At 40.4% G+C, this 72,089-nt stretch overlaps 2 non-coding genes across 2 annotated transcripts; both read left to right on the top strand.

Moving 5' to 3' along the window:
• Positions 1-37,780: 37,780 nt before the first annotated feature.
• Positions 37,781-37,888, top strand: LOC112731408 (small nucleolar RNA R71). Its single transcript, XR_003167187.1, has one exon. It is a non-coding gene; the product is annotated as a small nucleolar RNA R71 (small nucleolar RNA).
• Positions 37,889-45,930: 8,042 nt separating this feature from the next.
• LOC112731407 (small nucleolar RNA R71) lies at positions 45,931-46,038 on the top strand. Its single transcript, XR_003167186.1, has one exon. It is a non-coding gene; the product is annotated as a small nucleolar RNA R71 (small nucleolar RNA).
• The last annotated feature ends 26,051 nt before the right edge of the window (positions 46,039-72,089 follow it).

Below are 72,089 nucleotides of genomic sequence, written 5' to 3'. Positions count from 1 at the left end.
TAGTCTGACCTGAAGAGGTCGGTCGCTTTTGTCGCCAATCCTCCCAGGTCGGGTAGCTCGACCCAGGGTATGAACAGTGCCCCTGCTTGAGCTCGGTCTTCTTTTTTGAGGTCGAGTCCTTGACTTCGGTCCTTCTCTAGTGAAGCCGAACTCAAGCATTTAGTCGATTCCTTCCTTTGTAGAACCTTTTTGAATGTGGAATGTTTTTCTTCTAAAAGCGCGCGCTCGTGTATTAGCGCTTTGTTCTTGGGAACGTCGAGGGTTTAATACCTTCATTAATTGGTATTAATTTCCCCGTTTCCTTTGGCTTTATTTTGAATTTCTGCACTCAGAAAACAGTTTCTCTCCTTCATCTTTCTTTGTAACTTCTCTCTTCGTTCTCTCACCTTCTGCTTTTCGCCTACATTTTGCCTTTGCGGTGTCATTCAGCGATCCGGTGATTCCGTCTTTCCATCTTCAATCCTTCTGAGGCTCTGCTTTTTTCCAGGTTGGTTCCATTTGCAATTTCTTCTCGTTTTTGTTGCTTTGTCTTTAGCTTTGTGGTGAAGTTTTGATTTTGTTTAGAGAAAGTTTGGATCTTTCTTCTTTTTTTTTTGTCGCACCTGCTTGCTATTGTAATGTGTGTTCTGGGAGTTTCTTCTCCTTTGCATGAACCTTTTCGCCTTTTTTGATGCTTCTAAGGCTTTGCATGTTCTACTGTCGCTTCTGTCTGATACCCAGAAAAACTGCATCTTTGCTCACTTAATCGAAGATTGCTCCTTGGTTTTTTGCCCTGTTGATAGCTTTCCCTGTTTGCTGCGATATTTGTTTTGGTTTTGATTCTGAGAAAAGGTTGCGCCTTGACGATTTCCGCCTGGCATGTTTGATGTTTGGCAATGCTTTTTGCTGATAGACTGTAAAAAGATAGTGACTTTTTGTGTTTTGACTTTCTTTTCCGAAATGTCTGTTATTTGAAATCTTTTCTTGTTTGAGAGATGCCGGGACGTAAGCTGTGGATTTTTCCTGAAACCTTGCTTTGTTACTGCCCCCAAAGGATGCCCCAGGACTTTGGTTTGAGTCTTGGGGTTTTCCTTTTCTACTTGTTCTTCTGTATATTAGTCGAGTTATTTTGCCCCTCGTCCGAGATGTTTTTTAGTAATCCCATCTTCTTTTCTTATTGTAGGATTAGTTGGCCTCATGTCTTCTCGCAATAACATTGTAGAGATGTCTTCTAAAGTTCCCGAGGGGATGTCTGATTGGTTGGACTCCCTTGTCTTGATGTGTGTCTCTGTGGTGGACGCTGATTTTTGTGTAGAGCTGAGGAAATGTCATAGGGTTTGTGGTGGTGGTGCTCGAGAGAGAGATTATGAGCTTGTGGCACCCGACTCTGACGAGAGGGTTTGCTTTCCTACTTCTGTCGAGGGGGAGCGTCCCTTTTTCTACGCCTATGAACATTTCTTCAGCCAGTTGGACATTACCTTTCCTTTTACTGCTTTCGAGACCGACTTGTCGTGGTCTTGTAATATTGCCCCATCCCAGCTTTATCCGAATTCCTGGAGTTTTATCAGGATTTTTCAGCTACTTTGCCAAGAGTTAGGCATAACACCTTTTCAGACTCTTTTCCTCTATCTTTTTGTTTCTGCCAAGCCCGGAGGGTCTTCCAAAAAGAAAGCTTCCTGGGTTTCTTTCAGGTCGGCCCATTGGCATAAACTTTTTGCCATGTATGATGAGTCTTTTAAAGATTTTAAGAATTATTTCTTCTGCGTCCGTGCTGTTGAGGGGGCCCGCCCCTTTTTTTTGATGAAAATGATGAGCCTGCCTTTCCTCTAGAATGGCAAAAGAATGTGAGAGTGTCTCGCTATACATGGGAGATGCTTGACGAGGTTGAGCGAGCTTTTTTAACTGTTCTTGAAGATTTATGGGGAAAACCACCCTATCTTGATACAAAAAAGTTTTTGAGTGACCCGTCTTTGGTTCGAACTGCTTTGGGTACTGTCCGATTTGTTTCTATACTTGTTTCTTAGTTTTGCTTCTTCTGGATTGTAACTCATCACTATGGTTGATTCTGTATTTTCAGAGATGTCGAAAAATAATGATTCCATGAAGGCCTACAAAAAGGCAAAGAAGGCTGCTGCTGCTCAAAATATCTCGGCCAAGGTGGCGGGAGAGGGATCTTCTCAAGTTCTAATGAAGCCGCCCGTACCGAGTTCTCCTGGGCCTAAGAAGGTGATCCCCACTCCTCGAGTTCGTCTGGCTGACCCTCCACAGACTTATATCGCTACTTCTGGTGCTCCTCCCAACAAAAAACAGAAAATAATTGAGCCTTTCAACCTTGACGCTCCTGACTTTGATGCGGTGGAGTTTGTTGACCAACAAATCGGTCCTTATGGTGTCGTCCCTACTGACGACGCCTCTCTCCTTCGCCATTTGGACTTCATAACTCGGAGTAGCATCAAGATGGCCTATATGGGGGCTGCCTTGTATCGGACTGCTCAGAATCTTCCTCTTCATGCCACCAAAGCCTTCATGGAGGAGGCCAAACAAGAGTTTGATCGGATGAAGGGCTTGAAAGAGGAGCTTGAGGTGAAAGTAGCCAAACTGGAGAAGGATCTGGAGAACGAGAAGGCTAGCTCTCTTACCCTAGCGGCATCTGTGAGGTTGGCCGAGGACACTGCATTGAGGCATAAGGACAGTTACGTCACATCTTATCGGGAGATAATGCGTCTGAGGGAGGAGTTGGAGTCTACCCGAGTTGACTACTCCGAGCTCCAAGGTCATCTTGTCGGTAGCGTAAATGCTGCTTATGATAATTTAAAGAAGCAGGTTCAAGTTCTTTCTCCTGAGGTTGACCTTACTCTCTTCAGCTTGGACAACGTTGTAAGGGATGGTAAGATTGTCCCGGACGACCAGGATGATGATGACGTCGGGCCTCCCCCTGTACCTGCTGCTAAAGTGTCGACTTCTATAGCTCCTCCCGCTGGGATCGTTCGTCTGGAGTTAGATCCCGATTGTCAAATTCTGAATAGGGATGACGGTACAGTGGATGCAGTGTCTCTCTAGGCTCGTCCTCCTTCACCTCAGACTGATGTTGCCGAGAAGTCTTCTAATCTTAGCTGAATTTTCTTGGATATTTGTGTGGATAGCCTGACTTGTGGGCTTTTAAACTCTTTATTTTGTAGTCTTGAATATTATGCTGACTGTTGATACTCCTTTTGGTTGCTTGTTTAGCAACTTTTGATTTTAAAAAAATAACAAGTAGCTTTCAAGCTTTTTGGGCCAGACCCTGAAGCTTGTTATAATATTGTATTTTATATTATGCTTGTTTGCACTTGTCTTGACACCTTTCTGGGTTTTGAGAGTGTTAGAGCCTTGCTGCTCAGCCTCTTTGGATTGCTTTGTACTTATTGCTTGTAGCTTGGATCCTTTGAGGTTGTGGATATGTGGGTCCAACTTGTATTTCGGTTTTCTCGCTTTTACTTGTATTTATTTCTAGCACTCCATAACCGATTTCTTCACGTTGGTCCGCTTTCCAGTTATTTTTGTAATCCTCTTTCTTGGACCCCCCCTTGTCAGGTCTCTTTCAAGGACTACTTTTATAACTTATTTGTGGGAGACTGACTTCTTTGCGTCGTTCTTTTCCGAGTTATTTTGTAATCCTCTTTCTTGGACCTTTGTCAGGTCTCTTTCAGTGATTACTTTTATAACTTGTTTTTTGTAGGAGACCGACTTCGTCAGGTCGATCTCTTCTAACTTATTTTATAATCCTCTTTCTTGGACCTTTGTCAGGTCTCTTTCAGGGATTACTTTTATAACTTGTTTGTAGGAGGTCGACTTCTCTACGTCGTCCTCTTCTAAGTTATTTTTTGTAATCCTCTTTCTTTGACCTTTGTCAGGTCTCTTTCAGGGATTACTTTTATAACTTATTTTTTGTAGGAGACCGACTTCGTCACGTTGATCTCTTCTAAGTTATAGCAATTCCTCTTTTATAGGGTTGGCCAAACCTCTTTCCAGGGATTTGCTGATAACTTGGGTTGACTTGGTCCGACTTCTCAACGTCGGCCAGTCTTTAAGTTATTATTTAGCAATCCATAAGACATCGTCAGGTTCTTTTTTCAGATCACTTTTGATAACTTCTTGCATTATTCTGTGTTCATCTTTGCCAATTTGTAGAAGGTGGTTTCTATCTTTCTTTGGTCGACCTTTAGATGAATCACGTTTTCATCTTTATTGGTCTTTTATCGTGATCGTGCAGTGAATCTGTTTTTCACTTTCTGCCGATCTGTTGCTTTATAATTGGACGATGAATGCTTCAGATTAATGCGTCTTGAGAATTTGTAGAATATCTGAAATATATTTTATTCAAAAGAAAGTGCAAATATATACATGTTGGAGTTTTTTATCCTTTTAAGTCAGATAATTTCTGGATCTCAACTTAGTGCCTCATTAAAAAACCTTTTTAGGAAAAAGAGTGCATCCTATGATGAGATCTCTTACCTTCTCTAGCTATAGTACCTTCTTAGGTTGCAGGCGTGCCACAATCTGGGAAGCTCTCGTCCATTGAGTTCGGACAGTCTGTAGTAGCCCTTCCCAAGTACTTCTATGACTCGGTAGGGTCCTTTCCAGTTTGCTGCCAACTTTCCTTCTCCGGGTCAAGTTGTTCCAATATTATTTCGGATTAGGATGAGATCATTCTCCGCAAAACCTCTTGGCACTACTTTTTGATTATATCTTGAAGCCATTCGGCGCTTTAGCGCTTCTTCCCTGATCCGAGCTCTTTCTTGGATTTCCGGAAGTAGGTCGAGCTCTTCTCTTTGAAGTTGAGAGTTGGCTTCTTCATTGTAGTGGACTACTCTAGGCGACCCTTCCTCGACCTCTACTGGGATCATTGCCTCCACTCCGTACGCTAATCGAAACGGTGATTCGTTTGTGGTGGAATGTGGCGTAGTTCGATATGCCCATAGGACCTGTGGAAGTTCTTCAGCCCAAGCTCCCTTCGCATCTTGCAGTCTCCGTTTCAACCCAGCTAATATGACTTTGTTGGCAGCTTCGGCTTGCCCATTGGCTTGAGGATGTTCGACGGAGGTGAACTGGTGCTTTATGTTCAAGTTGGCTCCTAATTTCTTAAAGCCTGCATCTGTGAATTGAGTGCCATTGTCTGTGGTGATGGAGTATGGAACCCCAAACCTCGTGACAATGTTCCTATATAGGAATTTTCAGCTTCTTTGAGCAGTGACGTTGGCTAGGGGCTCTGCCTCAATCCACTTTGTGAAATAGTCTACTCCGACAATGAGGAATTTGACTTGTCCTGATCCCGGGGGAAAGGGTCCGAGAAGATCGAATCCCCATTTTGCAAATGGCCAAGGCGAAGTTACGCTGATGAGCTCTTCTGACGGGGCGATGTGAAAGTTGGCATGTTTCTGGCATGGGGGACATGTCTTTACAAATTCTGTAGCTTCTTTTTGTAGAGTTGGCCAGTAAAATCCCGCCCGAAGTACCTTTTTGGTGAGAGCTTATGCCCCGAGATGATTGCCACAAATGCCGCTGTGTACTTCCTCTAAAACGTCCCTTGTGTTAGAGGTCGGCACACATTTTAACAATGGTATTGAGATCCCTCTTTTGTATAGGGTGTTGTTTATGATAGTGTAGTACTGTGCTGATACGCACGGAAACTTGTCTCTCAACAATTTTCCTTCGGCAAGTGTACCGAATTTGTCGTCAAGTAAAAACTCACAAAAGAGTGAGGTCGAATCCCACAGAGATTGAATGATCAAGCAACTTTAATTAGAGGAATGTTCTTGTTGAGCAAACCAGAATTTGATTTGAGATTTGCAGAAAATTAAATGGCGGGAAAGTAAATAGCAGAAAAAGTAAATGCTAGAAATAAAGAGCTGAATGTAAATGGCGGAAAGTAAATTGCAGAATCTTAAATGGGAATGAGGTAATTTCTCATAAAAGTAAATGGCAGAAATTAAAGAGAATGGGTAAAATCAGAAATGAGAGTTCATTGGGCTCAGGAGATGTTGCATTCTCCGGATCAAGTTCATTTTTATCTCTTCCTCAATCAATGCATTCATTGATCTCCTTGGCAATCTTAAGTGATCGAATTCCAATTTCTTGGTAATTCAATCTCTCAAATCTTGATCAATAGCCAATTCCTTGGTCAATTGCTCATGAGAAGAGATGAAGTATGGTCACTGATTATACCACATGCATTTCCCAAATCAGGTGTTGGTGGGATTATAGTCACATATCCATCCAAACCCAATTTGGTCCAGCATGAGAAAGCATTTCTAGCATGATCTCTTCATTCCTCTTTCAAGGTTCAAAAGAGATCCAAGTATGAATAGCTTCTTTTCCAAGATAACTACCCAATTGGATGAAGATCAAAAGCTTTCAAGTAAAATCAAGAGAAAAGATAGAAAAAGGAGAATGAAAACTAATATTGATCCATCAAATTGCAACAGAGCTCCCTAACCCAATGAAAGGGGTTTAGTTGTTCATAGCTTTGGAAGATGAAAACAAAGATGGAAAATACATGATGAAAATAAAACTAGAAGTGCAGAGAAAGTAAAATACAGAGAGTAGTTCTATGCCAAAGGCTCCCTAAAGTTTTCAACTCCCCAAACTAATTCAAAGCTACTCCTATATATACTACTCTTCCGGTCTTCTAATTGGCTCTTCAAGTCTTGGGTATGGGCCTCTGAATCTTGAGTTTGAAGCAGTTATCCTTTTCATTGGGCTTAGCTTTGCTTGCAGAGAGAAAAGGTGAAGTAGGCAGGGACTTTGACTCAGGACGTTAGTGATGTCAACGTTAAGTGAAAGTGTGGGTTCGAGAACGTTAGTGACAATCACCTTTTTCACTAACGTTCCTAACCCAAATATGATCACGTTGACTTCAACGTTAGTGGCACTAATATGACCACTAACTTTTCCTCTTGGTCCTTCGCACACATTATTGGGACTTACCTTTCCCAATAACGTGGAGAGTCCTCCCTTGTCCCTACGTTAGCGTCCACGTTAACTAGGTTAACGTGGCTTCTAACGTAGTAATGCCAATCCTTCGAGAACATTAGTGACATTTACCTTTGTCACTAACGTTCCAATGTGCCCCTATTTCCCACGTTAGAGTCCATGTTAACTAAGTTAACGTGGCTTCTAACGTAGTCATACTAGCCATCTCCAACGTTAGTGACAAAGGTGAGTGTCACTAACGTTGGCTCATCATCTCTTTATCCACGTTAGCTTCCACGTTAACTAAGTTAACGTGGGAGTTAACGTTGCTCATGGTGGCTCTTGGTGGTTCACCCCAACGTTAGTGACAATGGTAAGTGTCACTAACGTTGGCTATCAATTGCTCTCTCCACGTTAGCTTCCACGTTAACTAAGTTAACGTGGGAGTTAATGTGGCTTATGGAGGCTTGGCCAACGTTAGTGACAAAGGTGAATGTCACTAACGTTGGCTTCTCTTTTTCTTCTTAACGTTAGAGTCCACATTAACTAAGTTAACGTGGCTCTTAACGTGGCCACTTATGAGCTTGGTCCAACGTTAGTGACAAATATAAGTGTCACTAATGTTGGCTCTATTTTTTTTCTTCCACGTTAGAGTTCACGTTAACTTAGTTAACGTGACTCTTAACGTGGGTTATGATGGCTTCAAGGGCGTTATTGGCGATTACTTTTCTCATTAACATTGCATGCTAGCTCCCATTCCACGTTAGTGGTCACGTTAGTTAGACTAACGTGGCTGCTAACGTGGTTCTTCCTTGCTTCCTTTGTCCTGAAATCAAGCAATAAAGTGCATCAAAGTTCTAATACAAATCATGAGACATGCATCCTCTAATTTGTCATATAATTCATGCAAAATTCTCATGAAATCATGTAAAGTGCACAATGTATGCTTGAATCAAGATGTAGGTGAATATCTACCCAAAACTAGCTTATTTTCTAAGAAAATGCATGAAACTACCTTAAAAACAGTAAAGAAAAGGTCAGTAAGACTGGCCAAAATGCCCTGGCATCACAACACCAAACTTAAAGCTTGCTTGTCCCTAAGCAAGTACTGGAACAAGAGAATGATGAATGGAATGCCAAGAGAAAATGAGTCATTCTTGTGGAAGTCATGTCCCTGGTTTTATGGTGGTTTCATGCATAGCAACTTAGGTTCATTCCTTCACTGGCTTTCAGACCTTTATCATGTCCTAGAATACTCACTTTGCTTGCATCCCATGAGACTTTTATTCATTGATCCCTTTTATTTCTTGTCAATTCAGGGCTTATTTGTATTCTTAGGCTAAGTGCTCTGTAAGGGGGCAACTCTTTAAAATAAGCTTTCAGCCAACACTCCCGAACCAGTTGGTTCAAGGTGCTAGGTGTTGAAACACCCCTAAGGACTTACTTCCTCAAGTCTCTCCCCCATACATACACACCACAGGCACATGGTTTGTTTATTTTCTTTCCTTGAGGTCTTGGTGTCCAGCACCTCTTTGGGCTACTAAATGTTCTGTAGCAAAGATTGCTCTTGATAGTGGACTTTCAGCTGATAATCCCGGGTTAGTTAACCCAAGTTACCAGGTGATAAAGCACCCTTGAGAGCTTAGTAATCCAAGCAGATCCTTGGTACAAGAACACCACAGACACATCCCTCAAAACTCAAACCCTTGGTGCCCAGCCTCTTTTCTTGCTATTTTTCTTTTATTCTTCACTTTAATTGTTTCTTTCCCTTTTTCTTATTAGGATCTTGTTATTTGGCTAGTCTCATGGGGTGTGTTCAAAGCATATGATTTAGGACAGATAGTTGTCTTCCCACCTTGTTGGTGAACCAACTTAGCTAACTTATGACTACACCACAAACTTAGGAACTTACTCCATAGTATGAACTCCACTCTGGTCTTTTATAAAACACTCATTCTCTTTTTATTTGATTCAAAAGGACAAGCATACAAGTAAGTAAGGAAATGATGCAGTAATGACATTCAGACTAGCAATCCTAGACCTAAGCAATGAAAAATTTAAAAGACAGAATTTAAAAGGGTTCCAACTAACGAGTAACTATTAATCAAAAGTGCATTCGGACTTCCAACTTTCAACATTCTAAGTACATGGAATTAAGTAACAATACAACCTTCGGGTGATGGTTTCTAGTTGCCCTCTTTTTGTCATCATCCTAGTCTTTGCTACCTCACTTCCTTGGGTGAAGGTGCACCATTTCCTCATAAGATTTCTGCAAAGTTATTGGAAGTTGCTTGTTCCCAAAGCACTTGAGAAATAGTTAGCTTGCATGTATGCTTGTGACTTCTGAACTTAATTTGGTGTGTGAACACCAAACTTAGTTCTTTTCCCAGTACAAACCCTTGCATATATGCAGAGAACCTCATATCTTGTTATTAACAAAATAATTATTAACTAAAGTCTAACTACATCTAAGTGGTTTCCCTTGATTGGTTGGAGCTAGCAATGTGCTTTGGGAGTGGAGTGTGATTCTAACTAAGATCCTTTGGTGGAACACCAAACTTAGAGTTACACTTTCACTCTTGGATTGTTTTGGTGTGGAATACAAAACTTAGCTCCTCACAATACATGGGGAACAACTTGTGACCTTTATTGAAATAAAGATGAAAAGAAAACTACCTGAGGTTGGGTTGCCTCCCAACAGAGCGCTCTTTTATCGTCGCTAGCTCGACGATTTCTCAATTACTTGAGATGATACTTTACTCTAGGGTTTTCCCCCATGTTGCCCATATAATGTTTGAGTCTTTGTCCGTTCACAGTGAACGTCCTCTCTGAATCTTCATCCATGATTTCTATGTGCCCATATGGCGAGACCTTTGTGACAAGGAAGGGTCCTGACCACCTTGACTTGAGTTTGCCAGGGAACAGTCTCAATTTGGAGTTGTAAAGGAGTACTTGTTGCCCCTTTTCAAAACTCCTTGGTGCCAGATGCAGGTCATGTCTTCTCTTCGCCTTTTCTTTATAAATCTTGGCATTTTCATAGGCTTGAGATCTAAATTCCTCCATCTCTTGCAGTTGCAAGATCCTCTTTGCACCAGCAGCAATGCTGTCAAAATTTAGTGTCTTGAGAGCCCAGAGAGCTTTGTGTTCCAACTCCAGTGGTAAATGACAAGCTTTCCCATACACCAGTTGATATGGGGACATTCCAAGTGGAGTTTTGAATGCTGTTCTGTATGCCCAAAGAGCATCATCCAGCTTCTTTGACCAATCCTTTCTTGATGCACCCATAGTCTTTTCTAGAATCCTCTTTAGCTCTCTGTTAGATATCTCCGTTTGCCCACTTGTTTGGGGATGGTAAGGCGTGGCCACCTTGTGTTTTACCCCATATCGTAAGAGAAGAGCTTCTAGAGGTCTGTTACAAAAATGGCTCCCTCCATCACTGATGAGTGCTCGTGGGACTCCAAATCGGCTAAAGATGTTCTTCCTGAGGAAGTTCATGACCACCTTGTTATCATTCGTTGGGGTTGCAATAGCCTCTACCCACTTGGAAACGTAATCCACTGCTACCAAGATGTACTTGTTTGAATATGAGGTTGGGAATGGTCCCATGAAATCGATTCCCCACACATCAAACAGTTCCAGTTCCAAGATGAAATTTTTTGGCATCTCCTTTCTTTTGGCAAGTTTCCAAATCTTTGGCATTCATTCAGCTCTTTACTAGTTCTTTGGCATCCTTGAAAAGGGTGGGCCAAAAGAATCTGCTTTGTAACACCTTTGTTGCAGTTCTGTCCCCTCCAAAGTGGCCTCCATAGCATGAGCCGTGGCAATTCCATAGGACCTCTCGTCCTTCTTCTTCCGAAACACATCTTCTAAGGATTCCATCTGAACACTTCTTGAAGAGATATGGCTCATCCCAGACAAAGTATTTTGCATCATTCATGAGCTTCCTTTTTTGATGTTTATTGATCTTTGGAGGTAAGGCCCCAGTTGTCTTGAAGTTGGCAATGTCTGCGAACCATTTGTGAACTGTCATCAGCTGCACATCAGGGAAGAGCTCGTTCACACTTGTATCATGTGTTCCACTTTCCTCATGAGGGATTCTGGATAGGTGATCTGCTACCTTATTCTCTACTCCTTTCTTGTCTCTGATTTCAATATTGAATTCTTGCAACAATAAGATCCATCTTATTAGTCTTGGTTTTGATTCTTGCTTGGCAAACAAGTATTTAAGTGCTGTGTGATCTGTGAAAACAATCACTTTAGCATCGATGATGTACGATCTAAACTTGTCAAATGCAAAAACTATTGCTAGCAACTCCTTTTCAGTAGTGGTATAATTTCTTTGAGTATCATTGAGGACTTTGCTAGCATAGTATATCACATGGACTAAGTTATCTTTCCTTTGTCCTAACAATGCCCCAACTACAAAATCAGATGCATCACACATCAATTCAAATGGTAAGTTCCAATCAGGTGGGGAAATGATAGGAGCAGAGGACAACCTTATTTTCAAATTTTTAAATGCTAGCATGCATGATTCATCGAAGATAAATGGTGTATCAGATACAAGGAGATTGCTTAAGGGCTTGGCTATCTTTGAAAAATCTTTAATAAATCTTCTGTAAAAGCCAGCATGTCCTAAAAAGCTCCTAATTGCCTTGACATCACTGGGTGGAGGTAGTTTTTCAATAAGTTCCACTTTAGCCCTGTCCACTTCAATGCCTTGGTTAGAAACCTTATGGCCAAGGACTATTCCTCCTGTCACCATAAAGTGACATTTCTCCCAGTTCAAGACCAGATTGGTCTCTTGGCACCTTTTCAATACTAAGGCAAGGTGACTCAGGCAGCTAGTAAAGGAATCTCCAAATACCGAGAAATCATCCATAAAAACTTCAATGAATTTCTCTATCATATCTGAGAAGATAGAAAGCATGCAGCGTTGGAAAGTCGCAGGTGCATTACATAGCCCAAATGGCATGCGCCTGTAGGCAAACACTCCATATGGACAAGTAAATGAAGTTTTCTCTTGGTCTCTGGGATCAACCACTATTTGGTTATATCCTAAATAACCATCAAGAAAACAGTAATATGCATGTCCTGCGAGTCTTTCCAACATCTGATCCATAAATGGGAGGGGAAATGGTCCTTTCGTGTAGCCTCATTGAGTTTCCGATAGTCTATGCACATCCGCCATCCTGTGACGGTCCTTGTAGGAATTAGTTCGTTCTTCTCATTGGGAATTACAGTGATTCCTCCCTTTTTGGGCACGACATGCACGAGGCTGACCTAAGGGCTGTCTGAGATCGGGTAGATTACCCCTTCCTGCCATAACTTTATAACTTCTTTCTGTACCACTTCCTTCATGATTGGGTTCAGCCTCCTTTGGGATTGAATGGATGGTTTGGCATCATCTTCCAGTAGTATCTTATGCATGCATATGGCTGAACTTATTCCTTTCAGGTCAGCAAGAGTCCATCCAATGGCATCCTTGTGCTTTCGCAATACTTTGAGTAGTTCATCCTCTTGATCTTGGCTGAGGCACGAGCTTATGATCACTGGGTAACTTTCATTTTCTCCTAAGTATGCATATTTGAGAGTGGGTGGCAGTGCTTTGAGTTCAAGTTTGGGTGCTTCTGACTTTTCGTTCTCTTCTTTTGATGCCCCTTGTATATGAATCTCTGCTGTTGCAACCTCTTCACTAAACATTGACTCCTCCTCTGTTAACCCTTCAGGTTCTTCTTCTTCAAAACTCTCCTGCACTGCATCTTCAAGTGAGTCCAACCTCATACATTCTCCCAATTATTCTGGTGGGTAACTCATGGCTTTGAACACATTGAATGTCATCTTTTCATTGTGTAATCTCAGGGTGAGGTCTTTCTTTTGTACATCAATGACAGCTCCAGCAGTGGCCAAGAACGGCCTTCCCAGGATGATGGAAGCCTTGGTTTCCTCCTGCATGTCCAGCACTACAAAGTCTGCTGGGAAGATGGAATCTCCCACTTTCACCAGCAAATCTTCTACTACGCCATGAGGGAACTTGAACGATCTATCTGCCAGTTGTAGGGCCATCTTTGTTGGTTTAGCCTATTCAATCTTCATTTTTCTCATCATGGCTAACGACATCAAATTTATGCTGGCTCCTAAGTCACATAGAGCCTTTTCCACTGTGATTTCCCCTATGATACAAGGGATCTGAAAGCTCCCCGAATCCTTCAATTTCTGGGGTAGTTTATGCTGAATGATAGCACTACATTCTTTGGTTAGTATCACAGTCTCGCCGTTCTTCCAGCTTCTCTTCTTAGTCATTAGCTCCTTTAAAAACTTGGCGTAGAGGGGCATTTGCTCTATTGCTTCAGCAAAAGGTATGTTGATTTGTAGTTTCTTGAAGATTTCCAAAAATCTCAAGAACTGGTTGTCATCCCCCTTCTTCTTTAATTGCTGAGGGTATGGGACTCTTAGGACGTTAATGAGCGGATATTTTATACGCTTTTTGGGGTTAATTTCATATAGTTTTGAGTATGTTTTAGTTAGTTTTTAGTCTATTTCCATTAGTTTTTAGGAAAAATTCATATTTCTGGACTTTACTATGAGTTGTGTGTTTTTCTGTAATTTCAGGTATTTTTCTGGCTGAAATTGAAGGAGCTAAGCAAAAATCTGATTCAGGCTGAAAAAGGACTGCTGATGCTGTTGGATTCTGACCTCCCTGCACTTAAAGTGGATTTTCTGGAGCTACAGAACTCGAAATGGCATGCTTTCAATTGCATTGGAAAGTAGACATCCAGGGCTTTCCAGAAATATATAATAGTCCATACTTTGCACAAGGATAGACGACGTAAACTGGCGTTCAACGCCAGTTCTCTGCCCAATTCTGGCGTCCAGCGCCAGAAAAGGATCAAAAGCTGGAGTTGAACGCCCAAACTGGCACAAAAACTGGCGTTCAACTCCACAAATGGCCTCTGCACGTGACTCACTTAAATCTCAGCCCCAGCACACACCAAGTGGGCCCCAGAAGTGGATCTCTGCATCATCCATCATAGTCCACTCATATTTTGTAACCCTAGGCTACTAGTTTAGTATTTAAACAACTTTTGGAGACTTATTTTGTATCTCATGACATTTCAGATCTAACTTTGTATTCTCTGACGGCATGAGTCTCTAAACCCCATTGTTGGGGGTGAGGAGCTCTGCTGTGTCTCGATGAATTAATGCAAGTATTTCTGTTTTCTATTTAAACATGCTTGTTCCTATCTAAAATGTTCATTCGCGCTTAACTGTGATGAAGGTGATGATCTGTGACATTCATCACCTTCCTCAAACCACGAACGTGTGCCTGACAACCACCTCCGTTCTATATCCGATTGAATGAGCATCTCTTAGATTCTTTAATCAGAATCTCCGTGGTATAAGCTAGAACTGATGGCGGCATTCATGAGAATCCGGAAAGTCTAAACCTTGTCTGTGGTATTCCGAGTAGGATTCAAGGATTGAATGACTGTGACGAGCTTCAAACTCCTGAAGGCTGGGCGTTAGTGACAGACGCAAAAGGATAGTAAATCCTATTCCAACCGGATCGAGAACCAACCGGTGATTAGCCGTGCTGTGACAGAGCGCGTGAGCGTAGTTTTCACTGGAAGGATGGAAGGTAGCCATTGACAACGGTGATCCACCAACACACAGCTTGCCATAGGAGGACGTGCGTGCGTGAATCAGAAGACAGAGGAAAGCAGAGATTCAGAAGACAAAGCATCTCCAAAACTCCAACATATTCTCCATCACTGCACAACAAGTAACCTTTAATTTATGCTCTCTTGGTTATTCACAATTCAACTGATAAACATAATTGACTTCCTGACTAAGATTTACAAGATAACCATAGATTGCTTCAAACCAACAATCTCCGTGGGATTCGACCCTTACTCACGTAAGGTATTACTTGGACGACCCAGTGCACTTGCTGGTTAGTGGTACGCGTTGTGAAAAGTGTGATTCACAATTCGTGCACCAAGTTTTTGGCGCCGTTGCCGGGGATTGTTCGTGTTTGAACAACTGACGGATTATTTTGTTGCTTAGATTAGGCAAAATCTTTCTTTTTTGGTTTAGAGTCTTTTATTATTTATCCCTTGTTAAAATACTTTAAACTTATAGCTCAGTTATTTAGAACGTGGTGTTTATGTTCATGATAATTGGCTATCATATTTTTTTAAAACCTTTTTTAAAAACAATTTTTCTATTAAATCCTGTGCCAAACTCTAAGTTTGGTGTTTTCAAAAATAATCTTTCTTAAAATTTTTGAAGGTCCCATAACTCATTTGGCTAGAGCGTTAATCTGTGTTCTTGGTAATTGGATTAGAGTCTTTTATATTCTTTTCAAAACCTTCTTTTTCATAAATAATATTTTCTCTATTAAATTTTGTGCCAAACTTAAAGTTTGGTGTTTTCTTGTTGATTTCCCTTTGGTTTTCGAAAATTTTGGTTTGGTTTTCTAAAAATTTTAAGTTTGGTGTTCTTTCTTCATGTTCTTGTGTTCTTGTGAGTCTTCAAAGTGTTCTTGAGTTTTCCTTGTGTCTTGATCTTAAAATTTTTAAGTTTGGTGTTCCTTGGTGTTTTCCCTCCAAATTTTTCGAAAACAAGGAGCATTAGATCTAAAAATTTTAAATCTTGTACTATCTTATTGTTTTTCTCTCTCCTCACTAAATTCAAAAATATCTTTTCAAAATATCTCTTCTAACTTCCTAACTTCTTATCTTTTCAAAATTTGTTTCAACTAACTAACTAACTTTTTGTTTGTTTCTTAACTTTTTCAAAACTACCTAACTAACTCTCTCTCTCTAATTTCGAAAATATCTTCCCTCTTTTTCAAAAATTTCTGTTTTTTTTAACTAATTATTTTTATCTTTTTTTTTTACGAAAAAAAAAATTTTTTTTTACTTCAAAATTCAAATCCTTTTTAGTTATTTTATTTTATTTAAGTATTTACTTCTTATAAAATAAAATAAATAAAAAGGTAAATCAGTCCAAGTTATATCCATAGATCCATCATGGACATAAGTGGAAATGAACAGTCCAGGAGGACTTTGGGGTCATATTCTAACCCCTCTACTGCTTCATATGGGAGTAGCATCTGCATACCCTCCATTGGAGTCAGTAGCTTTGAGTTGAATCCTCAGCTCATTATCATGGTGCAGCAAAGTTGCCAGTATTCCGGTCTTCCACAGGAAGAACCTACAGAGTTTCTGGCACAATTTTTACAAATTGTTGACACAGTACATGATAAGGAAATAGATCAGGATGTCTACAGACTATTACTGTTTCCATTTGCTGTAAAAGATCAAGCCAAGAGGTGGTTAAATAACCAACCTAAGGCCAGCATAAGAACATGGAAACAGCTGACAGAAAAATTCATGAATCAATATTTCCCTCCAAAAAGGATGACACAGCTAAGGCTGGACATCCAAGGCTTTAAACAAGGAGATAATGAATCTCTTTATGATGCCTGGGAGAGATACAGAGAGATGCTACGAAAATGCCCCTCTGAAATGTTTTCAGAGTGGGTTCAGTTAGACATCTTCTACTATGGGCTTGCAGAAGGAGCTCAGATGTCTTTAGATTACTCAGCTGGTGGATCTATCCATATGAGAAAGACAATTGAAGAAGCTCAAGAGCTCATTGATACAGTTGCCAGGAATCAGCATCTGTATCTAAGCAGCAACCCTTCCATGAATGAAGAGGTTAAAACAGTAACTGCTGAATTCAGTACCGTAAAACAAGCTGCTGAATTCAATCAGCAATTAGATTTTCTAACAAAGCAGCTAGCCGAATTCAAAGACAGGCTACAGGAGACAAGGATAGCTAATATACATATGGACGAACAGTTTAAGCAAACAAAGCAGCAGCTATCAAGGCAAATAGCAGAAGAATGCCAAGCAGTTCAATTAAGAAGTGGGAAAAAATTAAATACCCCACCTCAAGGCATCAAAAATTCAAGAAATGAGCGACCCACCAAAGATTCACCTGAGGACAGTAAGAGCCCAGGGAAAAATAATTCTGGCACTAAAACGCCAGAAAATGGGTGGAAAGCTGGCGCTGAACGCCCAGACCATGCCCAAAACTGGCGTTCAGCGCCAGAAACAAGGCAGGATTGGCGTTCAACGCCAGAAATGGGCAAGAATCTGGCGTTGAACGCCCAATTGGGGCAGAATCCAGCGTTGAACGCCCAAAATGGGTACATTTCTGGCGTTCAGGCGCCAGGAACAGACAGTGAGTTGGCGTCTAACGTCACTCCAGCTTCTGACTCTGGTACTCAATTGCCAGTGAGGGATCAGGCACACACAAGTGCTGATAACAACCCCTCTAAAAAGGCTTCTTTAACCACTAAGGTTGAGGAATATAAAGCCAAGATACCTTATCCTCAAAAACTCCGAAAAGAGGAGCAGGATAAGCAATTTGCTCGCTTTGCAGATTATCTAAGGACTCTTGAAATAAAGATTCCTTTTGCAGAGGCACTTGAGCAAATACCTTCTTATGCCAAGTTCATGAAAGAGATCTTGAGTCATAAAAAAGAGTGGACAGAAACAGAAAGAGTTCTCCTCACTGAAGAATGCAGTGCAGTCATTCTGAAAAGCTTTCTTGAAAAGCTTAAAGACCCTGGGAGTTTTCTGATACCATGCATATTGGAAGGTGATTGCACCAAGACAGCCTTATGCGATCTTGGGGCAAGCATCAACCTAATACCTGCATCCACTATCAGGAAGCTTGGCTTAACTGAAGAAGTTAAACCAACCCGGATATGTCTCCAACTTGCTGATGGTTCCACTAAATACCCATCAGGCGTGATTGAGGACATGATTGTCAGAGTTAGGCCATTCGCCTTTCCCACTGACTTTGTTGTGCTGGAAATGGAGGAGCACAAGAGTGCCACTCTCATTCTAGGAAGACCCTTCCTAGAAACTGGACGATCCCTCTTTGACGTCCAACAGGGGGAAATAACCCTGAGAGTCAACGATGACGAGTTCAAGTTGAATGCTGTCAAAGCCATGCAGCATCCAGACACATCAACAGACTGCATGAAAGTTGACCTTATTGACTCTTTGGTAGAAGAGATCAACATGGCTGAGAGTCTCGAATCAGAGTTGGAAGACATCTTTAAAGATGTTCAGCCTGATTTGGAGGATTCAGGGGACATGAAAGAGCCTCTGAACTTTCTTCTGAAAGAGGAAAAACCTCCTAAACCAGAGCTCAAGCCACTGCCACCATCCTTGAAATATGCATTTCTAGGAGAAGGTGACACCTTTCCAGTGATTATAAGCTCTGCTTTAAATTCACAGGAAGAGGAAGCACTTATTCAAGTGCTAAGGACACACAAGACAGCTCTTGGGTGGTCCATAGGTGACCTTAAGGGCATAAGCCCAGCTAGATGCATGCACAAAATCCTACTGGAGGATAATGCCAAACCAGTGGTTCAACCACAGAGGCGGCTAAATCCAGCCATGAAGGAAGTGGTGCAGAAAGAGGTCACCAAATTACTAGAGGCTGGGATTATTTATCCCATTTCTGATAGCCCCTGGGTGAGCCCTGTTCAAGTCGTCCCAAAAAAGGGAGGCATGACAGTGATTCATAATGAAAAAAATGAACTGGTTCCTACAAGAACAGTTACAGGGTGGCGCATGTGTATTGACTATAGAAGGCTCAATACAGCCACCAGAAAGGATCATTTTCCTTTACCATTCATAGACCAGATGCTAGAGAGACTAGCAGGTCATGATTATTACTGCTTTTTGGATGGCTATTCAGGCTATAACCAGATTGCAGTGGATCCCCAGGATCAAGAGAAAACAGCATTCACATGTCCATCTGGAGTGTTTGCTTATAGAAGGATGCCATTTGGGCTATGTAATGCGCCTGCAACCTTCCAGAGATGCATGCTCTCTATTTTCTCTGACATGGTGGAAAAATTTCTGGAAGTCTTCATGGATGACTTCTCAGTATATGGAGACTCATTCAGCTCCTGTCTTGATCACCTGAAACTTGTTCTGAAAAGATGCCAAGAAACCAACCTAGTTTTAAACTGGGAAAAGTGTCACTTCATGGTGACTGAAGGAATTGTTCTTGGGCATAAAATCTCAAACAAGGGAATAGAGGTGGATCAAGCAAAAATAGAGGTAATTGAAAAATTACCACCACCTGCCAATGTTAAGGCAATCAGAAGCTTTCTGGGGCATGCAGGATTCTATAGGAGGTTTATAAAGGATTTTTCAAAAATCGCAAAACCTCTAAGCAACCTGCTAGCTGCTGACACACCATTTGTGTTTGACACAACATGCCTGCAGGCGTTTGAAACGCTGAAAGCTAAGCTGGTCACAGCACCAGTCATTTCTGCACCAGACTGGACATTGCCATTTGAGTTAATGTGTGATGCCAGTGATCATGCCATTGGTGCAGTATTGGGACAGAGGCATGACAAGCTTCTGCATGTCATTTATTATGCCAGTCGCGTTCTAAATGATGCCCAGAAAAATTACACAACCACAGAAAAAGAACTACTTGCAGTGGTTTACGCCATTGACAAGTTCAGATCATACTTAGTAGGATCAAAAGTGATTGTGTATACTGACCATGCTGCTCTTAAATATCTACTCACAAAGCAGGATTCAAAACCCAGGCTCATCAGATGGGTATTGCTTCTGCAAGAGTTTGATATAGAAATAAGAGACAGAAAAGGGACAGAGAACCAAGTGGCTGATCATCTGTCCCGGATAGAGCCAGTGGAAGGGATGTCCCTCCATTCTCTTGAGATCTCTGAGACGTTTCCTGATGAGCATTTATTCGCCATTCAGGAAGCACCATGGTTTGCCGATATTGCAAACTATAAAGCTGCAAGGTTCATACCCAAGGAGTACAACAGGATACAAAAGAAGAAATTAATTACTGATGCAAAGTACTACTTGTGGGATGAACCTTATCTCTTTAAGAGATGTGCAGACGGAATTATCCGTAGGTGTGTGCCTAGAGAAGAAGCACAGAGGATCCTGTGGCATTGCCACGGATCTCAATATGGAGGCCATTTCGGAGGTGAGCGAACAGCCACCAAGGTCCTCCAATGTGGCTTCTATTGGCCCACACTCTATAAAGATTCCCGAGAGTTTGTACGTAATTGTGACAGTTGCCAAAGAGCTGGTAATTTGCCTCATGGTTACACCATGCCTCAACAAGGAATCTTGGAAATTGAGTTGTTTGACGTATGGGGAATTGACTTCATGGGACCTTTCCCACCATCATACTCAAACACTTATATTCTGGTGGCAGTTGACTATGTATCAAAATGGGTTGAGGCTATTGCCACACCCACCAATGATACTAAAACAATGCTGAAGTTCCTCCAGAAACATGTTTTTAGCAGGTTTGGTGTCCCTAGAGTACTAATCAGTGATGGGGGCACTCACTTCTGCAATAAACAGCTTCACTCTGCCATGGTTCGGTATGGAATTCGCCACAAGGTGGCCACTCCATATCATCCACAAACCAATGGGCAGGCTGAAGTCTCTAACAGAGAATTAAAGAGAATCCTGGAACGGACAGTAAATACCCGTAGAAAGGATTGGGCAAGGAGCTTGGATGATGCTCTGTGGGCTTACAGAACAGCATTCAAGACCCCTATAGGGACCTCTCCATACCAACTGGTGTATGGTAAGGCATGTCACCTGCCCGTGGAACTGGAACATAAGGCCTACTGGGCAACCAGATTCCTAAACTTTGATGCCAAATTAGCAGGAGAAAAAAGATTGCTCCAGCTAAATGAGCTAGAGGAGTTCAGATTCACAGCTTTCGAAAATGCCAAGCTATATAAAGAAAAATAAAAAAAGTGGCATGACAGAAAGCTGTCATCTAGAATCTTTGAACCCGGACAGAAGGTTCTGTTGTTTAACTCTAGACTCAGGCTATTCCCCGGGAAACTGAAATCCCGGTGGAGGGGACCATACGTGATTACAAGTGTATCACCATATGGTTATGTGGAGCTTCAAGATATTGATTTTGATAAGAAGTTCATTGTCAATGGACAGAGAATCAAGCATTATCTAGAAGGCAACATTGAGCAAGAATGCTCAAGGCTGAAGCTAGATTAAAAGCTCAGCAAGGTCCAGCTAAGGACATTAAAGAAGCGCTTGTTGGGAGGCAACCCAATTTTTATTTATTTTCATGGTTGTTCATGTTTTATTAGGTTCATGATCATGTGGAGTCACAAAATAAATATTAAAAATTGAAAACGGAATCAAAAACAGCAGAAGAAAAATCACACCCTGGAGGAAGCACCTGTCTGGCGTTCAACGCCAGAACAGAGCATGGTTCTGGCACTGAACGCCCAAAATGGGCAACATCCTGGCGCTGAACGCCCAGAACAAGCATGGTTCTGGCGTTCAACGCCAGAAATGGCTAGTAAATGGGCGTTGAACGCCCAAAATGGGCACCAACCTGGCGCTGAACGCCCAGAGTTGTGTGCAAGGGCATTTTGCATGCCTAAATTGGTGCAGGGATGTAAATGCCTTGACACCTCAAGATCTGTGGACCTCACAGGATCATTTCAAGATCTGTGGACCCCACAGGATCCCCACCTTCCCTCCTCATAATCCTAGTTTTTTCTTTCCACATCTTCTTCTTCATCTATTCCCTCTTCTTTTGCTCGAGGGCGAGCAACATTCTAAGTTTGGTGTGGTAAAACAATTATGTGAAGGATCTATAGCTCAGTGGTAGAACATATGACTGCAAATCAAGAGATACCTCAGGGGATGCACTTCCCTCCACATAATTATTGGAAGCAACTGAGGATAGAAATACCAAAAATCACTAGGAATCAAGCCACAAAGGCAAGGAAGAGACATAAAAGAGCTCAAGAACATCATTGGTGCCTCAAGAAGGAAATGCCATCATCACTAAGGTGGACTCGTTCCTTGTTCTTACTTTCTCTATTTTTCGTTTTCTCTATGCTAAGTGCTTATCTATGTTTGTGTCTTCATTACATGATCATTAGTAGTAATTAGTGTCTAGTTTGATTTTATCCCCAATTAAGTTATAGTCTATTTTTCTCATCATCAACAAACATGAATAAAATAGTAGATCTTTTGAATAAGAGGTAATAAAATTTCGAGTTTTTAATAAGAAAAATTCTAATTAGTAACATGTGGTGGCAATGCTTTCTGTCTTCTGAATGAATGCTTGAACAGTGCATATGTCTTTTGAATTTGTTGTTTAAGACTGTTAAATATGTTGGCTCTTGAAAGAATGATGAACATGAGACATGTTATTGATAATCTGAAAAATCAAAAAATGATTCTTGAAGCAAGAAAAAGCAGCAAAGAACAAAGCTTGCAAAAAAAAAATAATAATAATAATAGAAAGAAAAAGAAAAAGCAAGCAGAAAAAGCCAAAAGCTCTTAAAACCAAGAGGCAAGAGCAAACAGCCAATAACCCTTAAAACCAAAAGGCAAGGGCAAATAAAAAGGATCCCAAGGCTTTGAGCATCAGTGGATAGGAGGGCCTAAAGGAATAAAATCCTGGTCTAAGCGGCTAAACCAAGCTGTCCCTAACCATGTGCTTGTGGCGTGAAGGTGTCAAGTGAAAACTTGAGACTGAGCGGTTAAAGTCAAGGTTCAAAGCAAAAAGAAGAGTGTGCTTAAGAACTCTGGACACCTCTAATTAGGGACTTTAGCAAAGCTGAGTCACAATCTAAAAGGTTCACCCAATTATGTGTCTGTGGCATTTATGTATCCGGTGGTAATGCTGGACAACAAAGTGCTTAGGGCCACGGCCAAGACTCATAGAATAGCTGTGTTCAAGAATCATCACACTGAAATAGGAGAATCAATAACACTATCTGAATTCTAAGTTCCTATAGATGCCAATCACTCTGAGCTTCAATGGATAAAGTGAGATGCCAAAACTGTTCAGAAGCAAAAAGCTACTAGTCCCGCTCATCTAATTAGAATCTGAGCTTCAATCAAAAACTCTGAGATATTATTGCTTCTCAACCTATTAGTCTTCTATTTTATTTGTCTAGTTGCTTGAGGACAAGCAACAGTTTAAGTTTGGTGTTGTGATGAGCGGATATTTTATACGCTTTTTGGGGTTAATTTCATATAGTTTTGAGTATGTTTTAGTTAGTTTTTAGTCTATTTCCATTAGTTTTTAGGAAAAATTCATATTTCTGGACTTTACTATGAGTTGTGTGTTTTTCTGTAATTTCAGGTATTTTTCTGGCTGAAATTGAAGGAGCTGAGCAAAAATCTGATTCAGGCTGAAAAAGGACTGCTGATGCTGTTGGATTCTGACCTCCCTGCACTTAAAGTGAATTTTCTGGAGCTACAGAACTCGAAATGGCATGCTTCCAATTGCATTGGAAAGTAGACATCCAGGGCTTTCCAGCAATATATAATAGTCCATACTTTGCACAAGGATAGACGACGTAAACTGGCGTTCAACGCCAGTTCTCTGCCCAATTCTGGCGTCCAGCGCCAGAAAAGGATCAAAAGCTGGAGTTGAACGCCCAAACTGGCACAAAAACTGGCGTTCAACTCCACAAATGGCCTCTGCACGTGACTCACTTAAATCTCAGCCCCAGCACACACCAAGTGGGCCCCAGAAGTGGATCTCTGCATCATCCATCATAGTCCACTCATATTTTGTAACCCTAGGCTACTAGTTTAGTATTTAAACAACTTTTGGAGACTTATTTTGTATCTCATGACATTTCAGATCTAACTTTATATTCTCTGACGGCATGAGTCTCTAAACCCCATTGTTGGGGGTGAGGAGCTCTGCTGTGTCTCGATGAATTAATGCAAGTATTTCTGTTTTCCATTCAAACATGCTTGTTCCTATCTAAAATGTTCATTCGCGCTTAACTGTGATGAAGGTGATAATCTGTGACATTCATCACCTTCCTCAAACCATGAACGTGTGCCTGACAACCACCTCCGTTCTATATCCGATTGAATGAGCATCTCTTAGATTCTTTAATCAGAATCTCCGTGGTATAAGCTAGAACTGATGGCGGCATTCATGAGAATCCGGAAAGTCTAAACCTTGTCTGTGGTATTCCGAGTAGGATTCAAGGATTGAATGACTGTGACGAGCTTCAAACTCCTGAAGGCTGGGCGTTAGTGACAGACGCAAAAGGATAGTAAATCCTATTCCAACCGGATCGAGAACCAACCGGTGATTAGCCGTGCTGTGACAGAGTGCGTGAGCGTAGTTTTCACTGGAAGGATGGAAGGTAGCCATTGACAACGGTGATCCACCAACACACAGCTTGCCATAGGAGGACGTGCGTGCGTGAATCAGAAGACAGAGGAAAGCAGAGATTCAGAAGACAAAGCATCTCCAAAACTCCAACATATTCTCCATCACTGCACAACAAGTAACCTTTAATTTATGCTCTCTTGGTTATTCACAATTCAACTGATAAACATAATTGACTTCCTGACTAAGATTTACAAGATAACCATAGATTGCTTCAAACCAACAATCTCCGTGGATTCGACCCTTACTCACGTAAGGTATTACTTGGACGACCCAGTGCACTTGCTGGTTAGTGGTACGCGTTGTGAAAAGTGTGATTCACAATTCGTGCACCAGACGTCTGGCTTCAGCACTCCTTCCCCTTTTTGTGAACTCAAAGTGGGAACTCGAGCTCCATCCTGCTCTTCTTCCTTTTCATTTGAGTCCTTTTCTTGTGGTTTCTGGGGGGTTTCCTTCAGTTCCTTCCCACTCCGAAGGATGATAGCCTGACACTCCTCCCTTTGGGTTGAGTTAGTATTGCTGCGAAGGTTGTGGCTGGGAATTTGCTTGAATAGGTAGCCAATTTGTGTCTCAAGTTTCTTGATGGCAGCATCCTGATTTTGCATATTGGACATCACTTCTTCTCGGAACGCTTTACTGTCTTGAATCTCTTTGCATATACCTTCAAGTAGGTTTTCAATCTTCGAGAGTCTGTCATCAGATGATGGTGGGTAGGGGTGGGATGGCTTTTAGTTGACCTTTTCATTTTCCTGGATATTGTCCTTCTTTTCTTGGCCACCATCCTCTTTTTAGTGCTCATGTTGATTGCCTTCACCACCTTGATTTCAGTACTTGGGTGTTGTATGATGGTTGGAGCATCCTCTTCATCAAGAGCTTCTTGAATTCATGGTTCAATGAACTCATCCTTTATGCAACTCTCTGTTTTATTGGAGTTGTGTGGACTCCCTTGATTGACTTCCTCCCTTTCTTCTGCATGATGTTGCATTGAGCCTTTTGGGAGTGAGTTTGCATGTTCCTTTGTCACCCTTAGTAGCCTCTGTGGGTTTGGAGCTTTGGGCTTATATACTCTCACAGCCTCCTCCTTCTTCATATGAATCTCACTTGGTATGACTGCCTCTTTTTCTTGTTCTTCTGATTCCTCCCTTGTTCTTGACCTTTAAATGAACTCCTCTATTTCTGGAGAGAGTGAAGTGATCTCTCTTTGTAATCTCAGCTCTTCAATGAATTGTTCTTCAGAATAGAGTTGTGCATTCTGTCTCAATTTTTCTTCATGGTCTATTTTTGCTATTTTCTCCTCTTCATTTGTCTTTATTATTTCTTCAAGGAGGAGTTCTATCCTAGCGAGTATCTCTTCTTCTCTACTTTTTTTGAGTTCTTCCATGATGAGTTCCATCCTGGCAAGTCTATCTAAAGGAGGTTGGGTAGGTTATAATGGTTGGTCGGGGTTGGCTTGTGAATGGAATTGGTTGTTTTGTGGTTGTGTGTTCTGAAAGTGGTATGACTCTTGTGGGTAGTGGATTGAGTTTTGTGGATGGTGAAATGAATTGTATGGATTTGGGATAGACTTTTGTGCTGATGTATACTCAAATGATGAAGAATTTAGGCATGTAAAACTTGGAGGTGAGGTTGGATAATTGAGAGGTGATGGCTCTTGATGAATGGGGTATGAATGAGTGAAATCTCTTTGGTTTTGATCTTCCCAGGCACAGCTTGAGTAGTGATCAAAGTCATCAAAATATGGACCATTTTGTGACCCTGGGAAGCACCTCATTTCATGTTCTTGATACTCCCACCCACCATGAGCATAGTAAAGTGAATCATTCTGTGGTGGTGGAGAGTTTTCCATGAAATTTTATTGACTAAAATATGATGGATGCTCCTTTCTTTCCTGCAGAAAGCTCTGTCTCAAACAATAATCACCAAAAGACATTGGAATCTCCATTGTAACAAATGAGGGATTCATAGTGAGGCAATATCACAAATAGTTGGTTAGCAAAAGAAAATAAAGAAACAAAAGAAAATAAAGACAAAAGAAAAGTGTCTAATCTAGTAAATCAATCAACCGGTAGTTTGTTAATCACAATTAATCCCCGGCAACGGTGCTATAAACTTGATACGCACGGAAACTTGTCTCTCAACAATTTTCCTTCGGCAAGTGTACCGAATTTGTCGTCAAGTAAAAACTCACAATAGAGTGAGGTCGAATCCCACAGAGATTAAATGATCAAGCAACTTTAATTAGAGGAATGTTCTAGTTGAGCAAACCAGAATTTGATTTGAGATTTGCAGAAAATTAAATGGCGGGAAAGTAAATATCAGAAAAAAGTAAATGCTAGAAATAAAGAGCTGAATGTAAATGGCGGAAAGTAAATTGCAGAATCTTAAATGGGAATGGGGTAATTGCTCATAAAAGTAAATGGCAGAAATTAAAGAGAATGGGTAAGATCAGAAATGGGAGTTCATTGGGCTCAGGAGATGTTGAATTCTCCGGATCAAGTTCATTTTCATCTCTTCCTCAATCAATGCATTCATTGATCTCCTTGGCAATCTTAAGTGATCGAATTCCAATTTCTTGGTAATTCAATCTCCCAAATCTTGATCAATAGCCAATTCCTTGGTCAATTGCCCATGAGAAGAGATGAAGTGTGGTCACTGATTATACCACATGCATTTCCCAAATCAGGTGTTGGTGGGATTATAGTCACATATCCATCCAAACCCAATTTGGTCCAGCATGAGAAAGCATTTCTAGCATGATCTCTTCATTCCTCTTTCAAGGTTCAAAAGAGATCCAAGTATGAATAGCTTCTTTTCCAAGATAACTACCCAATTAGATAAAGATCGAAAGCTTTCAAGTAAAATCAAGAGAAAAGATAGAAGAAGGAGAATGAAAACTAATATTGATCCATCAAATTACAACAGAGCTCCCTAACCCAACGAAAGGGGTTTAGTTGTTGATAGCTCTGGAAGATGAAAACAAAGATGGAGAATACATGATGAAAGTAAAACTAGAAGTGCAGAGAAAGTAAAATACAGAGAGTAGTTCTATGCCAAAGGCTCCCTAAAGTTTTCAACTCCCCAAACTCATTCAAAGCTACTCCTATATATACTACTCTTCCGATCTTCTAATTGGCTCTTCAAGTCTTTGGTATGGGCCTCTGAATCTTGAGTTTGAAGCAGTTATCCTTTTCATTGGGCTTAGCTTTGCTTGCAGAGAGAAAAGGTGAAATAGGCAGGGACTTTGACTCAGGACGTTAGTGGTGTCAACGTTAAGTGAAAGTGTGGGTTCAAGAACGTTAGTGACAATCACCTTTTTCACTAACGTTCCTAACCCAAATATGATCACGTTGACTTCAACGTTAGTGGCACTAACGTGACCACTAACTTTGCCTCTTGGTCCTTCGCACACGTTATTGGGACTTACCTTTCCCAATAACGTGGAGAGTCCTCCCTTGTCCCTACGTTAGCGTCCACGTTAACTAGGTTAACGTGGCTTCTAACGTAGTAATGCCAATCCTTCGAGAACGTTAGTGACACTTACCTTTGTCACTAACGTTCCAATGTGCCCCTATTTCCCACGTTAGAGTCCACGTTAACTAAGTTAACGTGGCTTCTAACGTAGTCATGCTAGCCATCTCCAACGTTAGTGACAAAGGTGAGTGTCACTAACGTTGGCTCATCATCTCTTTATCCACGTTAGCTTCCATGTTAACTAAGTTAACGTGGGAGTTAACATTGCTCATGGTGGCTCTTGGTGGTTCACCCCAACATTAGTGACAAAGGTAAGTGTCACTAACGTTGGCTATCAATTGCTCTCTCCACATTAGCTTCCACGTTAACTAAGTTAACGTGGGAGTTAACGTGGCTTATGGAGGCTTGGCCAACGTTAGTGACAAAGGTGAATGTCACTAACGTTGGCTGTTTTGCTTCTTAACGTTAGAGTCCACGTTAACTAAGTTAACGTGGCTCTTAACGTGGCCACTTATGAGCTTGGTCCAACGTTAGTGACAAAGGTAAGTGTCACTAACGTTGGCTTCATTTTCTTTCTTCCACGTTAGAGTTCACGGTAACTTAGTTAACGTGACTCTTAATGTGGGTTATGATGGCTTCGAGGGCGTTATTGGCGATTACTTTTCTCATTAACGTTGCAAGCTAGCTCCCATTCCACGTTAGTGGTCACGTTAGTTAGACTAACGTGGCTGCTAACGTGGTTCTTCCTTGCTTCCTTTGTCCTAAAATCAAGCAATAAAGTGCATCAAAGTTCTAATCCAAATAATGAGACATGCATCCTCTAATTTGTCATATAATTCATGCAAAATTCTCATGAAATCATGTAAAGTGCACAATGTATGCTTGAATCAAGATGTAGGTGAATATCTACCCAAAACTAACTTATTTTCTAAGAAAATGCATGAAACTACCTTAAAAACAGTAAAGAAAAGGTCAGTGAAACTGGCCAAAATGCCCTAGCATCATGTGCCTCCCGCTTTAATCTCGTTGCCTCCTTTTCATCTGTGGGGAGTGTTTCTGTTTTGAGGTAATTAATTATGGGGTTCATCCATCCTTGATTCTGACCTGTTATGGCTAGGACTTTTTTCGCTTCCGAGATTGACGGGTTCTGTAGTATTTCCTGGATGAGGCTTCTATTGTTGCCCCCTGGTTTGGTGCTGGCTAGCTTTGAGAGTGCATCAGCTCGGGCATTTTGTTCGCGGGGTATGTGGCAGATCTTATATTCCCCGAGTTGTCTGAGCTATTCCTTGGTTTTATCCAAATACTTTTTCATGGTGGGATCTTTGGCTTAATAGCTCCCTGTTATTTGTGAGGTGACTACTTGTGAATCGCTGAAGATGTTGAGTTTTTGAGCTCCAACCTCCTTAGCCAGCTTCAAACCAGCTAGTAACGCTTCATATTCCGCCTGGTTGTTTGAGGCCGGGAACCCAAATTTGAGGGAAAGCTCAACTTGGGTTCCTTGGTTGCTTTCTATTATCACACCTGCGCCGCTTCTAGTCTTATTTGAGGACCCGTCCACGTAGAGATTCCATTCTGTGGGGTTTCCAGGATATCTATGAATTCTGCAATGAAGTCGGCCAAGTACTGCGATTTGATGGCTGTCCGAGCTTCATATTGGAGGTCGAACTCGGATAACTCTACTGCCCATTCTAAAATTCTGCTGCTAAATCTGTTTTTTGTAATATCCCTTTTATGGACTGATCGGTTCGAACCTTAATGGTGTGAGCCTGGAAGTACAGGTGAAGTCGTCGAGATGTCAGTATGAGAGCATAGGCAAACTTTTCTATTTTTTTGGTAGTTCAGCTCGAATCCCTGCAGCACTTTACTAATGAAGTATACAGGTTGTTGCCCTTTGTCGTCCTCTCGAACTAGTGCTGAGGCTACTGCCCGACTTCCTACCGCAAGGTACAATACGAGTGGTTCTTCCTTTCATGGTCAAGTTAGGATAGGTGGTCGTCCTAGGAAACTTTTGAAATCCTAGAAGGCTTGCTCGCATTCCATTGTCCATTCGAAGTTCTTTCCTTTCCTTAGAGTGGCATAGAAAGGAAGGGATCTTATCGCTGATCCCGCTAGGAACCTGGACAAGGCTGCCAACCTCCCGTTGAGTTGTTGTATTTCTTTGACACAAGTTGGGCTCTTCATGTTGAGTATGGCCTGGCATTTATCCGGATTTGCCTCAATTCCTCTTTGTGTGAGCATAAAACCCAAGAACTTGCCTGCTTCTACTACAAAAGTGCATTTTGCGGGATTGAGGTGCATGTCATGCTTCCTTATAGTGTCGAACACTTGGGCCAGGTCGGACAATAATGTCTCTTCACTTTGTGTCTTTATTAACATGTCGTCCACGTAGACTTCCATGATTTTTCCGATATGATCTGAAAAGACTTTATTCATTAGCCTTTGATAAGTAGCTCCCGCATTCTTGAGACCGAAAGGCATCACAACGTAGCAGTAATTCGCTTTTGGTGTTAGAAAAGAGGTCTTTTCTTGATCTGGTGGATACATGTGGACTTGGTTGTATCCCAAATATGCATCCATAAACGAGAGGTATCTATATCTGGATGACGCATCTACCAGGGCGTTGATACTTGGGAGTGGGTAAGGATCTTTTGGGCAAGCTTTGTTGAGATCGGTGTAGTCGGTGCACATTCGCCACTTCCCATTTGATTTTTTTCACCAAGACGACGTTAGCTAGCTATAGTGGGTACTTGACTTCTCTTATGAATCCTGCCTCCAGTAGTGCTTGTACCTGTTCTTCCACCGCTTGGGATCGTTCTGGCCCAAGTTTTCTTCGTCTCTGCTGTACCGGCCGAGATCCATAGACCACCAACTTGTGACACATTAGCTTGGGGTCTATGCCTAGCATGTCTGCAGCTTTCCATGCGAAGAGATCGACATTATCTCGTAAAAATTGTACTAGTAATTCTTTTACATCTCCCGTCAGGATCATGCCAATATTAGTTGTTTTGTCCGAGGTGTCTCCGATCTGAACTTTCTCTACTTCACCCTCGGGCTGCGGACGGAGTTCTTCACGTCTCTAAATTCCACCAAGCTCAATTGTATGGAACTCTTCTCCTCTGCCTCTGAGGTTTAGACTTTCGTTATAATAACGGCGTGCCGTCTTTTGATCTGCTTTTATTGTAGCTATCCCTTCTGTAGTTGGGAATTTCATGCATAGATGTGGAGTTGAGACTATTGCGCCACATCGACCACGATGTAGGGCGTTGTAGGCTGAACTCACATCGACCACGATGTAGTCTATCTTGAGTGTTCTGGATTGGTTCTCTTTTTCGAAGGTTGTATGTAGTGACATGTATCCCAGTGGTTGTACTGGGGTATCTCCCAGTCCGAACAGGCTGTTCGGGTATGCTCTGAGCTCCTTTTCTTCTAAGCCGAGCTTGTCAAAGGCAATTTTGAATAAGATGTCGGCGGAGCTCCCTTGGTCTATTAATGTGCGGTGGAGATTGGCGTTTGCCAGTATGACGGTGATGACCATGGGATCGTCGTGTCCTGAGATGACACCAGATACGTCTTTTTTGGTAAACGTGATTGCAGGGATGTCGGGTGCTTCCTCCTTTCCTTCGACATGATATACTTCTTTGAGATATCTTTTGCGAGATGACTTGGAGATTCCTCCTCCTGCAAATCCACCGTGTATCATGTGGATGTGTCTTTCTGGTGTACGAGGTGATCGCTCGGTTCGTCCGACATCTTCATCCATTCTTCTCTTTCTTTGCTCATCATCTCGGGTGGCCAGAAACCGATCTAGTTTTCCTTCTCTCACTAATTTTTCTATGAAGTTTTTTAAGTCGAAACATTCGTTGGTGGAATACCCTCGAACTCGATGATATTCACAGTATTCGTTCCGATTTCCTCCTCCTCTTTTTCCTTTGAGTGGCCGAGCTGGGGGTATCTTTTCTGTGATACAGACTTCTTTGTAAATATCCACAAGGGACACCCGAAGAGGGGTGTAATTATGATATTTTTTTATTTTTTCCCCCGTTCGATCTTCCTTCCTCTTGGATTCTTTATCTTTATCTCAGTAGGTGAAACCGGATCTCGAGGCATCTCCAAGTCGGGAATTTTCTTCCATGTTGATGTACTTCTCCACCCGTTCTTGCACCTCGTCCAGAGATATGGGGTATTTCTTTGATATAGATTGGCTAAAAGGTCCCTCCCTTAAGCCGTTGATGAGGCCCAAGATCACGGCCTCTGTTGGTAAGCTTTGTATGTCTAGGCATGTTCTGTTGAATCTTTCCATGTAGTTATGAAGACTTTCCCGATCTCCTTGCTTGATTCCTAATAGGCTGGGGGCGTGCTTAGTCTTATCTTTTTGGATGGAGAATTTGGCCAGAAATTTTTTGGCTAGGTCGTCAAAGCTTGAGATAGACTTAGGAGGTAAATTGTCGAACCATCTAATCGCTGTCTTCATGAGAGTTGTTGGAAAAGCTTTGCAGCAAACATCGTCTGAGGCATCGGTGAGGTACATTGGTGCACGAAATTGTGATCTCCAGGCTCGAACAAATCTTGGTAATGGCTCCAGAGCTTGGTGCTCTGATCTTAATTCATAATTGTCACAACTTCGATACAACTAACCAGCAAGTGCACTGGGTCGTCCAAGTAATACCTTACGTGAGTAAGGGTCGAATCCCACGGAGATTGTTGGTATGAAGCAAGCTATGGTCACCTTGTAAATCTCAGTCAGGCGGATATAAAATAATTATGGAGTTTTCGAATAATAAATAAAAGAATAGGGATAGAGGTACTTATGTAAATCATTGGTAGGAATTTCAGATAAGCGAATGGAGATGCTTTTCGTTCCTCTGAACCTCTGCTTTCCTGCTATCTTCATCCAATCAGTCTTACTCCTTTCCATGGCTGGCTTTATGTGATACATCACCACTGTCAATGGCTACTTTCGGTCATCTCACGGGAAAATGATCCAATGCCCTGTCACGGCACGGCTAATCGTCTGGAGGCATCACCCTTGTCAATGGCTTCATCTTATCCTCTCAGTGAATAATATGCTCACGCACCCTGTCACGGCACGGCTATTCATCTGTCGGTTCTCGATCATGCTGGAATAGGATTTACTATCCTTTTGCGTCTGTCACTAACGCCCTGCAATCGCGAGTTAGGAGCTTGTCACAGTCATTCAATCATTGAATCCTACTCGGAATACCACAGACAAGGTTTAGACCTTCCGGATTCTCTTGAATGCTGCCATCATTCTAGCTTACGCCACGAAGATTCTAGTTAGGAGATCTAAGAGATACTCATTCTAGCTTATTTCATGTAGAACAGAAGTGTTTGTCAGACACGCGTTCATAAGGGAGAAGGATGATGAGCGTCACACATAATCATCACCTTCATCACGTTCTTGGGTGCGAATGGATATCTTAGAAGCGAAATAAGAAGAATTGAATAGAAAACAGTAGTACTTTGCATTAATCTTTGAGGGACAGCAGAGCTCCACACCTTAATCTATGGAGTGTAGAAACTCTACCGTTAAAAATACATAAGTGAAGGTCCAGGCATGGCCGAGATGGCCAGCCCCCTAAAACGTGATCAAAGGATCATAAGGTAATCCAAAGATGCCTAATACAATAGTAAGAGGTCCTATTTATAATAAACTAGCTACTAGGGTTTACATGAGTAAGTATTTGATGTATAAATCCACTTTCGGGGCCCACTTGATGTGTGTTTGGGCTGAGCTTAAGTGTTGCACGTGCAGAGGCCATTTGTGGAGTTGAACGCCAGTTTTTGTGCCAGTTTGGGCGTTCAACTCTGGTTTTGGATCCTTTTCTGGCGCTGGACGCCAGATTTGGGTAGAAAGCTGGCGTTGAACGCCAGTTTACGTCGTCAATTCTTGGCCAAAGTATGGACTATATATTTTGCTGGAAAGCCCTGGATGTCTACTTTCCAACGCAATTGGAAGCGCTCCATTTCGAGTTCTGTAGCTCCAGAAAATCCACTTTGAGTGCAGGGAGGTCAGAATCCAACAGCATCAGCAGTCCTTTTTCAACCTCTGAATCTGATTTCTGCTCAAGTCCCTCAATTTCAGCCAGAAAATACCTGAAATCACAGAAAAATACACAAACTCATAGTAAAGTCCAGAAATGTGAATTTAACACAAAATCTATTAAAAACATCCCTAAAAGTAACTAGATCCTACTAAAAACATACTAAAAACAATGTCAAAAAGCGTATAAATTATCCGCTCATCACAACACCAAACTTAAATTGTTGCTTGTCCCCAAGCAACTGAAAATCAAAATAGGATAAAAAGAATAGAATATACTATAAATTCCAAACTATCAATGAAACATAGCTGCAATCATATGAGCGGGACTTATAGCTTTTTGCCTCTTGAATAGTTTTGGCATCTCACTTTATCCATTGAAGTTTAGAATGATTGGCATCTATAGGAACTTCAGATTTCGAATAGTGTTATTGACTCTCCTAGTTCAGTATGATGATTTTTGAACACAGCTTCTTTATGAGTCTTGGCCATGGCCCTAAGCACTTTGTTTTCCAGTATTACCACCGGATACATAAATGCCACAAACACATAATTGGGTGAACCTTTTCAGATTGTGACTCAGCTTTGCTAAAGTCCCCAATTAGAGGTGTCCAGGGTTCTTAAGCACACTCTTTTTTTGCTTTGGACCTTGACTTTAACCGCTCAGTCTCAAGTTTTCACTTGACACCTACACGCCACAAGCACATGGTTAGGGACAGCTTGGTTTAGCCGCTTAGACCAGGATTTTATTCCTTTAGGTCCTCCTATCCACTGATGCTCAAAGCCTTGGGATCCTTTTTATTTGCCCTTGCCTTTTGGTTTTAAGGGTTATTGGCTTTTTGCTCTTGCCTCTTGGTTTTAAGAGCTTTTGGCTTTTTCTGCTTGCTTTTTCTTTTTCTTTCTATTTTTTTTTTCGCCTAATTTTTTTTCTTCTTTTTTTTTTCTGCAAGCTTTGTTTTTTTTGCTGCTTTTTCTTGCTTCAAGAATCATTTTTATGATTTTTCAGATTATCAAATAACATGTCTCCTAGTCATCATTCTTTCAAGAGCCAACATATTTAACATTCTTAAACAACAACTTCAAAAGACATATGCACTGTTCAAGCATACATTCAGAAAACAAGAAGCATTGTCACCACATCAATATAATTAAGCTAAGTTCAAGGATAAATTCGAAACTCATGTACTTCTTGTTCTTTTGAATTAAAACATTTTTCATTTAAGAGAGGTGATGGATTCATAGGACATTCATAGCTTTAAGACATAGTTATTACTACTAATGATCATGTAATGAAGACACAAACATAGATAAGCACATAACATAGAAAACGAAAAACAGAAGAAATAAGAACAAGGAATGAATCCACCTTAGTGATGTCCTTGAGCTCTTCTATGTCTCTTCCTTGTCTTTGCTACTCCTCCTTCATTGCTTTTAGATCTTCTCTGATTTCATGGAGGATGATGGAGTGCTCTTGATGTTCCACCCTTAGTTGCTTCCAATAATTGTGTGGAAGAAAATGTATCCCCTGAGGTATCTCAGGGATCTCTTGATTTGCAGTCAAATATTCTACCACTGAGCTATAGACCCTTGATGGAAGCTTTTGTCTTCCCTTTCCTCTTTCTAGAGGTTTCTCTGGCCTTAGGTGCCATCAATGGTTATGGAAAAAACAAAAAAGTTATGCTTTTACCACACCAAACTTAGAATGTTGCTCGCCCTCGAGCAAAAGAAGAAAGAATAGAAGAATAAGAAGAAGATATGGAGGAGATGGATGGGAATGTGTATTCGGCCATATGGGTGGGATTGGGTGGGAGAGAGATGTTGAATTTTGAAGGTAGTGGGTGTATGGATGTGAGTGGTAAATGGAAAGTAGAAGGGATGATCATGAATGGGAAGAGAGATGATGAGGTAGGTGGGGATACTGTGGGGTCCACAGATCCTGAGGTGTCAAGGCATTTACATCCCTGCACCAATTTAGGCATGTAAAATGCCCTTGCACACAACTCTGGGCGTTCAGCGCCAGGTTGGTGCCCTTTTTGGGCGTTCAACGCCCCTTTGCTGCCATTTCTGGCGTTGAATGCCAGAACCATGCTTGTTCTGGGCGTTCAGCACCAGGATGCTGCCCATTCTGGGCGTTCAGCGCCAGAACCATGCTCTGTTCTGGCGTTTGAACGCCAGACAGATGCTCCTCCAGGGTGTGATTTTTCTTCTGCTGTTTTTTATTCCGTTTTCAATTTTTATATTTATTTTGTGACTCCACATGATCATGAACCTAAGAAAACATGAAAAACAATAAAAATAAGAATTAGATAAACATTGGGTTGCCTCCCAACAAGCGTTTCTTTAATGTCAATAGCTTGACAGTGGGCTCTTATGGAGCCTCACAGATGTGCAGAGCTTTGTTGAGACTCTCCAACACCAAACTTAGAGTTTGGTTGTGGCCTCCCAACACCAAACTTAGAGTTTGACTGTGGGGGCTCTGGTTGACTCTGCTTTGAGAGAAGCTTTTTCTGCTTCCTCTCCATGGTTGCAGAGGGAGATCCTTGAGTTTTAAACACAAGGGAGTTCTCATTCCATTTGAAGGACTATTTCACCTCTGTCAACATCAATCACAGCTCTTGCTGTGGCCAGGAAAGGTCTTCCTAGGATGATGGATTCATCCTCTTCCTTTCCAGTATCCAGGACTATGAAATCAGCAGGGATGTAAAGGCCCTCAACCTTTACTAATACATCCTCTACTTGTCCATAAGCCTGTTTTCTTGAGCTGTCTGCCATCTCTAGTGAGATTTTAGCAGCTTGCACCCCATAGATTCCCAGTTTCTCTATTACAGAGAGGGGCATGAGGTTTATTCCTGAACCAAGGTCACACAGAGCCTTAAAGATCATGGTGCCTATGGTACAGGGTATTATGAACTTTCCAGGATGCTGTCTCTTCTGAGGCAATGTCAGTTGATCCAGATCACTTAGTTCATTGATGAACAAGGGAGGTTCAACTTCCCAAGTATCAATGCCAAATAATTTGGCATTCAGCTTCATGATTGCACCAAGAATCTTGGCAGTTTGCTCTTCAGTAACATCCTCATTCTCTTCTGAAGAGGAATACTCATCAGAGCTCATGAAGGGTATAAGGAGGTTCAATGGAATCTCTATGGTCTCTAGATGAGCCTCAGAGTCCTTTGGTTCCCCAGAGGGAAGCTCCTTATTGATCACTGGACGTCCCTGGAGGTCTTCCTCCTTGGGATTCACGTTCTCTCCTCTCCTCACAGGTTCGGCCATGGCGCTTATGTCAATGGCCTTGCATTCTCCTTTTGGGTTCTCTTTTGTATTGCTTGGGAGAATACTAGGAGGGATTTTAGTGATCCTTTTACTCAGCTGGCCCACTTGTGCTTCCAGATTTCTAATGGAAGACCTTATTTCATTCATGAAACTTACAGTGACCTTAGATAGATCAGAGACTAGATTTGCTAAATTAGAAGCATTTTGTTCAGAGTTCTCTCTCTGTTGCTGAGTTGATGGTGGAAAAGGCTTGCTATTGCTAAACCTGTTTCTTCCACCATTATTAAAGCCTTGTTGAGGCTTTTCATCCTTCCATGAGAAATTTGGATGATTTCTCCATGTTGAGTTATAGGTGTTTCCATAAGGTTCACCTAAGTAATTTACCTCTGTTATTGCAGGGTTCTCAGGATCATAAGCTTCTTCTTCATAAGAAGCCTCTTGAGTACTGTTGGATGCAGCTTGCATTCCATTCAGACTCTGAGAAATCATATTGACTTGCTGAGTCAATATTTTATTCTGAGCCAATATGGCATTCAGAGTATCAACTTCAAGAACTCCCTTCTTCATAGGCGTCCCATTACTCACAGGATTCCTTTCAGAAGTGTACATGAACTGGTTATTAGCAACCATGTCAATGAGTTCTTGAGCTTCTGCAGGCGTTTTCTTTAGGTGAATGGATCCACCTGCAGAAGTGTCCAGTGACATCTTTGATAGCTCAGATAAACCATCATAGAATATATCCAGGATGGTCCATTCTGAAAGCATGTCAGAAGGACACTTTTTGGTCAACTGTTTGTATCTTTCCCAAGCTTCATAGAGGGATTCACCTTCTTTCTGCCTGAAGGTTTGAACATCAGCTCTAAGCTTGCTCAGCTTTTGAGGAGGAAAGTACTTGGCTAAGAAAGCCGTGACCAGCTTATCCCAAGAGTTTAGGCTGTCTTTGGGTTGAGAATCCAACCATAATCTAGCTCTGTCTCTTACAGCAAAAGGGAAAAGCATGAGCCTGTAGACTTCAGGATTTACTCCATTAGTCTTAACAGTATCACATATCTGCAAGAATTCAGTTAAGAACTGAAAGGGATCTTCAGATGGAAGTCCATGAAACTTGCAGTTTTGCTGCATCAGAGAAACTAATTGAGGTTTCAGCTCAAAGTTGTTTGCTCCAATGGCAGGAATGGAGATGCTTCTTCCATGTAAATTGGAATTAGGTGCAGTGAAGTCACCAAGCATCTTCCTTATATTATTATTATTTTCGGCTGCCATCTCCTTTTCTTGTTCGAAAATTTCTGAAAGGTTATCTCTGGATTGTTGTATTTTAGCTTCTCTTAATTTTTTCTTCAGAGTCCTTTCAGGTTCTGGATCTGCTTTAACAAGAATGTTTTTGTCCTTGCTCCTGCTCATATGACAAAGAAGATGGCACAGAAAAAATAGTAATAATAATATGGATCCTTTACACCACGGTATAGGGATCCTTGTGTTAGTAGAAGAAAAGAAGGAAAGAAAATCTGAACTCAGAGAGAGAGGGGGTTCAGATTTTTGGAGAGTTGAAGGAAAGATGTTAGTATATCAATAAACAAATAGAAGAAGATGAGAGGGGGAAGTGAATTTTCGAAAACAATTTTTGAAAAAGAGTTAGTGATTTTTGAAAATAGTTTTTGAAAAAGGTTAGTATTTTTTTCGAAAATTTTTTTTTTAAATCAAAAATAAAAATAATTAGTTAATAAAAAAGAAATTTTTGAAAAAGAGGAAAGATATTTTCGAAAATTAGAGAGAGAGAGTTAGTTAGGTAGTTTTGAAAAAGTTAAGAAACAAACAAAAAAGTTAGTTAGTTAGTTGAAACAAATTTGAAAAGATAAGAAGTTGGGAAGTTAGAGAAGATATTTTGAAATCAAATTTTGAAAAAGATAAGATAAGAAGATATTTTTTTGAAAAGATATGATAGAAATTAGTTTTTGAAAAAGATTTGATTTTTAAAATCACAATTAATGACTTGATTCATAAGAAATCAAAACATATGATTCTAGAACTTAAAGTTTGAATCTTTCTTAACAAGCAAGTAACAAACTTCAAATTTTTGAATCAAAACTTTAATTGATTATGTTATTTTCGAAAATTATGATATAAAATAAGAAAAAGGTTTTTGAAAATTATTTTTTTGGAATTTTCGAAAATAATCATGAATTTTGAAAAAGATTTTGAATTTTGAAAAAGATTTTGAAAAAGATAAGATTTTCAAATTGAAAATTTGATTTGACTCATAAGAAACAACTTGATTTTAAAAATTTTTGAAAAAGTCAACTCAAATTTTCGAATTTGATGAGAGAAAAAGGGGAAGATATTTTTTTTGATTTCTTTTTTTTTGAATTTTTATGAAAACGTGAAAATTATGCAATGCATGAAATTTTTAGATCAAAACATGTGATGCATGCAAGAATGCTATGAATGTCAAGATGAACACCAAGAACACTTTGAATGTCAAGATGAACATCATAGACACAATTTTGAAAAATTTTTAATGCAAAGAAAACATGCAAGACACCAAACTTAGAATTCTTTAATGCTTACGCACTAAGAATTCAAGAATGCATATGATAAACATGAAAAGACACAAAACAAAAAATCATCAAGATCAAACAAGAAGACTTACCAAGAACAACTTGAAGATCATGATATTTTCGAAAAAATGCAAGATGCATATGCAATTGACACCAAACTTATAACATGACTCAAGACTCAAACAAGAAACACAAAAATATTTTTGATTTTTATGATTTTCTAATTTTTTTTGTATTTTTATTTATTATTTTTTTTTTCGAAAATTATTGTGAAAAATAAAAATAAGGATTTCAAAATTTTTAATATGAATTCCAGGAATCTTGTCATGTTAGTCTTAAAGCTCCAATCAAAGAGTCAGGCATGGCTTAATAGCCAGCCAAGCTTTAATAAAAATATGAGTGTAATTCAGACATGACAAGCCTGACATACCCTATCCAGAAGGATTGGGCATGACTCCACTGAAGTGATTAGCCAATCCCAAAGCAGTTTGGGTATGGCTTTACAGCCAGATAGGCTTCAACATGCTTCATGAAACACTAGAATTCATTCTTAAAAATTTTGAAGCCATAGAATAATTTATTTTTGAAACATTATTTTTAGTAAATTTTTTTTTTCGAAAACAAGTGAGGAATTTTTGAAAGGTTTTTGAAAAATTTTTTGAAAAGAAAACAAAAAGAAAATTACCTAATCTGAGCAACAAGATGAACCGTTAGTTGTCCAAACTCGAACAATCCCCGGCAACAGCGCCAAAAACTTGGTGCACGAAATTGTGATCTCCAGGCTCGAACAAATCCTGGTAATGGCTCCAGAGCTTGGTGCTCTGATCTTAATTCATAATTGTCACAACTTCGATACAACTAACCAGCAAGTGCACTGGGTCGTCCAAGTAATACCTTACGTGAGTAAGGGTCGAATCCCACGGAGATTGTTGGTATGAAGCAAGCTATGGTCACCTTGTAAATCTCAGTCAGGCGGATATAAAATAATTATGGAGTTTTCGAATAATAAATAAAAGAATAGGGATAGAGGTACTTATGTAAATCATTGGTAGGAATTTCAGATAAGCGAATGGAGATGCTTTTCGTTCCTCTGAACCTCTGCTTTCCTGCTATCTTCATCCAATCAGTCTTACTCCTTTCCATGGCTGGCTTTATGTGATACATCACCACTGTCAATGGCTACTTTCGGTCATCTCACGGGAAAATGATCCAATGCCCTGTCACGGCACGGCTAATCGTCTGGAGGCATCACCCTTGTCAATGGCTTCATCTTATCCTCTCAGTGAATAATATGCTCACGCACCCTGTCACGGCACGGCTATTCATCTGTCGGTTCTCGATCATGCTGGAATAGGATTTACTATCCTTTTGCGTCTGTCACTAACGCCCTGCAATCGCGAGTTAGGAGCTTGTCACAGTCATTCAATCATTGAATCCTACTCGGAATACCACAGACAAGGTTTAGACCTTCCGGATTCTCTTGAATGCTGCCATCATTCTAGCTTACCCCACGAAGATTCTGGTTAGGAGATCTAAGAGATACTCATTCTAGCTTATTTCATGTAGAACAGAAGTGTTTGTCAGACACGCGTTCATAAGGGAGAAGGATGATGAGCGTCACACATAATCATCACCTTCATCACATTCTTGGGTGTGAATGGATATCTTAGAAGCAAAATAAGAAGAATTGAATAGAAAACAGTAGTACTTTGCATTAATCTTTGAGGGACAGCAGAGCTCCACACCTTAATCTGTGGAGTGTAGAAACTCTACCGTTAAAAATACATAAGTGAAGGTCCAGGCATGGCCGAGATGGCCAGCCCCCTAAAACGTGATCAAAGGATCATAAGGTAATCCAAAGATGCCTAATACAATAGTAAGAGGTCCTATTTATAATAAACTAGCTACTAGGGTTTACATGAGTAAGTATTTGATGTATAAATCCACTTCCGGGGCCTACTTGGTGTGTGTTTGGGCTGAGCTTAAGTGTTGCACGTGCAGAGGCCATTTGTGGAGTTGAACGCCAGTTTTTGTGCCAGTTTGGGCGTTCAACTCTGGTTTTGGATCCTTTTCTGCCGCTGGACGCCAGATTTGGGTAGAAAGCTGGCGTTGAACGCCAATTTACATCGTCAATTCTTGGCCAAAGTATGGACTATATATTTTGCTGGAAAGCCCTGGATGTCTACTTTCCAACGCAATTGGAAGCGCTCCATTTCGAGTTCTGTAGCTCCAGAAAATCCACTTTGAGTGTAGGGAGGTCAGAATCCAACAGCATCAGCAGTCCTTTTTCAACCTCTGAATCTGATTTCTGCTCAAGTCCCTCAATTTCAGCCAGAAAATACCTGAAATCACAGAAAAATACACAAACTCATAGTAAAGTCCAGAAATGTGAATTTAACACAAAATCTATTAAAAACATCCCTAAAAGTAACTAGATCCTACTAAAAACATACTAAAAACAATGTCAAAAAGCGTATAAATTATCCGCTCATCACAACACCAAACTTAAATTGTTGCTTGTCCCCAAGCAACTGAAAATCAAAATAGGATAAAAAGAATAGAATATACTATAAATTCCAAACTATCAATGAAACATAGCTGCAATCATATGAGCGGGACTTATAGCTTTTTGCCTCTTTAATAGTTTTGGCATCTCACTTTATCCATTGAAGTTTAGAATGATTGGCATCTATAGGAACTTCAGATTTCGAATAGTGTTATTGACTCTCCTAGTTCAGTATGATGATTTTTGAACACAGCTTCTTTATGAGTCTTGGCCATGGCCCTAAGCACTTTGTTTTCCAGTATTACCACCGGATACATAAATGCCACAAACACATAATTGGGTGAACCTTTTCAGATTGTGACTCAGCTTTGCTAAAGTCCCCAATTAGAGGTGTCCAGGGTTCTTAAGCACACTCTTTTTTTGCTTTGGACCTTGACTTTAACCGCCCAGTCTCAAGTTTTCACTTGACACCTACACGCCACAAGCACATGGTTAGGGACAGCTTGGTTTAGCCGCTTAGACCAGGATTTTATTCCTTTAGGTCCTCCTATCCACTGATGCTCAAAGCCTTGGGATCCTTTTTATTTGCCCTTGCCTTTTGGTTTTAAGGGTTATTGGCTTTTTGCTCTTGCCTCTTGGTTTTAAGAGCTTTTGGCTTTTTCTGCTTGCTTTTTCTTTTTCTTTCTATTTTTTTTTTCGCCTAATTTTTTTTCTTCTTTTTTTTTTCTGCAAGCTTTGTTTTTTTTGCTGCTTTTTCTTGCTTCAAGAATCATTTTTATGATTTTTCAGATTATCAAATAACATGTCTCCTAGTCATCATTCTTTCAAGAGCCAACATATTTAACATTCTTAAACAACAACTTCAAAAGACATATGCACTGTTCAAGCATACATTCAGAAAACAAGAAGCATTGTCACCACATCAATATAATTAAGCTAAGTTCAAGGATAAATTCGAAACTCATGTACTTCTTGTTCTTTTGAATTAAAACATTTTTCATTTAAGAGAGGTGATGGATTCATAGGACATTCATAGCTTTAAGACATAGTTATTACTACTAATGATCATGTAATGAAGACACAAACATAGATAAGCACATAACATAGAAAACGAAAAACAGAAGAAATAAGAACAAGGAATGAATCCACCTTAGTGATGTCCTTGAGCTCTTCTATGTCTCTTCCTTGTCTTTGCTACTCCTCCTTCATTGCTTTTAGATCTTCTCTGATTTCATGGAGGATGATGGAGTGCTCTTGATGTTCCACCCTTAGTTGCTTCCAATAATTGTGTGGAAGAAAATGTATCCCCTGAGGTATCTCAGGGATCTCTTGATTTGCAGTCAAATGTTCTACCACTGAGCTATAGACCCTTGATGGAAGCTTTTGTCTTCCCTTTCCTCTTTCTAGAGGTTTCTATGGCCTTAGGTGCCATCAATGGTTATGGAAAAAACAAAAAAGCTATGCTTTTACCACACCAAACTTAGAATGTTGCTCGCCCTCGAGCAAAAGAAGAAAGAATAGAAGAATAAGAAGAAGATATGGAGGAGATGGATGGGAATGTGTATTCGGCCATATGGGTGGGATTGGGTGGGAGAGAGATGTTGAATTTTGAAGGTAGTGGGTGTATGGATGTGAGTGGTAAATGGAAAGTAGAAGGGATGATCATGAATGGGAAGAGAGATGATGAGGTAGGTGGGGATACTGTGGGGTCCACAGATCCTGAGGTGTCAAGGCATTTACATCCCTGCACCAATTTAGGCATGTAAAATGCCCTTGCACACAACTCTGGGCGTTCAGCGCCAGGTTGGTGCCCTTTTTGGGCGTTCAACGCCCCTTTGCTGCCATTTCTGGCGTTGAACGCCAGAACCATGCTTGTTCTGGGCGTTCAGCGCCAGGATGCTGCCCATTCTGGGCGTTCAGCGCTAGAACCATGCTCTGTTCTGGCGTTTGAACGCCAGACAGATGCTCCTCCAGGGTGTGATTTTTCTTCTGCTGTTTTTGATTCCGTTTTCAATTTTTATATTTATTTTGTGACTCCACATGATCATGAACCTAAGAAAACATGAAAAACAATAAAAATAAGAATTAGATAAACATTGGGTTGCCTCCCAACAAGCGTTTCTTTAATGTCAATAGCTTGACAGTGGGCTCTTATGGAGCCTCACAGATGTGCAGAGCTTTGTTGAGACTCTCCAACACCAAACTTAGAGTTTGGATATGGGAGTTCAACACCAAACTTAGAGTTTGGTTGTGGCCTCCCAACACCAAACTTAGAGTTTGACTGTGGGGGCTCTGGTTGACTCTGCTTTGAGAGAAGCTTTTTCTGCTTCCTCTCCATGGTTGCAGAGGGAGATCCTTGTGTTTTAAACACAAGGGAGTTCTCATTCCATTTGAAGGACTATTTCACCTCTGTCAACATCAATCACAGCTCTTGCTGTGGCCAGGAAAGGTCTTCCTAGGATGATGGATTCATCCTCTTCCTTTCCAGTATCCAGGACTATGAAATCAGCAGGGATGTAAAGGCCCTCAACCTTTACTAATACATCCTCTACTTGTCCATAAGCCTGTTTTCTTGAGCTGTCTGCCATCTCTAGTGAGATTTTAGCAGCTTGCACCCCATAGATTCCCAGTTTCTCTATTACAGAGAGGGGCATGAGGTTTATTCCTGAACCAAGGTCACACAGAGCCTTAAAGATCATGGTGCCTATGGTACAGGGTATTATGAACTTTCCAGGATGCTGTCTCTTCTGAGGCAATGTCAGTTGATCCAGATCACTTAGTTCATTGATGAACAAGGGAGGTTCAACTTCCCAAGTATCAATGCCAAATAATTTGGCATTCAGCTTCATGATTGCACCAAGAAACTTGGCAGTTTGCTCTTCAGTAACATCCTCATTCTCTTCTGAAGAGGAATACTCATCAGAGCTCATGAAGGGTATAAGGAGGTTCAATGGAATCTCTATGGTCTCTAGATGAGCCTCAGAGTCCTTTGGTTCCCCAGAGGGAAGCTCCTTATTGATCACTGGACGTCCCTGGAGGTCTTCCTCCTTGGGATTCACGTTCTCTCCTCTCCTCACAGGTTCGGCCATGGCGCTTATGTCAATGGCCTTGCATTCTCCTTTTGGGTTCTCTTTTGTATTGCTTGGGAGAATACTAGGAGGGATTTTAGTGATCCTTTTACTCAGCTGGCCCACTTGTGCTTCCAGATTTCTAATGGAAGACCTTATTTCATTCATGAAACTTACAGTGACCTTAGATAGATCAGAGACTAGATTTGCTAAATTAGAAGCATTTTGTTCAGAGTTCTCTCTCTGTTGCTGAGTTGATGGTGGAAAAGGCTTGCTATTGCTAAACCTGTTTCTTCCACCATTATTAAAGCCTTGTTGAGGCTTTTCATCCTTCCATGAGAAATTTGGATGATTTCTCCATGTTGAGTTATAGGTGTTTCCATAAGGTTCACCTAAGTAATTTACCTCTGTTATTGCAGGGTTCTCAGGATCATAAGCTTCTTCTTCATAAGAAGCCTCTTGAGTACTGTTGGATGCAGCTTGCATTCCATTCAGACTCTGAGAAATCATATTGACTTGCTGAGTCAATATTTTATTCTGAGCCAATATGGCATTCAGAGTATCAACTTCAAGAACTCCCTTCTTCATAGGCGTCCCATTACTCACAGGATTCCTTTCAGAAGTGTACATGAACTGGTTATTAGCAACCATGTCAATGAGTTCTTGAGCTTCTGCAGGCATTTTCTTTAGGTGAATGGATCCACCTGCAGAAGTGTCCAGTGACATCTTTGATAGCTCAGATAAACCATCATAGAATATATCCAGGATGGTCCATTCTGAAAGCATGTCAGAAGGACACTTTTTGGTCAACTGTTTGTATCTTTCCCAAGCTTCATAGAGGGATTCACCTTCTTTCTGCCTGAAGGTTTGAACATCAGCTCTAAGCTTGCTCAGCTTTTGAGGAGGAAAGTACTTGGCTAAGAAAGCCGTGACCAGCTTATCCCAAGAGTTTAGGCTGTCTTTGGGTTGAGAATCCAACCATAATCTAGCTCTGTCTCTTACAGCAAAAGGGAAAAGCATGAGCCTGTAGACTTCAGGATTTACTCCATTAGTCTTAACAGTATCACATATCTGCAAGAATTCAGTTAAGAACTGAAAGGGATCTTCAGATGGAAGTCCATGAAACTTGCAGTTTTGCTGCATCAGAGAAACTAATTGAGGTTTCAGCTCAAAGTTGTTTGCTCCAATGGCAGGAATGGAGATGCTTCTTCCATGTAAATTGGAATTAGGTGCAGTGAAGTCACCAAGCATCTTCCTTATATTATTATTATTTTCGGCTGCCATCTCCTTTTCTTGTTCGAAAATTTCTGAAAGGTTATCTCTGGATTGTTGTATTTTAGCTTCTCTTAATTTTTTCTTCAGAGTCCTTTCAGGTTCTGGATCTGCTTTAACAAGAATGTTTTTGTCCTTGCTCCTGCTCATATGACAAAGAAGATGGCACAGAAAAAATAGTAATAATAATATGGATCCTTTACACCACGGTATAGGGATCCTTGTGTTAGTAGAAGAAAAGAAGGAAAGAAAATCTGAACTCAGAGAGAGAGGGGGTTCAGATTTTTGGAGAGTTGAAGGAAAGATGTTAGTATATCAATAAACAAATAGAAGAAGATGAGAGGGGGAAGTGAATTTTCGAAAACAATTTTTGAAAAAGAGTTAGTGATTTTTGAAAATAGTTTTTGAAAAAGGTTAGTATTTTTTTCGAAAATTTTTTTTTAAATCAAAAATAAAAATAATTAGTTAATAAAAAAGAAATTTTTGAAAAAGAGGAAAGATATTTTCGAAAATTAGAGAGAGAGAGTTAGTTAGGTAGTTTTGAAAAAGTTAAGAAACAAACAAAAAGTTAGTTAGTTAGTTGAAACAAATTTGAAAAGATAAGAAGTTGGGAAGTTAGAGAAGATATTTTGAAATCAAATTTTGAAAAAGATAAGATAAGAAGATATTTTTTTGAAAAGATATGATAGAAATTAGTTTTTGAAAAAGATTTGATTTTTAAAATCACAATTAATGACTTGATTCATAAGAAATCAAAACATATGATTCTAGAACTTAAAGTTTGAATCTTTCTTAACAAGCAAGTAACAAACTTCAAATTTTTGAATCAAAACTTTAATTGATTATGTTATTTTCGAAAATTATGATATAAAATAAGAAAAAGGTTTTTGAAAATTATTTTTTTGGAATTTTCGAAAATAATCATGAATTTTGAAAAAGATTTTGAATTTTGAAAAAGATTTTGAAAAAGATAAGATTTTCAAATTGAAAATTTGATTTGACTCATAAGAAACAACTTGATTTTAAAAATTTTTGAAAAAGTCAACTCAAATTTTCGAATTTGATGAGAGAAAAAGGGGAAGATATTTTTTTTGATTTCTTTTTTTTTGAATTTTTATGAAAACGTGAAAATTATGCAATGCATGAAATTTTTAGATCAAAACATGTGATGCATGCAAGAATGCTATGAATGTCAAGATGAACACCAAGAACACTTTGAATGTCAAGATGAACATCATAGACACAATTTTGAAAAATTTTTAATGCAAAGAAAACATGCAAGATACCAAACTTAGAATTCTTTAATGCTTACGCACTAAGAATTCAAGAATGCATATGATAAACATGAAAAGACACAAAACAAAAAATCATCAAGATCAAACAAGAAGACTTACCAAGAACAACTTGAAGATCATGATATTTTCGAAAAAATGCAAGATGCATATGCAATTGACACCAAACTTATAACATGACTCAAGACTCAAACAAGAAACACAAAAATATTTTTGATTTTTATGATTTTCTAATTTTTTTTGTATTTTTATTTATTATTTTTTTTTTTCGAAAATTATTGTGAAAAATAAAAATAAGGATTTCAAAATTTTTAATATGAATTCCAGGAATCTTGCCATGTTAGTCTTAAAGCTCCAATCAAAGGGTCAGGCATGGCTTAATAGCCAGCCAAGCTTTAATAAAAATGAGTGTAATTCAGACATGACAAGCCTGACATACCCTATCCAGAAGGATTGGGCATGACTCCACTGAAGTGATTAGCCAATCCCAAAGCAGTTTGGGTATGGCTTTACAGCCAGATAGGCTTCAACATGCTTCATGAAACACTAGAATTCATTCTTAAAAATTTTGAAGCCATAGAATAATTTATTTTTGAAAACATTATTTTTAGTAAATTTTTTTTTTCGAAAACAAGTGAGGAATTTTTGAAAGGTTTTTGAAAAATTTTTTGAAAAGAAAACAAAAAGAAAATTACCTAATCTGAGCAACAAGATGAACCGTTAGTTGTCCAAACTCGAACAATCCCCGGCAACGGCGCCAAAAACTTGGTGCACGAAATTGTGATCTCCAGGCTCGAACAAATCCTGGTAATGGCTCCAGAGCTTGGTGCTCTGATCTTAATTCATAATTGTCACAACTTCGATACAACTAACCAGCAAGTGCACTGGGTCGTCCAAGTAATACCTTACGTGAGTAAGGGTCGAATCCCACGGAGATTGTTGGTATGAAGCAAGCTATGGTCACCTTGTAAATCTCAGTCAGGCGGATATAAAATAATTATGGAGTTTTCGAATAATAAATAAAAGAATAGGGATAGAGGTACTTATGTAAATCATTGGTAGGAATTTCAGATAAGCGAATGGAGATGCTTTTCGTTCCTCTGAACCTCTGCTTTCCTGCTATCTTCATCCAATCAGTCTTACTCCTTTCCATGGCTGGCTTTATGTGATACATCACCACTGTCAATGGCTACTTTCGGTCATCTCACGGGAAAATGATCCAATGCCCTGTCACAGCACGGCTAATCGTCTGGAGGCATCACCCTTGTCAATGGCTTCATCTTATCCTCTCAGTGAATAATATGCTCACGCACCCTGTCACGGCACGGCTATTCATCTGTCGGTTCTCGATCATGCTGGAATAGGATTTACTATCCTTTTGCGTCTTTCACTAACGCCCTGCAATCGCGAGTTAGGAGCTTGTCACAGTCATTCAATCATTGAATCCTACTCGGAATACCACAGACAAGGTTTAGACCTTCCGGATTCTCTTGAATGCTGCCATCATTCTAGCTTACGCCACGAAGATTCTGGTTAGGAGATCTAAGAGATACTCATTCTAGCTTATTTCATGTAGAACAGAAGTGTTTGTCAGACACGCGTTCATAAGGGAGAAGGATGATGAGCGTCACACATAATCATCACCTTCATCACGTTCTTGGGTGCGAATGGATATCTTAGAAGCGAAATAAGAAGAATTGAATAGAAAACAGTAGTACTTTGCATTAATCTTTGAGGGACAGCAGAGCTCCACACCTTAATCTATGGAGTGTAGAAACTCTACCGTTAAAAATACATAAGTGAAGGTCCAGGCATGGCCGAGATGGCCAGCCCCCTAAAACGTGATCAAAGGATCATAAGGTAATCCAAAGATGCCTAATACAATAATAAGAGGTCCTATTTATAATAAACTAGCTACTAGGGTTTACATGAGTAAGTATTTGATGTATAAATCCACTTCCGGGGCCCACTTGGTGTGTGTTTGGGCTGAGCTTAAGTGTTGCACGTGCAGAGGCCATTTGTGGAGTTGAACGCCAGTTTTTGTGCCAGTTTGGGCGTTCAACTCTGGTTTTGGATCCTTTTCTGGCGCTGGACGCCAGATTTGGGTAGAAAGCTGGCGTTGAACGCCAGTTTACATCGTCAATTCTTGGCCAAAGTATGGACTATTATATATTGCTGGAAAGCCCTGGATGTCTAATTTCTAACGCAATTTGAAGCGCTCCATTTCGAGTTCTGTAGCTCCAGAAAATCCACTTTGAGTACAGGGAGGTCAGAATCCAACAGCATCAGCAGTCCTTTTTCAACCTCTGAATCTGATTTCTGCTCAAGTCCCTCAATTTCAGCCAGAAAATACCTGAAATCACAGAAAAACACACAAACTCATAGTAAAGTCCAGAAATGTGAATTTAACACAAAATCTATTAAAAACATCCCTAAAAGTAACTAGATCCTACTAAAAACATACTAAAAACAATGTCAAAAAGCGTATAAATTATCCGCTCATCATACATTCTGCTTCTGAAGTTGCTGAGGTGATGGTTGGGATCTGTAGTTCCATCGTACAAAGTCATATCTGGGAGTTTGAAGTCCTTAGGAATTTTAGTTTTCATGATTTCCCTAGTGAATGGATCTTGATCTTTGCGTGGGTTGTCCTCAGGGGTGGTCCGGGTAGCCTTTGCTTTGAGATCGGCTTCAAGTTGCAGGAGTTTATCTTCTAATTCTCGACGTCGCCTTACCTCTCTTTGTAGATCCTTGCCAACTTCTCGTTGATGCTGGCTTTCTTTTTCAAGTTGCTTTAGGCGATCTTGAAGTGCTTCTATTACTCCCGGATGTGATGATTTTTTGTCTCCGTTAAACTCCGGAGTATCTTTTGGTGTAGCGTCCGCGTTTTTGTGCGGCGTTCTGTCCTCTAGATCTGAATCATGGTCATTCCCATGGTCGTCCGCCATGATGATGGGATGACTTCTAGGTCCCCGGCAACGGCGCCAATGTTCTGAGGGTTACCTGAAACTGTAGGCCGATCTCGGATGAGATCTTCTGTACTGGTCAGAGATGACGTGTCCGGATTGTTAGACTGGCTTCCCTTCTGATTCTTGGTCACCGAAGGGTGGGGGGTACCTGCAAGAGACTCCGATGCTTAAGTTAGCATGGGTATTAAGCAGGTTTATTGTAGAATCAGAGTATGAGTTACACCTGGGTGCTCCAGTGTATTTATAGTGGTTGTAGAGTGACCTTTCAAGATAAGTTAGTTATCTTATCTTATCTTTATCTTTGAGTTGAGGTCAGCTTATCTTCAAGGGAACCGCCCTTATCTCTATAGGCTTGGATGGCCTGTGGATTTGGGTCGTGTTCCTCTATTTGGCCCTTTATTTGGGCTTCCCTGTCGATTTGGCCGACCTCTTTGAGAAGAGGTCGGATAGTCTGACCTGAAGAGGTCGGTCGCTTTTGTCGCCAATCATCCCAGGTCGGGTAGCTCGACCCAGTGTATGAACAGATCCCACTATGAAAAAATACATTGACAAAACCAAAGAATAGCTCGGACAATTTAAGGGATATGAGGTCCAACAGATACCTCGAGAACAGAATGTCTGAGCTGATGCACTTTCAAAACTAGCCAGCACCAAACCAGGGGGCAACAATAGAAGTCTCATCCAAGAAACTCTCCAAAATCCATCAACCTTGGAGGAAAAAAATATCTTAGCCATATCAGGACAGGATCAAGGATGGATAACTCCTATAATTAACTACCTTAAGTCAGAAATGCTCCCGGTAGACAAAAAGGCGGCAAAGAGGCTAATATGAGAAGCTCAGTACTACACCATATTACAAGACGCCATATACAAAAGAGGAATCTCTAACCTCTCCTAAAATGCGTCCCGACCTCCGCTACAAAGGATGTTCTCGAAGAAGTCTACAGTGGCATGTGCGACAATTACCTCGGAGCACGAGCCCTTGCTAAAAAGGTACTCCGAGCTGGTTTCTACTGGCCGACCTTGCAAAAGGAAGCTACAGAGTTTGTCAAGACATGTCCACCATGCCAAAAGCATGCTAACTTCCACATAGCTCCACCCGAGGAGCTCATCTGGGCTACTTCACCCTGGCCATTCGCAAAGTGGAGGCTCAACCTCCTTGGACCCTTTCCCTAGGGGTCTGGACAAGTCAAGTTCCTCATTATAGGCATAGACTACTTCACAAAATGGATTGAAGCAGAACCATTAGCTAAGGCCACAGCCCAAAGTAGTCAGAAATTTCTATACAGAAATATTATCACAAGATTTGGGATCCCATGCTCCATCACCACAAATAATGGTACTCAATTCACCAACACAGGCTTTAGAAATCTGGTAGCTGATCTAAAAATCAAGCACCAGTTCACCTCTGTAGAGCACCCACAAGCCAATAGACAAGCGGAAGCCACCAACAAAGTCATACTGGCTGGGTTAAAACGGAGGTTACAAGACGCCAAGGGAGCTTGGGCTGAAGATCTCCCGCAAGTCCTATGGGCATATCGGACAACACCACACTCAACTCCTGAAGAATCACCATTCCGACTTGCTTTTGGAATGGAGGCAATGATCCCCGTAGAGATAGAAAAAGGATCTCCTAGAATGATCTTCTATAATGAAGATACCAACTCCCAGGCTCAAAGGAAAGAGCTCGACCTACTTCCAGAAGTCCGAAAAAGAATCTGAATTAAAGAGGAAGCCTTAAAGCGTCGAATGGCTCTAAGATATAATCGGAAGGTAGTCTAGTGAAGGTTCACCACCAATAATCTCATCTTAATCCGAAATGATATCGGAGCAGGTCGGTCAGGAGAAGGGAAGCTAGCAGCTAACTGGAAAGGACCATACCGAGTAACAGAAGTACTGGGAAGAGGTTACTACAAGGTGTCTGACCTCAAGGGACAAGAGCTACCCAGGTCATGGAACGCCTGTAATCTAAGAAGGTACTATAGTTAGAAAATAATAAAAGATCTTGGGTCAAGGTGCACTCTTTTTCCTGAAAAGGTTTTTTAATGAGGCGCCAGGCCAAGATTTAGAAGGGTAAGCGCTCATATGTATACACTCTTGTTCATATTTCTATCTTTTATTATCATTTGAATAAAGTTTTCAGATTCCCTAAAAAGTTTCCTACCATGACGCATTAATCTAACCTCATAAAACGCAAAAATTTATCGTCCGATTACGAAGAGGTCGGTAAGGTGAAAACCAAATTCATCGTCCGATTACGAAGAGGTTGGCAATGTGAAAACCAAATTCATCGTCCAATTATGAAAAGGTCGGCAAGGTGAAAACCAAATTCATCGTCCGATTACGAAGAGGTCAGCAAGGTGAAAATCAAATTCATCGACCGATTATTCGGTGTCCGGGCTGACTTGTCCGATGACTTTTTAGTGTTCTTATAGAACCTTTTTAGTCATCGAATTCCTTGTAGCCCTATTTCTTTGTTTGAGTGGAGCTGTTCCCCTTTTGAGCCTTAAGTTGTTTCTCAACCTTCTAACTTGTTCTTTGAGATCGTGCTTTACGCCTTTTCTTGGCTGACGTCAACCTGTAGGACTTCGTTATCCGGGATTTTTAGTCACATTCCAACAACTTTTTAGGTAGTGTTCTGATTAGGAACCTTTTCTTTATAGTTTGTTTGGATGACTTTTTAGCACCGTCTCGACTTGTGCTTTTGCTTTCTAGGTAGTGTCTTTTTTGCAAGACTTGTACCTTTATAGCGAAGCAGCTCTGACCTTTTGGAGGTGTCTTTGTCCCTTTTTAGTGATCATTTCTTTGGTCCGACTTCTCTGTCGGGCCTTATTAAGTTATTTTAGTAATCCATTTTTAGTCAGACCTCGTCAGGTCACTTTTTATGGGTTACTTTTTATAACTTCTTTTTATCTCTCTAGGCTTGGGCTGCCTTTGGATTTGGGTCGTGTTTCTCTGTTTGAGCCCTTTTTGGGCTTTCCTGGTGATTTGGCCGAGCTCTTTGAGAAGAGGTCGGATAGTCCTGAGCCGAAGAGGTCAGTTGATTTATCCCGGGTCGGACAGCTCGACCCAGGGTATGAACACTACTGCAGGCCATGAGCTCATGCGTCGATTGTCTACCCGCAATCCGACGTTACTCGGGGCGAACCCCGAATGTGGTATCTTTACCATGTAAGTTAGGATCTCTTGGCATCACAGTAAGAAATAGTGCTATCAGTTAGGTGAATATTCCTGCATTAACAACCTTAGGCTATCTGTTAGGCGGGCGCTTCCGTATTAGCAATTTGGCACAAAGGCCCATTCAAAAAAACAGTTCTTATGAATCATTATTCATTCATGGTTTCTCATTTTCTTTCTTTTCTTCATGCCTTCACATCATCTTATAAATATGCATACCCCCGCATCACCATATTACTAAGTATACCTCCGCATCACCATGTTACTAAGCATACCTCCGCATCACCTTGTAACTTTAGTTACTTTGGGAATATTCTACACTCTTTCATTTAACTAAGTTCATATATTCTTACAAAAAGAAAATTGGGCATATCCTTCCTTAGAATGGTACTAGCGCCACCCTTACGGGTTCCTTTAATCTTAACACTTTCAAACCCTCCTTAACAATTTATCATGTAGACATCCTTAATTGGTCATTAGACTCTCTATAATTCCCTTAGTTATTGTAAAATCACTGGTTTAGAAAATAAAACTTGGTTCTGGGACAATCCGACCATAATTGAAACTTGTACAAATCTTTCAAAATTCTACTATCATTGCAGAAAAATAGTAGGAAGCAGTAAAATTGATAAATTCATTAAAAATCTAAATTTTACCCATTACCTTTCAAAATTGGTAACATCAAATAAGACTCATTTATATTTCAAACAAAACAAATTTTGGATCAATATCAGGCCGTATGAAAAAGTTATTTAATCAGGAACGTTCCCCTGTTCTTTTGAAAATGGTTTTCAGAATTCAGGGAGTTAGCCACCTTCCCTACATCATATTTAATTGGCTAAACGTGGTATTCATCTGAAATTTAAATTGGAGAATATAGACATACAAAACTTTAAATTTATGCTAGTTTTAACTTAATCCCTTATCAGAATTAAAAGTTAAGTGGGTTGGAATTTTGTGCTTCTGCAGTAAGAAAACAGAATTTTCTCAGAAGCCATCAATCTTCAAAAATTCGTTTCTCCCAATTCACTTATCAATTAATTCTGAAATTTTTATAAGACATTCAAAAAAATTTAAAATTTCATATAAAAATAATTTCATACAAAATTTTGGTTTGGACTGCTCCCAGATATTCATTCATTCTGCTACTAATTATGTAGAAATTCTGCACAATGCAATTCCCACAACCTCAAATACCAAAACTTATATTTAAGCCTAAAATCCCTCTACAACCATAATTCTATCTTTATTTTGACTAACCAAAGTTGCTAGAATGATTATCATAGCTCCAAGAGTTTAGACTCATCAATACACCTTTTTACAAATACACATACATAATTAAACACTCACTTTTCTGCATCTTATCATAATAGAAATTCAATATGCACTTCTCATCAATTAAACATATAATAAACCATCAATCATCACAAGTACACACAGCAGCAAACATAATATTCTATATATTCTACCCTTACTTTATTTGATAAACACAAATAGAGGAATTCTGCTCGCTTGCTACACTGAACAAGAATCCTTCCTTGCTTGTGATTTGCAATTGTCGTAACCCAATCAGCAGAGAAAAATGAAAAATAGATGGGTATGCCTCCTCAGCTTCGGTTAGCCCTTTCAGCTTCGATCAGCCCCATCTCATGCTATCACTCTACTCCTCTTGCTGCTCTGATTTATGGAGAACAAGAAAAATTGGAAAGACTCCTCCTTGACTTTCTTTTGGCGTCTCCTCTACTGTCTTTATCATTCTCCTGCTCTCTCGTTCCTGATTCCTTTTTTTTTTGCATTTGAAGAAGAAGACCCAGAAGAAGCGATGGACGCATAAATAGGAGAAGAATAAGTGGGATGAGGTGATGAAGAGAGTTGTGTGGTTCCTCCTCAAGAGAACACCTAACCAAGGACCATCATCACATGAGAAAACCAAGAGGTATAACCTTGGTTGGGGATTTCTCTCTGTTTCATTTTTCAAAGAAAGGATGAAGTAGATTAGGGCTTTAATCATGGTTAGTGTTCATACTCTGGGTCGAGCTATGCGATCTGGGTTGGACGAAGACCAGAACAACCGACCTCTTACAAGACTGATTTGTCACCGACCTCTTCCTAAAGAGCTCGGCCATATCACCATGTAGGCCCAAAGCAAAGGATCACCGCTCACCAAAGGGCGGTGGACTAAAGGATAAAGATCTCCTCCACAAAAGATAAGATAAGATAACAAACTTATCTCAAGGAAGGTCACTCCCTACTACTTTAAATATGCTGGAACACCCAGGTATAACACACACTCTGATTCCATACAAAAAACCTGCCTAAAGCCCGTGCTAACTTAAGCATCGGAGACTCTTGCAGGTACCACCACCCTCCGGTGATTAAGGATCAGCCGCATCTCAAGATTCAGCAAGTCGGACCCAATAGCTCCGATCATACCCGAAGATCTCATCCGAGATCGACCTTCAGTTTCAGGTAACCCTTGGAATATTGGCGTCATTACTGGGGACCAGGAAGTCATCCCACCATCATGGCAGACAATCCTGACAACGATCATGACTCCGGCTTGGAAGAAAGAATGCTGCATAAAAACACGGATGCTGCATCAAAGGAAACACCTCAACCACAAGGAGACAAGTAAACCCCAAACACAGAGATCTTAGATGCAATCCGTGAACAATAGTGTCGCCTTAAACAGCTCGAACAAGAAGCTGAGCGGCAGCGAGAAGCCCAGAGAGACCTTGATGAGATATTTTCGTGGAAAAATGAATTTCTCCCAAAACACACAAATCTAACCGGCAAGTGTACCGGGTCGCATCAAGTAATAAAAACTCACGGGAGTGAGGTCGATCCCACAGGGATTGAAGGATTGATCAATTTTAGCTTAGTGGTTAATTTAGTCAAGCGAATCAAGATTTAGTTGAGTGTTTTGTGATTTGCAGAAATTAAATTGCATGGAATTAAAGAGAACAGAAAATAAATTGCTGAATCTTAAAGAACAAGAAATTAAATGGCAGAAACTTAGAGTGCAAGAAATGTAAATTGCGGAATCTTAAAGTGCAAGAAATGTAAATGACTTGAATTGTAAAGGGGATTGGGACTTGGATTTGCAGAAATTAAACAAGGAAAAGTAAATTTGCATCAAGCAGAGAAGTAGAAGAGGGTTTGGGTTAAATCGGATCTTGAAGCAGAAGAGTAAATGAACATGAAAATAGTAAACAGAGAATTAGAAATTGAAAGTTCAGATCTCAGGACCCAGAGACTAGAAAACCGAGTCTAGATCTCAATGCCTTCCTAGATCCAACATGAACAATTGCAAGGGAATTGTAAATTGCAAGGAAAGTAGATGAAGAGCAATCAACAGAAATTAAATTCAATCAAGCAGTAAATAAAACAGAGAGATCCAAGGATGAGATTGAAACAGAATTTCTTCAATTCTCCAACCCAAGATCCAAGACAATTGTAATTGAAATTGAAAGCAATAAAACTAAGAGGAAGAGAAGTGAATTCTCCTTCCCCAAGACTAAGAAATTAAAGATCACTCAATATCCAAAGCTCTCCGAAAACTATTATGAAAATTCAAAGGGAAAGCTCTCCGAAGAACTTGAATTCTATCCTATTTATACACTTTCTTCAAATGATCTTCAAGCCTTGAGTTGGGCCTTTGCTCTTGGTGGAATTGGGTTGAAAGAGGCCTTGGTTGATTGCTCTTGGAGTTTGGAGAAGAACCAAAGTGAACCAAATGAACCGGGTTGGAGTTTTGCAAAAGTTGGACCAAAAGTTGGAGCAAAAGTTAGGGTCTAACTTTTGGTCCAACTTTTCATATCAGCCAACATAACTTGCTGCTATCCACGTTGGGGCAAAAGTTAGGGGTCTAACTTTTGCTCCAACGTTGGCCTTCCTTAGTGCACTTGTGGCGCCAACGTTAGCCCAAAAGTTAGGGGCTAACGTTGGCGCAAACTTTTGCTCCTCCCCTAGTAGTTTTCATGTGCCAACGTTAGCCTCAAAGTTAGGGGCTAACGTTGGCGCAAACTTTTGGTGCCCAGGGAGTGTTTTTCTCATGCCAACGTTAGCCTCAAAGTTAGGGGCTAATGTTGGCGCAAACTTTTGGTGCCCAGGGGTGATTTTCATGTGCCAACGTTAGCCTCAAAGTTAGGGGCTAACGTTGGCGCAAACTTTTGGTACCCAGGGAGTGATTTTCAAGTTCCAACGTTAGCCCAAAAGTTAGGGGCTAACGTTGGGGCTAACTTTTCACCCAAAAGTTTGTGCAAAAGTTTGAGGCTAACTTTAGGTCCAGCTTTTTGCTTCCTGGTTCAATTTCACTTATTCCATTGTCTTCTCTTTACTCCTAGCTATTCCTTCTTGCTTCAACCTTTCTCCAAGCTTTCTTCACCTATCATTAATCAACCAAACACATTAAAGCTATGGTTAAAATCATGAGATATTCATTCTTTCATAATATGTGACAATTATAGTATAAAGCCTCATGAAATAGCATGAATTCATACATGGTTGATTCAATCAAAGGAAACATGAAAATCTACCTAATTGGCTTGCTTGTAGCTCAAGAAAGTGCATAATTCTAATGAAAACAAAAGAAAAAGACTAGTTAAAATATGCTAAGATGACTTGTCATCACAACACCAAACTTAAAGCTTGCTTGTCCCCAAGCAAGAAAAGATTTATTGAGAAGAAAGAATGAAATGGAAGAGGATGTTCATGCTAGCAGAGTATTATTGATAGTTCATGGGATTTTGTGTGGATATGTAAATACTCACTTCTTATTGACTCCTAGGCCTAGAAAGTCTCCTTCAAGCTTCAAGTAACATACTGCTATGACCTCTCATTATTCCTTTATCCTTGGCTATTACTTTGTTTATAAGCTTTATTTGAGTGTCATGTGTAGCAAGTTCATTTCCTTTTCTTTATACTTGACACATTATTCACCATAGACACTTGGCTCACATTCCTTCTTAAAACATTAATGCCCAGCACCTCTTTGGGTTACTAAATGCCTTGTAGTTAGGTTGCTCTTGATAGTGGACTTTCAGCTGATGATCTCGGATTAGTTAACCCAAGTCACCGAGTGTTGATGCACTCCTAAGAGCTTACTAATCCAAGCAGATCCTAGTACAAAGACACCACAGGCATATATTTTAAATTTCAAGCTATTGGTGTCCAGCTTTGTTTTTTTTTGTTTCCTTTTGTTCTGCCACTTTTTGGCTATCTCTTTTCTTTCTTTCTTTTTGTTTTTCTTTCTAACCAAGGAATTTTTTATTTAATTGAGATTCATAGACAGTAGGCCACTCTTTACTTAGAATGAGATATCCTAGCTCTTTATTCACTAAAAGTGAGCTATTATACAACCACACACATACCACCATTTACTTTTATTCTACTTCTATCTAACAGAGACTATCTTGCTTCACATTCAAACATTTCTTTTATTGAACTTAAAGATGCAGGGGACAAAACATGCTTCTTGTCAAGTGAAAGTAAACACACAAGCACACACATAAACTAGCCTACTTATTTTAAAAGAAACAAATATAATGCCAAGACTATTAATTAAAAAGAACTACTTAAAGATGCAAAGACAACTTAGAACAGATAGAATGCATGCTTTTTTCTTTGTAGTGATGAACAAGGAGCAAGTCCACCTTTCATTTGTCATGCTTTTTCTTTCTCCTTTCATACACTTGGTTGCTAGTGTTTCCACCATCCGTGTTTGTTGTCTGTTGGCCTCGCCAGTATCCAGCCTTATTCATAGCCTCCTCTACTCTATCTTCAAGTCTCATAGCATTTCTTACCTCTACCTCACTTCTCTTTTTGAAGAATTCATCAAAAGTTGGGAAAGCCAGATCCATGTTGTGCAAATGTTCTCCAATATAGTTCAGTTTGATTTGGCTATTGATGTTGTAATCGGCTTGTACTTTATACCTTGCATCTTGGAGTGTTGTGAACTCTTTGAGAGCCCTCAAATTTTCATCTTGCATTTGTTCCAACTTTCCAAAAGATTCATGAGATTGAAAAGCATGTTCTTCTTGCATCACAAGGAATCTTGACTCGAATTCACTTTGTTTGTTCATCATTCTTAGCTCCCTTTCTTCTTGTGCTTGTTGATTTTTCATGTATAGAGAATGGTATTCCTCTTGCCTTTCTTGAATTCTCATGTACTGTTGTGACAATCTTCCTATTGCTTCTTGCATTTGAGTCATGTCCATATTGCCATGTGGGAAAAAGTGTGGCTGTTCCTCCTCCTCTTGTGGCTCTTCTTCTATGTGTGGCTCATCTTCTTCCATTGGTTCTTCTCTTTGCCTTCTTCCATGTGGCCTTCGGCCTTGATGTGCTTCAAGGGGCATCATCATTCGTTCAATGGTTATGGGCATGCCTTGGCTTAACCACATTGGATTCTCCTCTTCCATTGGAACTTTAGCCTTTGCACACAACCTCCAAATGGTACTTGGATAGTACAACCAAGATCCGGCCGAATTCTTCTCAGCCAGCTTTTGAATGTCTTTTGCAAGGATTTCATGAACTCTTATCTCTCCTCCCACTATGATGCAATGCAACATCACGGCTCTCTCCCTGTTAACTTCTGAGGTGTTCACTGTGCCCAGAATTGATCTTTTCATCAACTCATACCATCCTTTTGCTTCCGGGGTGAGGTTACATCTCTTCAGATACTTATATTTGTTCTTGTCATCTCCTTCCCACTCTGAGTTCTCCAAACAAATATCTCTCGCAATCTCATCATAATCCTGACCCTCATTCAATCTTTGTTGGTATCCCGGTTTACTAAAGCGGACTGACTTTAGTTTCAGGACTTTCTTGATTGCATCTGGGCTAAAGTCTACTTCCACCCCCCGCACATAGCTCTTGTATGTTGGGGGCTCACGCATGTCAAGCCTTGAGACATTTGCATAGAACTCTCTTATGATATTGGCATTGATTCGGGTGGCTGGTGATGCAAGTTCCTCCCACCTCCTCTTTCGAATTTTGTCCCTCATTTCTTGGCATCCATCATCCGGCAACAAGAGTGGAATTTTAGGATAGATCCTTTTCTCGTTCATCCATTCAATTTGCATTTGATGGTACCGAGACTTGAATCTCCATTGGTCATATCCATGTGTGTCTTCCTCCACCATGGGGTCTTTCCCTTTTCTTCGTTTGGTTCTTGAAGAAGAGGCCATGATCACTTGATTAGTTGAGTTTTGTGAGGTTAGAGAGAGTGTGAAGAATGTTGGAGAATTTGATGTGTGTTTGGAGCAAGAAGAAATTGAGACCGAACTTGTTATGACAAGAAATGATGAAGAGAAGTTTAAATGGTTGGAGTTTAAAGCAAGCGAAATGTTGAACAGAGCTTGTTATGTTGAGGAGTGATGAAGGGAATGAAGTTTTCAAGGTTGGAGCGATTCGGTCATGTGCATGGCTTAAGGTGGTACGTTTGAGCAATGAAAGGCTAAGATGCAACTAGACACTATGGGGATCAAAGGTGTGCATGTAAGGATGAATGAAGACAAGGCTTGCTTCTTCACTTGCCTTTGCCGTGATCATTCTCAAGGAGTGGCAGATTTCTTTTTCGAAGCATGTGATGAGATTTTGTCCTCATGCTATGCTTTCCTTTGTCTTGTCTCTTTCATTGAAGATTCTTTGACCACCTAGTCATCACAACATACATTAGTTTTGTCTAACTATGGCAAGAGTATTCCTTTTATATGAATCATCAATTCTCATATCCAAATGAACCGTGACTCATCTTTGGAGGACACCAAACTTAATGTTTGGTCATGCATGAAGAAATTGTGTCTCTTCCTCCAATTAGTGAAATCCCAATGTCACTCTTAGTTAAATGTTTATAAGAATTGCTTTCATCCTAATTTTCTTTTTCTCTCTCTTTTTTTTTTTTCATGAAGGGTCAATTGTGTCCCTAAATCGGTTCATCAAGTTTTGATGAACACCAAACTTGTTTCTTGTCAAAGGGTACATTACAATTGATGCCTTCATTACCGAATAAGAATTTTTCCATTTATAAGATTTTGGAAAACAACAATTGTATGATTATTGATGCATGAATTTCAAATTTTCATGAAGCTATGTAGACACCAAACTTTGGTGTTTGGCCATATGCTTTTAAGCTTGCAAAACGGAATTATTTGTAACGTTGGTTTAGTGTGCTTGAAGGCACACCAAACTTAGAATTCTCATCATATGTTTCAAAACAGTGCATGCAGGCAATGGACATGTTCATGAAAAGAGAAAAGAATTCATGCTCAAATGATCATAACTTATTGAATTTAAAATGACATGAATCTTAAATCATGGGTTGCCTCCCATGGAGCGCTCTTTTATTGTCATTAGCTTGACATTGAGGCTTTCTTTTATGGTGGTTGGTGCTTGTAGAACCTCAATTTGTCTCCCCTGACTGTGATCCTCTTCTTTGTTTTCTGGTGTTCAATTTCAGCATGCTCTAATGAGAGTATGTTGCTGACAGTGTAGTAGTCCTCGGTTTGTTGATTTGCCCCCAGCTGTTGATATATCAGTTGCACTTTGTCACCTTTGGAAAGCCCCTCTGTTGGAATCTTTCTGTTCTTCCAACCCCTTTTTGCTTTGTTTCTGCGTTTCATCTTTCCTTTTGTTGATCTTTCTTTTCTGGCCGTAGGCTTTCCTTGGGGACCTCTCTTTTCAGTGGCTAATACTCTAATATCCTCTTGGGCTTTTTCATCAATCTGCACAATCCTTAGCATTGGGATGTTGCTGTGACCTTCCTGGTCATTTTTCATATAGTCTTTCTTCTCCTTGCTAAATTGTGCCTCTGGTAATACCTTCAGAGTGACACTCTGTTCATGCATCCTGAGAGTTAATTCCCCTTCCTCTACGTCTATGATAGCTCTAGCAGTGGCCAAGAATGGCCTTCCCAGTATAACAGAGTCACCATCATCATCGTTTGATTCTAGAACCACAAAATCAGCAGGGTATATAAAACTGTCCACCTTGACCAGAAGATTTTCAATTACGCCCCTGGGGTATACCATTGACTTATCTACCAGCTCCAGAGACATTTGTACTGGTTTGACCTCCTCTATGTGCAGCTTTTTCACCAGGGAGGATGGTATTAAGTTAATACTTGCTCCGAGATCGCACATTGCTTTAGTAATGGTCAATTCTCCAATGGTGCAAGGCAACAGGAAGCTCCCTGGGTCCTCAAGCTTGGGAGGAAGCCCCTTTTGAATCAAGGCCCTGCATTCCTCAGTGAGTAATACGGTTTCCTTCTCAAGCCAACTTCTTTTCTTGTTGATAAGATCCTTCAGAAACTTGGAATATAGAGGCATTTGCTCAAGTGCTTTAGCCAAGGGAATATTGATTTCCAGCTTCTTAAAAATCTCAAGGAATTTGTGAAAATGCTGGTCTTTAACCTCTTTGTTGAACCTCTGGGGATAAGGCAGTGGGGGTGTGATGCTCTTTCCTATTTGCTGCTGTCCCTGAGCCACTTTCTTTGAGCTATGTAGCTGGTTGTCCTTCTCTTTAAGTTTCTCAGTGCTTTTGTTTGGCATCACAACTTGCTCCTTAGCTTCATCGTCCTTTGCTTGCTTCTCATCCTCTGTTGGTTCTTTGATGTTCTCTGCTTGTTTCTTTGTAGTGTCATTGTTGCTTATCAATGTTCTCCCACTCCTTAATTGTATTGCCTTGCACTCTTCCTTGGGATTTGGGATTGTGTCACTGGGCAGTGAGTTTGAAGGTCTCTCAACAGATACTTGCTTGGAGAGTTGCCCAATCTGCCTCTCTAGGCTCTTTAATGATGCTTCATGGTTTTTGTTTGTTATTTCCTGGTGTTTCATCATTTTCTCTATCAAGGTCTCTAAGTTGGTGAGTCTTTGAGGTTCAGGTGGTGCTTGTGGTGGGTTGTGAGATGTGGGTGGTGGGTGGTAACCATTTTGGTTGGTGGGATGGTTGTTGGATTGGTACTGGTTGAGATTAGGGTAGTTGTTTTGAGGTTTTCTGTATGTGTTTTGGTTAGTCTGCTGCTGGTTGTAGTTTTGGTTGTTTCTTGGGTTGTTTTGGTTTGAGTTCCTCTGCCATGGTTATTGATTTTGGTTGTGAGTGTCTCCCCATCTGAGGTTGGGGTGATTTTTCCATGAGGGGTTGTAGGTATCACCATAGAATTCATTTGGATTTGAATGCATGTACTGGACTTGTTCCTGCTGTTGCTCCTCTTGGATTTCTTCATTTTGCCCCCATGTGGCTGATGGTTGGCTGGTGTTAACTGCTGCAACTTGGAGGCCATCAATCCTCTTGGTCATTTGCTCAAATTGTTGTTGAATTTGCTGCTGCATTAATTTGTTTTGAGCCAGGATTGAATCCACTCCTTCTAGCTCCATTACTCCTCTCCTTTGTGATGGTTGGCGGCCTCTTTGATGAGCAAAGAAATATTGGTTGTTGGCCACCATATCAATGAGTTCTTGAGCCTCCTCTGCAGTTTTCATGAGTTGCAAGGAACCTCCAGCTGAATGATCTAAAGCTTCCTGGGATTTCAGTGTTAAGCCTTCATAGAAGTTCTGCAGCTTCTCCCACTCATTAAACATGGCAGGGGGACATTTCCTGATTAGAGCCTTGTACCTCTCCCATGCCTCATAGATGGGTTCAGCCTCCATTTGTGTAAATGTTTGTACCTCAGCCTTCAACCTTATAATCCTCTGAGGTGGGTAAAACTTGGCAAGAAACTTGGTTACCAAATCATCCCAGTTGTTGATGCTGTCCCTTGGAAAAGATTCCAACCATTGATTGGCCTTGTCCCTGAGAGAAAATGGGAATAGCATCAGTTTGTAACTGTCAGGAGGCACTCCATTAGTTTTGACAGTGTTGCATATCCTCAAGAAAGTGGACAAATGTTGGTGTGGGTCTTCAAGTGGTCCTCCACCAAAAGAGCAATTGTTCTGAACCAAAGTGATGAGTTGTGGCTTGAGTTCAAAATTGTTAGCATTGACATTTGGAGCCAAGATGCTGCTCCCACAATGTCTAGGATTTGCAAAGGTATAGGAAGCCAAAACTCTCCTCTGGGGTGGGTTGTCATTGTTGTTGTCTGCTCCACCTGGTGGATTGGTTGAATGTTCCTCCATCTCTTGGAATTCTTCGTCTGATTCCTCTTCTCCAACAATGTTTTTCCCTCTTTCAGTTCTTCTTAACCTCCTGAGAGTTCTTTCGTCTTGTTCATGAAAATTGGGTGTGGTTCTTCTTGTACCTGACATACAAGCAGAGCATGAGAAATGCACAAAACCAGTGACACTTCAATCTACTGCTAGATTGAAGTGTTAGTTAGTTTAAGCAAAAAATCAAACAGTTAGTGGGTTAATCAAAATTAAAGAAAAAATGTTTGATCTAGATTACCACCTCACTTAATCATTGTCAATCTAATCAATCCCCGGCAACGGCACCAAAAACTTGATGAGATATTTTCGTGGAAAAACGAATTTCTCCCAAAACACACAAATCTAACCGGCAAGTGTACCGGGTCGCATCAAGTAATAAAAACTCACGGGAGTGAGGTCGATCCCACAGGGATTGAAGGATTGATCAATTTTAGCTTAGTGGTTAATTTAGTCAAGCGAATAAAGATTTAGTTGAGTGTTTTATGATTTGCAGAAATTAAATTGCATGGAATTAAAGAGAACAGGAAATAAATTGCTGAATCTTAAAGAACAAGAAATTAAATGGCAGAAACTTAGAGTGCAAGAAATGTAAATTGCGGAATCTTAAAGTGCAAGAAATGTAAATGACTTGAATTGTAAAGGGGATTGGGACTTGGATTTGCAGAAATTAAACAAGGAAAAGTAAATTTGCATCAAGCAGAGAAGTAGAAGAGGGTTTGGGTTAAATCGGATCTTGAAGCAGAAGAGTAAATGAACATGAAAACAGTAAACAGAGAATTAGAAATTGAAAGTTCAGATCTCAGGACCCAGAGACTAGAAAACCAAGTCTAGATCTCAATGCCTTCCTAGATCCAACAAGAACAATTGCAAGGGAATTGTAAATTGCAAGGAAAGTAGATGAAGAGCAATCAACAGAAATTAAATTCAATCAAGCAGTAAATAAAACAGAAAGATCCAAGGATGAGATTGAAACAGAATTTCTTCAATTTTCCAACCCAAGATCCAAGACAATTGTAATTGAAATTGAAAGCAATAAAACTAAGAGGAAGAGAAGTGAATTCTCCTTCCCCAAGACTAAGAAATTAAAGATCACTCAATATCCAAAGCTCTCCGAAAACTATTATGAAAATTCAAAGGGAAAGCTCTCCGAAGAACTTAAATTCTATCCTATTTATACACTTTCTTCAAATGATCTTCAAGCCTTGAGTTGGGCCTTTGCTCTTGGTGGAATTGGGTTGAAAGAGGCCATGGTTGATTGCTCTTGGAGTTTGGAGAAGAACCAAAGTGAACCAAATGAACCGGGTTGGAGTTTTGCAAAAGTTGGACCAAAAGTTGGAGCAAAAGTTAGGGTCTAACTTTTGGTCCAACTTTTCATATCAGCCAACATAACTTGCTGCTATCCACGTTGGGGCAAAAGTTAGGGGTCTAACTTTTGCTCCAACGTTGGCCTTCCTTAGTGCACTTGTGGCGCCAACGTTAGCCCAAAAGTTAGGGGCTAACGTTGGCGTAAACTTTTGCTCCTCCCCTTGTAGTTTTCATGTGCCAACGTTAGCCTCAAAGTTAGGGGCTAACGTTGGCGCAAACTTTTGGTGCCCAGGGAGTGTTTTTCTCATGCCAACGTTAGCCTCAAAGTTAGGGGCTAACGTTGGCGCAAACTTTTGGTGCCCAGGGGTGATTTTCATGTGCCAACGTTAGCCTCAAAGTTAGGGGCTAACGTTGGCGCAAACTTTTGGTACCCAGGGAGTGATTTTCAAGTTCCAACGTTAGCCCAAAAGTTAGGGGCTAACGTTGGGGCTAACTTTTCACCCAAAAGTTTGTGCAAAAGTTTGAGGCTAACTTTAGGTCCAGCTTTTTGCTTCCTGGTTCAATTTCACTTATTCCATTGTCTTCTCTTTACTCCTAGCTATTCCTTCTTGCTTCAACCTTTCTCCAAGCTTTCTTCACCTATCATTAATCAACCAAACACATCAAAGCTATGCTTAAAATCATGAGATATTCATTCTTTCATAATATGTGACAATTATAGTATAAAGCCTTATGAAATAGCATGAATTCATACATGGTTGATTCAATCAAAGGAAACATGAAAATCTACCTAATTGGCTTGCTTGTAGCTCAAGAAAGTGCATAATTCTAATGAAAACAAAAGAAAAAGACTAGTTAAAATAGGCTAAGATGACTTGTTATCAGACCTCCAGAGAGAAACAAGATGGCGTCGAGAGTTTGAGGACAAGCTCCTAAAGGACAATTCCGACCTCTTTTCATGGAAGGCCACTGACATGCCCGGTATTGATCCCGCACTAATGTGTCATAAGTTAGTTGTATATCCTGGGTCTTGGCTAGTACAACAGAAGCGTAGGAAGCTTGGCCTAGAAAGATCGCAAGCTGTAGAGGAACAGGTACAGGTCTTGCTTGAGGCAGGGTTCATAAGGGAGGTAAAATACCCATTATGGCTAGCCAATGTAGTATTGGTCAAGAAGTCCAATGGGAAGTGGTGGATGTGCACTGACTACATCGACCTCAACAAAGCCTGCCCAAAGGACCCCTACCCACTCCCGAACATAGGCACACTAGTCGATGCTTCATCGGGATATAAGTACCTCTCCTTCATGGACGCTTACTCGGGATACAATCAAATCCGATGTATCAACCCAACCAGGAGAAAACCTCATTCCTAACCCCCAAAGCAAACTACTGCTACATAGTCATGCCCTTCGGACTCAAGAACGCAGGGGCTACATATCAAAGACTGATGAACAAAATATTCGCCAATCACATCGGAAAGCTAATGGAGGTTTATTTAGAGGACATGCTGGTAAAGACACAAAGGGAAGAAACGTTGTTATCCGACCTAACTGAAGTGTTCAACACCATAAGAAAGCATAGAATGAGACTTGACCCCACAAAGTGCACCTTCGCAGTAGAAGCTGGCAAAATTCCTAGGCTTCATGCAAACTCAAAGAGGGATCGAAGCAAACCCGGATAAATGCCAGGCCATACTTAGCATGAAAAGTCTGACCTGAGTCAAAGAAGTCCAGTAGCACAACGGAAGACTAGTGGCTCTGTCCAGATTCCTAGCTAGATCAGCGTTAAGATCTCTCCCTTTTTACGCAACACTAAGGAAAGGAAAAATGTTTGAATGGACCCCAGAATGTGAACAAGCCTTCCAAGACTTCAAGACAATCCTGGGGCAACCACCCATCCTAACCCGACCCAGTGAAGGCGAAGAGCTAATCCTATACCTTGCCGTAGGAAGTCGGGCAATAGCTTCAGCACTAGTCAAAGAAGATGAAAAATGGACAACAACCTATCTACTTCATCAGTAAGGCTTTGCAAGGGGCTGAATTGAACTATCAAAAGATAGAAGAGTTTGCCTACGCCCTTATACTTACTTCCCGACGACTCCGACCATACTTTCAAGCTTACACCATCAGAGTACGGACCAACCAACCCAAAAAGGGTATCCTACAGAAAACAGATTTAGCAGGAAGAATCATACAATGGGCAGTCGAGTTATCCGAATTTGACCTCAAGTATGAAGCCAGGACAGCTATCAAGTCTCAGTACCTGGCCGACTTCATCGCGGAATATACTGACACCCCGGGCACCCCCACAGAGTGGAGCCTTTACGTGGTTGGCTCCTCGAACAAAACCGGGAGTGGCATATGCGTCATTTTAGAGATTGATCAGGGAACCCAAATTGAGCTCTCGTTAAAGTTCGAGTTCCCCGCCTCAAATAACCAAGCCGAATACGAGGCTGTACTAGCTGGTTTGAAGCTGGCTAGGGAAGTAGAAGCTCAGAAGCTTACCATTTTCAGCGATTCACATGTAGCCACCTCACAAATAGAAGGGAAGTACCAGGCTAAGGATCCCATCATGAAGAAATACCTAGACAAAACCAGAGAACATCTCAGACATTTTAGGGGATACGATGTCCGATATATACCTAGGGAACAAAATGCCCGAGCTGATGCCTTGTCAAAACTAGCCAGCACCAAACCAGGGGGAAATAATAGAAGCCTTGGTGCACGAAATTGTAATCTCAGGCAACGGTGCCAAAAACTCTATGCGCACGTCTTAATAAATTGTTTTTCATTCACAACTTTGATACAACTAACCAGCAAGTGCACTGGGTCATCCAAGTAATAAACCTTACGTGAGTAAGGATCGATCCCACGGAGATTGTTGGTATGAAGCAAGCTATGGTCACCTTGTAGATCTCAGTCAGGCGGATATCAAACAGTTATGGAGTTTTCGAAAATAGATAATAAAATAAGGAGAAAATAAGGATAGAAACACTTATGTAATTCATTGGTGAGAATTTCAGATAAGCGTATGGAGATGCATTCGTTCCTCTGAACCTCTGCTTTCTTGCTGTCTTCATCCAATCAATCCTACTCCTTTCTATGGCTGGCTTTATGTAAGGACATCACCGTTGCCAATGGCTACTTTTAATCCTCTCTGGAAAATGGTCCGATGCGCTGTCACTGCATGGATAATCGTCTGGAGGCATCACCAATGTCAATGGCTGCGTCCTATCCTCTCTGTGAAAATGGTCCAAATGCTCTGTCACAGCACGGCTAATCATCTGGAGGTTCACGATCATACTGGAATAGGATTTACTATCCTTTTGCGTCTGTCACTACGCCCAGCACTCGCGAGTTTGAAGCTCGTCACAGTCATTCAATCCCAGAGTCCTACTCGGAATACCACAGATAAGGTTTAGACTTTCCGGACTCTCATGAATGCCGCCATCAATCTAGCTTATACCACGAAGATTCTGATTAAGAGATCCAAGAGATACTCATTCAATCTAAAGTAGAACGGAAGTGGTTGTTAGGCACGCGTTCATAGGGAATGATGATGATTGTCACGTTCATCACATTCAGGTCGAAGTGCGAATGAATATCTTAGAAGCGAAATAAGATGAATTGAATAGAAAAACAGCAGTACTTTGCATTAATCTTTGAGGAACAGCAGAGCTCCACACTTTAATCTATGGAGTGTAGAAACTCTACCGTTAAAAATACATAAGTGATAATGGAGTTCATTGGTTGATGAGCGGATAATTTATAGGCTTTTTGGCATTGTTTTTAGTATCTTTTTAGCGGAATCTAGTTACTTTTAGGGATGTTTTCATTAGTTTTTATGTTAAATTCACATTTCTGGACTTTACTATGAGTTTGTGTGTTTTTCTGTGATTTCGGGTATTTTCTGGATGAAATTGAGGGACTTGAGCAAAAATCAGATTCAGAGGTTGAAGGGACTTTACTATGTATTTTTCATACGGTAGAGTTTCTGCACTCCATAGATTAAGGTGTGGAGCTCTGTTGTTCCTCAAAGATTAATGCAAAGTACTACTGTTTTTCTATTCAATTCAACTTATTCCGCTTCTAAGATATTCATTCGCACTTCAATCTGAATGTGATGAACGTGACAATCATCATTATTCTCTAGGAACGCGTGCCTGACAACCACTTCCGTTCTACCTTAGATTGAATGAGTATCTCTTGGATCTCTTAATCAGAATCTTCGTGGTATAAGCTAGATTGATGGCGGCATTCATGAGAGTCCGGAAAGTCTAAACCTTGTCTGTGGTATTCCGAGTAGGACTCTGGGATTGAATGACTGTGACAAACTTCAAACTCGCGAGTGCTGGGCGTAGTGACAGACACAAAAGGATAGTAAATCCTATTCCAGTATGATCGAGAACCTCCAGATGATTAGCCGTGCTGTGACAGAGCATTTGGACCATTTTCACAGAGAGGATAGGACGCAGCCATTGACATTGGTGATGCCTCCAGATGATTAGCCATGCAGTGACAGCGCATCGGACCATTTTCCAGAGAGGATTAAAAGTAGCCATTGACAACGGTGATGTCCTTACATAAAGCCAGCCATAGAAAGGAGTAGGATTGATTGGATGAAGACAGCAGGAAAGCAGAGGTTCAGAGGAACGAATGCATCTCCATACGCTTATCTGAAATTCTCACCAATGAATTACATAAGTGTCTCTCTCCTTATTTTCTCCTTATTTTATTATCTATTTTCGAAAACTCCATAACTGTTTGATATCCGCCTGACTGAGATCTACAAGGTGACCATAGCTTGCTTCATACCAACAATCTCCGTGGGATCGACCCTTACTCACGTAAGGTTTATTACTTGGACGACCTAGTGCACTTGCTGGTTAGTTGTATCGAAGTTATGAATGAGAAACAAATTAGTAAGACGTGCGCACAGAGTTTTTGGCACCGTTGCCTGAGATCACAAATTTCGTGCACCAAGTTTTTGGCGCCGTTGCCGGGGATTGTTCGAGTTTGGACAAGTGACGGTTCATCTTGTTACTTAGATTAGGTAATTTTCTTTTTGTTTTTTTTTAATAAAAAAATTTCAAAAAAATCTTTCACAAATTTTTCCTTTGTTTTCGAAAAAATAAATTTAAAAAAAATGTTTTCAAAAATATATTTTTCTTCAGAATTTTTAAGAATGAATTCTAGTGTTTCATGAAGCATGTTGAAGCCTGGCTGGCTGTAAAGCCATGTCTAATTCTTTTGGATTGGGCATGTCAGGCGTGTCATGTCTGAGTTACACACTAAAGCTTGGCTGGCTATTAAGCCATGCCTGACCCTTTGATTGGAGCTTTAGACTAAAGAGCATAAGATTCCTGGAATTCATATTAAAAATTTTGGAATCCTTATTTTTCTCTTTCAAAATGATTTTCGAAAAAAAAAATTAAAAGAAAATACAAAAAAAAATCATAAAATCATAAAAATCAAAAATATTTTGTGTTTCTTATTTGAGTCTTGAGTCATGTTATAAGTCTGGAGTCAATTGCATATTCATCTTGCATTTTTCGAAAATTCATGCATTCATAGTGTTCTTCATGATCTTCAAGTTGTTCTTGGTAAGTCTTCTTGTTTGATCTTCATATTTTCTTGTTTTGTGTCTTTTCTTGTTTTTCATATGCATTCTGGAATTCTTAGTGTCTAAGCATTAAAGAATTCTAAGTTTGGTGTCTTCAATGTTTTCTTTGCATTAAAAATTTTTTAAAAATATGTTCTTGGTGTTCATCTTGACATTCATAG

This window comes from Arachis hypogaea, chromosome 12 (genome assembly GCF_003086295.3).
Source record: "Arachis hypogaea cultivar Tifrunner chromosome 12, arahy.Tifrunner.gnm2.J5K5, whole genome shotgun sequence".
Classification (NCBI taxonomy): domain Eukaryota; kingdom Viridiplantae; phylum Streptophyta; class Magnoliopsida; order Fabales; family Fabaceae; genus Arachis; species Arachis hypogaea.
This window is presented reverse-complemented; position numbering and strand designations above follow the sequence as displayed.